The 72,089-nt window shown below is 37.6% G+C and overlaps 1 pseudogene; it reads left to right on the top strand.

Moving 5' to 3' along the window:
• Nucleotides 1-28,734: 28,734 nt before the first annotated feature.
• On the top strand, nucleotides 28,735-62,335 carry LOC109255827 (transcription initiation factor TFIID subunit 11-like; annotated as a pseudogene).
• Nucleotides 62,336-72,089: the final 9,754 nt, after the last annotated feature.

The raw sequence follows: 72,089 nt of genomic DNA, 5'->3' as shown, positions 1-72,089 counted from the left end.
CCCTCTCCCTCTCTCCCTCTTTCCCTCTCTCTCTGCTTGCCCCCACTTGTGCTGTCTCTCAAAAATAAATAAATAAACATTTAAAATGTTCACTCCTAAAGAACATTATTGCCGATTTTTGTGTTATAAGCAAGTGGCTCTCTGGAACTCACTTAAAATCTCCAAGAGGTGCTGTGAGGCCTGATGGGCAGTGGTGACAGTGGCCACAGGGGAGGGAGGCAGAGCAGGGCACATGGTAGACACAGTGAAAGTGTCAGGTCACCTTCTCCTTATCCTGTGAAATTAAACCCCTGGATACAGATGCTAACCTTCTGACTCTAGTGCAAACCAGGTGGAGGCTAAATTCATAAATAATAGGCTCACAGCCCCTCCATGGTAACAAAAGGGGAAAAGGCCATTACGAAAGCTTAAAACTCACCCAGAAATTTTCGTACATGGAGCCAAAATATGTGAAGAAAGACTGCCGAGATCTTTTTTTAAAACTGCCTTTCTTAAACACATTTATAGTAACTCCTCAAAATTTGGGACTGACATCTGCTTTAGAACCTTCAGTGCTGGACGCCTGGGTGGCTTGGTTGGTTAAGCATCTGACTTCTGCTCAGATCATGAGCTCACAGTTCGTGGGTTCGAGCCCCACGTCGGGCTCTGGGCTGACAGCTAGGAGCCTGGAGCCTGCTTTGGATTCTGTGTCTCCCTCTCTCTTTCCCTCCCCCGCTCGAGCTCTGTCTCACTCTGTCTCTCAAAAATAAACATTAAAAAAAATATTTTTTTGAAAAGAAGCTTCAGTGCTACAGACTTCGCTCCCTCAACTTTATATATTCAACTACTAACAGTATCAGTGGATGTAAAAAATGACTCAATTCCATGCATCATAATCTGGAGCTATGTAATATTCACTGTTATTCCCATCAAATACACATATTTTAGTCCCTACTAAATATGAACTCACAGAAAAGTTAAAAAAATTTATTTTCTCAACCAGCCTTGCCAACCAATTTTAGTAAGTTATAAACAACAAAAAACCCACTGTACTCAGAGAAACAAAAAGAGATTTTCATCCTCTGCACGAGGATGAAACAGGCATGTGCCTTTAGATTCTTGTTCTCCTTGTGGTTTCTCTAATGAGTCTTTATAAGCCTGCACCGACCTTGAACTACATTTTTCTTTTCTACAAGGTGTTTGGCTATATATGAAAAGCAACTGCAACCACTACAAAAATAAACACTAACTCATGTAATGAAAACTTTACAGAAATAGAGATGAAAGAAATAAAATAGTATATAAAAATACATTGAGCATATTTTGATCCCTGTCTTTTAATTAATTCCTCCTTGTTTCCTAGGGAATTTATGCAGGATGTCAGAGATTAAGAATAAATGCTTGGACCCTCTCAGCAAAGAAAGGTGAGAAATAAGAGAAGGTGGGATCAATGGGCTTGGACATGAGCTTTGTAACAAATGTGGGTCTAACCAATTCGAACTTTGTCAATTTACTGTTTTGAAACTAATTTGAACTAAAAAGTAATCTCTACAGCTATATTACTAAAGCTGATCAAAAGGAAAAAAAGTTCTCAGTGCTGGAGGCATTTGTCTTGTTTTGGTCACTTAATATTGAAGCATCTACAAAAAGTCATACACACACACACACACTACACACACACACACACACACACACACACACACCACAAAGCCAATTTGCTCTCTTCACTTCAAAAATATAAGAACCTTAGATTGTTCCATGTACAAAGATTTCAAAAACAGTGCCCAATCCATTTTAAGAGTCTATATTATAGCACCCAACTCTAAAAATGTTAAAGGCAGACTTTCGTCCAGAAAAGCAAAATCATTTATTCATTTTTGCTTCTTTACATGTTATCTTTAAGAAAACAACCTGTTAAAATAAAACCTTATCCTTTGATGAAGAGCGTTGACATATGAGAAATTTGATCAACAGAGTTCCCTGCTGGAAATGTAAGGCTTACAAAATGTAAAGATATTTATGAAGCTAAAACATGTATTTATATATTATCATTAGTCATTGTCAAATGAACTGAGAAATAATTTTAAGGATTAAAGATGAAGAAAAGTTATTTTTACTTTGGTGACCTTTTGTTATAGCAATTTAGTCTGTGCATTAACTCAAAGAGGGGAAAAATTCATTTCTGTCTTCAATAACAGTCCAGAGTTGAGCTGTAGAATAGGAGATAGGTAAATTCTGCTCTAAACCAGGTTCAATTCCATTTGTTCCATCATTGTCTGCATAACTGAGGTAGACCACCACCACTTCAGTTCACATGATAGCCCATGGAAGGAGAGAAAACAGAATGTAAATCGTGTTCCCTTTTTAAAAATATAATTTGGAATTTACACACATCACATCGCATTACTAATTTCCCACTGGCTGAGGTTTAGTCCAAAGTCCACATCTAGCTACAAGCTAAGAAGGCCACAAAGAATAGCGCTGAGTCAAGCTTCCCTGTAGCCAGGTAAAATTTAGATGGTCAGTTACAGAAACCAAGAAGGCAACTTTTGGATACTGGCGGATACAACAGTCTCAGACATGAGAGTAACTGCCTCTGGGAAGGGAGACTAGAGACTTTGAGAATGGGATGAGAGAAAGATTTGCTTTTCATTGCATCCATATTGCATCTGTGTATATCACCTATTCTGTTCTATTCTCTTCCATGTACACTTTAGTTCTATTAATTATTTCACTTAAACTGTTCTTCTTTAAAAGAGTTTTAAAAAAAATTTAAGAGTCAAAATTAAATAAAAACTTACAATGATTTTTTCCAATGAACTTGACATTCTTGACACTAGCTGAGGCTAAATATTTAGCCCTAAAGTGTACAAATGTACATGCATGTGCTTTAAGACGTATCTTCACACACTTTTAAACTTTTTTAGTGGAATGGTTAAGATCCAGGCTGCTAGATTCAAAACCTGGTATGACTATAGCACCTATAGCTCTGTGACATGAAGCGAGTTACTTAATCATTCCATCAGTCTACTTCCTCATCTGTAAAAGGGGTCAATAATAATACCTTTTTCACCAATCTGTTGTGCGGATTGAATGGTGTAATAAACAATAAAGCACGTATTGTCATTGTTTGCTATTATTATTTTTTAAAATATCATTTATTATTAAAAGATATTGCAACAAACATAGATAACTGCCAGTCCAATAACCATTTCCCTCTCCTTATTAATCCACAAGTTCAATTTTATTCTATATGGCAAAGTATTTAATTAAAAACATTAACCTCCATGCTACCCTTGAAGCGAGACATAAATATTTGACATCATCCTGGCCAAAGAGGTGTAAGTAGAAGTCACTTGGCAGGCATGCCAGTTAAGTTACTGTCATCCGCCTTGAAGCTAAAAATATAATTGTTTAAAAGCCCTGTAAACATCGGAAAACACCTATCAATTCCAACAGAAATTTACAAACCTAGAACAAATTCTCTGGCCCCTCCACCTTTGTGGTGTTGCTATTTTAAAATTCAGATTGTGGTTTGCAAAAATGAGATGCTTCTCATAAGATGTGGAGATTGTGTCTACAGAACATCTAAAATAACAAAGTGTTCTTTCCATCTGACATGTCAATACTGTATATGGGATTCAGGTGTTCATTTCCCTAAAAGTTTATTGATTACTCTTTGAAAGCAAACCATCCTTGGTTTCCAAAATCAACACTATCTCATCCCCAGTATCTACTAATAAAACTGATATTACAGAACTACTATCATGTTTATTATCATTTTTCTTCAGGTAAATATGAAACTTGTTTTTAATATCCTCTTTCCCTTACACCTCATTCTTATTTATTCCAAACTGAATAAATTTTAGCTTTGCTTAAAAGGCAACTCTACACCAAATTTAAAAAGATATTATAATTTAGAAATTCAAAAGAAAGAAAAAGAAGAGACAAAGTTTTTCTAAAAGGGAAAGTGTTTAGTAACCTTGGCTTTGATGAAAGATACTTCTGTTTTAAACTCTAGTGTTCCTTCTCTGTTCTAAAAATCAGGGATAAAGTAGTAAGCAAAGCATATAGTTCCTGCCCTCCTCAAGTTTTTATTTTAGTGCAAGATAAAGAGTTAAACACTTCATTGCATAATGAATAATTTAATTACCATGGTAATAACAAATAATCAGATGAAGTATGAGTATCAAGAGAGACTATTAAAGGCACCCAGGACCTAGAGTTGAGAGAAAGGTTTGATAAGTAAATGATATTTAAACTGAGACCTCAAGGATCAATGGACAAACCTGGTAGGGAGGGGCAGGGGCGGGGCAAATGTTCAGGACCCATTCAATAGTGTGCAGGAAGCAATGCTATAGGAAGCAACTGAGGGGGGCGCCTGGGTGGCTCAGTCGGTTAAGCCTCCGACTTCGGCTCAGGTCATGATCTCACAGTCGGTGGGTTCGAGCCCCGTGTCGGGCTCTGTGCTGACAGCTCAGAGCCTGGAGCCTGTTTCAGATTCTGTGTCTCCCTCTCTCTCTGACCCTCCCCCATTCATGCTCTGTCTCTCTCTGTCTCAAAAATAAATAAACATTAAAAAAAAATTAAAAAAAAAAAAAAAAAGGAAGCAACTGAGGGAACAAAGAGCTTGCTAGAATGCAGCAGCAAGGAGGCAAGTTGTGTAAAATAATGCTTATGAGGATTTTGGAATTTATACAATTAGCACTTCACACATTGTGATGGCTAATTCTATGTGTCCACTTGATTGGGTTAAGGGATGCCCAAACAACTGGTAAAACATGATTTTTGGGTGTGTCTGTGAGGGTGTCTTCAAAAGACATTAGCAAATTAGCATTTGAATTGGCAAACCAAGCAGGAAAGGTCTCCTTTACCAATGCAAAAGAACATCATTCAATTTACTGAGCGCTTGAATAAAACAAAAAGGTGGAGGAAGGGGGACTATGCTCTCTTTTCTTGAGTGGACACAACCATCCTCTACTATCCTTAAACATCGGTGCCCCTGGATCTAGGGCCTTTGGATCAAGACTTATTCCACCTTGTAAGAAATGAGATGATCAGAAATACCAAATAAAAGCTGTGCTGTCTAGTTAACAATAAGTTTACAACCTATTGGAAATATGTATGAAATCTTCTCTGCACAACAATGGAGTCCCAAACCCTTAGACATTTCACTTCCTGGTTCCCCTCTCCATTTTGCGGGCTATTTTTTTAGGGCTTTGCAATGAGCCTGAAAGTCCCATGCTCTGAAGTCTCTGCATCACCTCAGGGAACATACATTTGTTCCGATCAGACTACTTTTTGGCCTTACATGGGCATAGGCTACTTCGAGGTAAGGCTATAACCTCTGTAGTACTCAGCCAATGAGGAATCAGGGGAGGGACTTCATGCAAGGAGATAAATTGTCTGCTGCAACCTCCCAGGAGTGTGCCTGTCCATCAGGCACCAGCTCTTGCAAGAAGGTTAATTAAAGCCTCCTGTCACTGTGCTCCCGAGTCTCTGACTCCCCGTGTCCCTCCTTTGATAGGGGCAGTGGGCTTATTTCTCACAATCTTAAGGTCTCCCTTCTCTCCATCAGCTCCCCTGATTCTCAAGCCTTTGGATTTGGACTGAATTACACCACAAGTTTTCCTGGTTCTCCAGATTGCAGAAGGTCAAGCCTGTGACTTCTTGGCCTCTACAATCACGTGAGCTAATTCCTATAATAAATCTCCTCTTACCTATATTTGTATCTACATCTATTTCAATCCTGTTAATTTAGGGTTGGGGTGTTTTTTGGTTTTGGTTTTGGGTGTTGTTGGTCTTTTTGAGAACTCTAATACACCTATATTACTGATTATCATTCATCCTAGTGTCATGGCTAGTTCATGCTGAATAACAAACAAACCCCCAAATCTCAATGGCTTAAAGTTACCAATTTTTATTTCTTCTCCTCCCTACATGTCCACCACAGTTAAAATGGAGACCCTCCTCACTTTGTGGTCTAGACTGACAAAGCTATAACTAGCCAGGATACTGTAGGTTTCCAGGGCAGAGAGTAAAGAAAGCTCTAAAAGGACTTAAGTTGACAATATAATGCTTGAGCCCCCAAACAGCACATAACGCTCTTGTTCACAGTTTATTGGTCGACATGTAGTCTCAACCAATCACAGTGTGTAAAGAAATGCAATCCTACCATGAAGGCAATCCCACCATGAAGGCAAAAAAAATCCTACCATGAATGCTGGTAAGCAGCATTAGTGAGGACCGCATCACTGTTAAAATAAATAAATAAAATAAATAAATAAATAAAAAATAAATAAGTAAAGGCTATATCAGGGTTCAGGGGAAAAGACTGAAATTAAGTAGTGGTAATAATAATAATAATAGATACTTTTTTATGGTGAAATTATGCTTGGTTTACATTTTATTTTATATACTTCTTCGTGGTTTTTTTAATGCTCTCCAATAAATATTTGTTATTAGTTAGGATTCTTTACCTGTAAGGAACAGAAAAAAACAATCTCAAGTTGAGAGTGACTAAAACAATACAGAAATTGTTCAAAGAGTTTAGAGGCAGTCATCAAGAAATGTTAGAATATTTCAAAATGTAAGGCCTCTAGCGTTTGTCCTATCTTGTTGCTCAGATGTGCATGGTGTCCCTCCACTAAAGTCATCTCATAGTCTGTGATGGTTGCCAGAGTCCCAGCCATTATCAATTTTCCAGGAAGCAGAAAAGAGGAAGAGGAACAGATCTTCCCTGTAAAGATATTCCCCATAAATTAAACACATTACTTCCACTAACATCTCCTTTAGCCACTCTACTAGTAAGGGAGCCTGGAAAACTAAATATTTACTCGAAGAAAACATACACCACCCAAATATCAGAGACACTATTACTGTGAGATGTTTTTTTTTTTTTTTTTAGTTGATACCTATTATATCTTCTACTGGCCTCCTTATCTCAAACATCAATTCCTTTCTCCAGTCTTTCCCTCATGCTGCAATCTGAGATCTAGATAACTTTTTCAAAATGCTAATTTTTTTAAGTTTATTTATTTATTTTGAAGAGAGAGAGACAGGGAGGGAGAGAGACATAGGGAACAAGGACAAGCAGGCAGAGAGAGAGGGAAAGAGATAATCACAGACAGGCTCTGCACTATCAGCATGCCATCAAATGGCTTATTTTTAATGGTTCAAAAAATAATCCAAAATCATCATTGCTGTATACATACCTCTTATTCTCCTTGTCTTGTCTAGTAAAGTGAATACACACACACACACACACACACACACACACACACACACACGTATGTATATACTACAATTATAATATACCAAATTTACTTTATTTTCAATAAAAGCATCACTTGCTTTTATACCTCCCTTCCCACTTATGGCCTTTTGTAGCAACGTGGATGGAACTGGAGAGTGTTATGCTAAGTGAAATAAGTCATACAGAGAAAGACAGATACCATATGTTTTCACTCTTATGTGGATCCTGAGAAACTTAACAGAAGACCATGGGGGAGGGGAAGGGGAAAAAAAAGTTAGAGAGGGAGGGAGGCAAACCATAAGAGACTCTTAAAAACTGAGAATAAACTGAGGGTTGATGGGGGTGGGAGGGAGGGGAAAGTGGGTGATGGGCATTGGGGGGCACCTGTTGGGATGAGCACTGGGTGTTGTATGGAAACCAATTTGACAATAAATTTCATATTTTTTAAAAAAAACCTTGACATTTAATAAATCAGTGTAATCAAGTTTAAATCAGTCTCTTTCATGGAAATATTAAGATAATTTATAATTCCTAGTCCAAAATGGACTTAGACCAAGGGAGAAGATATACCATCATGGAAAGGGGCTAGGTGTGTTTGATCCTAGAACTGTCCTCCTTTGTTGGTCCATATCATCTAGTATTTGGGCATTGATTTCTGTCTCTCTAATATCCACTGGACTGTCTACAGCTGGTATAAATCATCAGCCTTGATCTTGGCACAAACAATGCCAGAGGATTACTCCAAGGCACTTAGCCACCTTCCCTGTTGACTAGGTCTTCCCCTTACATGTAGCTGGCACTGTAGATCCCCTGAAGCCAGATAGTTATTGCACTTGAATCCATTTAAGTCCTATATCATCTCTGAAAATGGCTTATAGTGTGACTCTATTTTCAGACCTCCTAGAATTTTATTTTTAATTTATAAAGAGAAGCTTTGGGATGCAAAAATCCCTTTTCTCTTTCACCAAAGCTTAGTGAACAAGGCCTTGGTATTGCTAGGAACTCAAGAAAATCAGTTTTAAATCTCAGGTCCCAAAAAAAGATTCATTTGTTTTGGACATCATGCTCTTAATACATGGCATGGAGAAAGTGCAAGGTCCTTATTTAGAGGGAATTACATATAAATCATTTTAATATGAAAGAACATTGCCCCAATATATTCATTTCATGCAATAACACCCACATATAATAATGCAGCTAATATTTCTGAGGATTAATTCCGTGCCAGACACTGCTTTTTAAAAGTGCTTTGTAAGTGACAATTAAGCTTCCCAACAAACTTATAATTGTTATCATTTCTGTTTCACAGAGGAAGAAACTATTGTACAGGTAAGTTCATTGCTCAAGTTTGCACAGATAATGTTCAGAGCCAATCTGGTTGCATAGCATGTGATACCACACTGCTTTTCACATGAATATGCTCCATAGACATACATACCATCTATAGGCTAATGAGTTCTAAATTTAAATATCTAGACTTGAAGTCTCCCTTAAACTTCAGACTCAAATATTAATTAATATTAAGACTCAAATCAGCCTCGTCATTTTTCCAACTGCTCAAACCAAACTAATAGGATCACTCTTGACTTTCCTCCCTCACACTCTGTGTCCAGTCTATCAGGAAATCCTGTTGGTTCTATCTTCAAAATATATCTAGAACACAGCCACTTCTCAGTAACTCCATTGCTACCACCTGGTAGTTGGTAGATGGTCCAAAACACACCCTCATCACTCTTCTGGACTATTGACAAGCCTCTCACCTGGACTCTCTTTACACTTCGCCCCCTACTGTCTATTCCCAACATAGCAGCCAGGACAATCATGTAAAACATAATTCATATCACAATGCTCTTTTGCGTAAAGCCTGACATACATGTCACTCAGAGTAAAAGCATAAATCTTTACAATCAATTGTGTGACACTACATGGCCTGTCTTCACTGCTCTCTCCGGCACCTCATGTTTTACCATCCTTCTCATCATTCACTCAACACCTTATTCATCACCTCTTGTCTCCTTCAACTCTGGACCTCTTGGCTTCCTTGCTGTTACTCAAACACATCATGCAAGCTTTAATCTCTGAGTCACTGTACTTGCACTTCCTTGGTCCTGAGAGGTCCTTACCAAATACTTGCTATCTTCCTTATTTCTTCCAGGTATTTAATCTTGGATAATGTCGCTTAATCCAAGAGGGCTTCCGGACCACTCTTTTTGACATAGCAATTCATGCACCCCCTCCATGCCTTGGTTCTTTCTATCCCCCATTCTCTGTGTAATGCCTGAAGTTCCAAAACCTCCCACAAAAGACCACCAGAGTCGTAAGTCAAAGCCAAGCGGCAAGGGTCGTTTATTGCAGGTTCGAACCTGGTCCTCTGCGCACTCGTCGCCGGTGACACAAGAGGCCACGAATAGGGTTGGTATAGCGTTTTTATAGACAGAGACAAATAGCACAGGGGAGGTTTTTTACTTGTGGCGGGAGGAAGAAAGGGGGAAGGGGGTAGGTGAGGAATGTGCTAAGCAGGCAGGTTTACAGAAGCGAGAAATGCCGGTTAGTTTGTATACAATCACTCATTCCATTACATATCAGACTACATTTAGGAAGTTTTACAGCCCATTCTACAGTGGGTTACAATCAGGAAAGGTCTCACAATGCTCGTAGCAAACAGCAAGCAAAACAAACTTCTCAGCAATTGTATTTCTTATCAAAGATCCATAATAAGCAGAAAAGAGAACCTAGCTTTAAACTAAGGTGGGGCTGTCATTTGGATTCAAAGCTGTTCCTTTCATTCCCCCCTTTTCCTTGTGCCTAAAGAGCCAATCTTGGATCTTCAGTTTTTTATTTGTAATGTCTCGAGCGGTTGGTACTGAGTTCGTAAGACCATTAATTGTACAGCATTGAACCTGTCTTGGATAAAATTAATAATTTTGTTTATGATGCAGAGGCCTAACGTGAGAGCGAGAAGTAGAATGGCCAGAGGCCCGAGTAAAGCGGAGAGCAGGATAGTATTATAGACTTTCTGGGTTTTTAAATTAGAAACCTCCCAAGTTAAAGTATAGGGTATGTGGGGGTTGCCTGCAATACTTATGAGTCCGTAGGAGGTGAACAGGAGCACGCTAATGAGTGTTCCTCCGATTATTGTGGGTCCAGAGCTGCTGCAACAGTCTTGGTATGGGACACCCAGGCCTTTGGTCTCAGCTGGTTTTCGGGGTCAGGTTTTCGACGCAGAGTCAATTTTAAAGGATGGGTCTTACTCTGGTCAACCGTCCAGGCGGTGTTGGCTTCCGGCACGAAGTCTTCTCGAACCGCAAAGGGATCAGCTGGTCGGGCGTGGGTGTAATGGATCCAGGTAGCAATCCTATCGACTTTGAGAGCAGTGGGTGTGGTTAGGATCACAATATAGGGTCCCTTCCACCGTGGTTGGAGGGTCTCTTGCTTGTGTTCCCTGCACGTATACCCAATCTCCGGGTCGGTAGTGATGCGGCTCAGGAGGGGGCCCGTTCTCATAAATGGCTTTCAATCTAGGCCAAACTTCCTGGTGGGTGTGCTGGAGTTCCCTCAGGGAAATAAGTTTATGATCATCAGATTCAGTTAACACATTAGACTGTAGGTTGGGAATTATAGGGGGGGGCACTCCATACATGATTTTAAAGGGGGTTAATCCCAGTTTGTAAGGGGAGTTCCGCACCCTGAACAGAGCGTAGGGGAGTAAGACTACCCAATTAGCGCCAGTCTCTATGGTCAATTTAGTTAAGGTCTCTTTTAGAGTTTTATTCATTTTTTCTACCTGTCCTGAGCTTTGGGGTTTATATGCACAATGTAGTTTCCAATCAGCCCCAATAAACTGCGCTATCCCTTGTATTAACTTTGAAATGAATGCTGGTCCGTTGTCTGATCCTATTAGGGTAGAGAATCCGTACCTGGGTATGATGTCTTCTAACATTTTCTTTGCTACTATCTGCGCAGTCTCATGCTTGGTGGGGAAGGCCTCTGTCCATCCTGAAAAGGTATCTATAAACACTAACAAATATTTATATCCATATTTTTTAGGCTTTACCTCGGTGAAGTCTACTTCCCAATAGGCTCCCGGCCTGGTTCCGCGGGTTCTGGAGCCAGGGTTTTTCCCGTGGTTGGTGGCGTTAGTTAATTGACAAGCTTTACAGCTAGTAACTATCTGCTCAATTTTTGTCCTGGAGTCTTTAATGGTGATCCTAGCATGTCTTATTAAGTCTTGCATTTTTCTTGTGCCCATATGAGTGGCTCGGTGCATCTTGGATAAGACTTTATTTCCCATTTCTTCTGGGAGGATTATGCTACAGTCTGCTGCTCTCCACCATCTGTTAAGGCACTGAGTTAAAGGTAATTTTTGGATCCAGTTTAGGTCTTCTTTAGTGTAGGCGGGATTTTCTGGTAAACTAGCTGAACCGGGGTCTGGTAGGGTGGTCATTAAAGCACAGTCCACCTGTAAGGCTGCCTCTCAGGCCACCTGGTCAGCCAAATTATTTCCTCTGGCCACCGGTGTGACCAGTTTTTGGTGGCCTGGGCAATGTATGATGGCTAGTCGTTTAGGCAGCCAGAGTGCCTTTAAAAGAGCCAACATTTCTTCTTTGTTTTTGATAGTTTTCCCCTCTACAGTTAACAGTCCCCTCTCTCTGTATATAGCTCCATGTGTGTGGGCCATAGCAAAAGCATATCTGCTATCGGTATACACGTTTAGTTTCTTGTCTTTTCCCAAAGTCATTGCCTTGGTTAAGGCCACAAGTTCAGCTCGTTGGGCAGAGGTGCCAGCTGGCAAAGGCTCTGCCCAAACAGTCTCAGTTTCAGTTGTGACTGCTGCCCCCACGTACCTTTGACCTTGATGTACAAAGCTGCTGCCGTCAGTGAACCAGGTAACCTCGGCGTCTGGCAGCGGGTGATCCTGTAAATCTTCCCGAACTCCATGAACCTGTGCCAATATCTCAGCGCAGTCATGGAGGGGGGTATCCAAGTCCGGGTCTGCCTTCGCGTTGTGGGTCGGGGGATGCGGAGGACGGTTTCCTTCCGTGCATCAGTGAGCCATCGTTGGCCTTCTCTTAACAGATACCCCAAGTAGGTTACCTCGGATCTGCAAATTTGGGCTTTCTTTGCTGAAGCCCGGTACCCCAGGGCACCAAGTGTCCGGAGGAGATTTTTGGTGCCTTGCAAGCAAGCTTCGGCAGTCTCAGCGGCAATTAAAAGATCGTCAACGTACTGCAAGAGAGTCACTTTGGGGTTTTGATTCCGGTACTCACCCAGATCCTCGTGAAGTGCCTCATCGAACAAGGTGGGTGAGTTTTTAAATCCTTGGGGGAGCCGGGTCCAGGTGAGTTGCCCATTTATGCCTCTCTCAGGATTGGACCACTCGAAGGCGAAGAGCTCTTGACTTTTGGGGGCCAGAGGCAGGCTGAAAAAAGCATCTTTTAAATCAAGGACAGTATACCATTGTCTTTCTGGGCTGAGGGCACTTAGGAGGGTATAGGGGTTGGGTACTGTTGGGTGTATGTCCATGACTCGGCGGTTAACTTCTCTCAGATCTTGTACCGGATGATAGTCCGCACTGTTAGGTTTTCGTACAGGCAGCAGGGGGGTGTTCCAGGCTGAATGGCAGGGACGCAAGATGCCTAAGTCTAGGAGGCGACGGATATGTGGCGTGATGCCATTTCTGGCCTCCATTGACATCGGGTATTGTCGGACCCGAACTGGATCTGACCCCGGTTTCAGCTCTATGAATAGAGCTGGGCGATGTTTAGCCAACCCCACTCTGCCTTTTTTTTTCATTGTATTACCATTTAACATATCATATCTGTTCATTGTGAGCCTCTGTATACTAGAATGTGAACAGAAAATGTATCTGACTTGAACACAGCCATATCTAAGAGCCTAAAGCCTACCCAGCACACGACAGGTATTCAAAAAATATTTGTTAAATAAATTAATGGTGCACACAGCCATTACAGACTACTTAGAATTTCATGGAAGTGTTCTATATTCCTTTGTCTTTTTGTGCTCTATTCCCTCTGCCAAAAATATCTTTTCCTATTTCTTTCATTTAGCAAATTCTTGCTTACACTTCAAAACTCACTTTCAGAATTGCCTTCTCAAGGAAATCTTGCTCAAATCTAGAGAATACTGCTCCACAATACTTACCTTCTGGCCCCTGTCTTTGTTGATTCACTTGAGAGTCTCTCTGCTAAACTATAATTTCCTTAAAGGAATTCTGTTTTATATAATTTTCCCTCTTCTTACTTGATTTACAGCCACACTAATTGGGTAACTCCAGACTTAAAGTTTCCTGTTGGCCAATAAGAAGATGATATCTCATTTACCAAGAGAATTCTCTTACCATAGGAGGAGTTCATAGAGAAATTCTAAATCACGCCACTATTTTCTCAACCAAATTACTAATAATGTTAACATGTGTGTAATACATAAAAATTTAATATTCTAAGGAATATTGGTCATCCAAAGCACAACTTCAAACCTTGTTTTATCAGGTATTTTCTATGTGATTATTAGCATCTGCCTTTAGTAATTTCTTTACATATAAAATTTTAAAGTTGGAATAAATGACCTCTAGGACTCCCCCCTTTCAAAGGTTCTATAATGCAATTAATAGTAACAGCCATAACCAATAACCATGAATAATAAATTGAGAACATATGGCATCATTGTACTGTATTTTTCAGCTAAAATTATTATTAATTAATTTAATTTGGCATCTTTGTGGCTCCAATTTTTTCTTTCTTTCTTTCTTTTTTTTTTTTTTTTTTTTTTTTGCAGCCAGCTAACTTGTTTGTTTGACTTTGTCTGTTGGGGATAAAGGTATCCTCTCTTTCTGTTAATTGGGAAAAAAAACTAATGACTGTCCAGTAATTATTTTTCATCAGATTCTTTTGATTATGGATTTATTTTTATTAAATCAGTTGAGAGAATCAAGTGTTGAGTGGAGTATTTTATAAGTCTAGTAACACAATGACAAATGTTTGATTAAATATATATAAGATGTTAAGATCACACACACACACACACACACACACATTAAAGCACATAATTTTGAGAATTTAAGCAATATCAAGAGATACCCAGAAACTTCAAATAAACAAATGAAAGAGCATAAAAATCACCTTTATAAAATCCCAGATCCTTTTGGAGAATAATAGCCTAAAAGACTAGGCCAGGATAACAAGTCAAGTACTTCTTTGGAAGAACTAGCATTATTTATTTAAACAGGGACAAAAGAAAATGTAATAAACCCTCTAGCTGCCTTGGGTCACAGCATGTGGCTTATAACCTAAACAAAGGAAAGAATTTGACAGATTCTACAGGTTAGTCATGATGGAAATAATTTTCATGATTTAGCTGACAGGTCCTTTTATATTTTTGTTGTAGATAAAGTGGAATGGAGAGATATATATTATACTGACTAGCATGCTCTCAGTCTGATTTTATTCTATTACCTTTAGTTTCTTCTCTAGTTTTCTCCCTTCTTAGTTGAGTCTGTTCCCATTGGAAGTGAACAATAAATCACCTGGTTTGCTTCCCAAGAGACCAGGATAGGATTAGAGTAACGTGGAGCACAAGATTCTTTTAATTTCCTTAGATCTATGACTGAGAAAGCATTTGAAGCTCGGGAGTACTCTGCCTTTTTGTAAGACTGAACTAGATTCTTTGATTTTGTGGAGAGAGTCATACCAGATAGCTCACGGAGTTATCTCTGTCACTAACAGTGTAACCTTGGGGAATATACTTAAACTCTTTATTTTCCTAATGTGAGAAATAGGTATGAAATTGTTTTTTGTTTTTGTTTTCGTTTTCTTTTCTTTTTGCAAATTTATTGAGGCTTAAATGAGATCATGTCTACAAAGCACTTAATATACAACCTTGCATTTATTCTTTCAGCAAGTATTTATTGAGTTCCTGTGTTCCACACTCTAAGCTATAGTAAACTCTCAGTAAATACTAACCATTATTATGTTTATTATCCCCATCATTAGCCTATCAATGCCAGTAGAGAAACATTTCAAACAACCATTCATAATGCAATTTCAAGAGTCCCTTTGTGGAAGGGAGAGGGAGTGGTAAGTAAAAAGTTACTTTTAACCTGCTTAAAAAGTCATGCCTAGAGGAATAAACTATGTTGGTGCCTTTTCTAGATCTCTATGTTAGGATTAATTCTGGATTTTGTAAAGCAAAAACACAGGTTTGTGGCTCCATAATTAATATTTATTCATTTGATATTTTTAAAGGGCTATTAGAGAAACACACACACACAAGTTGTCTTAAAAGATTTCAGATATCTGAAATCTATTAAGGAGGATAAAACGTGTATAAAAAACAAAGTATATGATAAATGTCACATTGATGGTATAAAGTGCTGAAGAGGAAAGCTATAGAATAGTGTACCCTAAAAATAAGCCTTATAATAGCTTCAATGTCTATGACTCCAATCTAAATTTGAAGCTAGTACTTAACCCCCCTCCCCTCTTACACAGTGTGACTTCATAAATCAAATCATTTCTTCCAAATGGAATTCCCAAAGAGCAAATAGAGGGCTTCAAAACTGCCATCCTTGGAAGCTGCTGGTGTTCAGACATTTTATGACTTTTCTTTTTAAACTGATTGTGAAGCCTCCATTTTAGTGAATTTCTTTGGTTCTGCTCCTCTTTCTTTGTAACAAAAGGATAGTTATTTTGAGTCAATCCCTTGACGCCAAGTGAAAAGAGAACAATCTTGTATAGGAGAATTAGACACATTTAGAAGCTAAATATGGCACTCCTGTTAAGCAGTCTTGGAAAATTTCAAGGCAAAGGGATTCATAAGGAAATTGCAGTTGGGAAGAGAATAACAAGCATCTGAAAGACAGAGAATAGAATGAGAGGAATAGTTACAAGTGCAAGTATAGAATCAGATAATTGAGGCAAATCGTGCACAGTGCTTTGAGTTTTTCAGAAGAAATTTACCACAATATATAAATTTAAAGTATTATTAGCGAACATCGAACCTTCTCAATATAATCAGCCGCTGAGAAAAGCATGTACAAGGAAAAGATCATCATGTAGCAACAATTCATTTAAACTTCAGGGCACGTAATTGTTTAGAAAAAGCATTCAAAATACCCTCAATGGGTGATAAAGGGGTAGTTACAGAAGTTATCTATCCCATCCACAATTAAGCTGAGCCCATTGGCTAGCCCCCTTGGGGGAGTTTGCTGTGACTGTATTCAAAGTTATGATCTCCATTTGATGTACAGATATCACATCTGTGGAAGGATTAACTGTACATTTCAAATCATAGGTGGCTAAGGAATAGAAATTAAATTATATACCAATAGACTTTAAGACATTTCCCCTTCAAAATGCTTCTACATGATAATAAAGAATTGAAAGCTCCATGAAGTACCTCTAAAAAGTAATCCATGCTAGCTGTGTCAGAATTTCTAAAAGATATAATTTCTAAAGATATAATCCCATTTATTGTTAAAGCTCTTGGGTCTAAATCCCAGGCCAACTTATTTTCTCCCTCTATAGTAATTCTCTCTCTCTCTCTCTCTCATCTCTCTCTCTCTCTGTCTCATTTCTTTTATAACATTATGACTTAAATTACAATCTATTCTCTGGTAGTAGATCTCCAATCAACACTCCACTTCTAAACAAAAACCTAACCATATATATTCCACTGCCTCCTCAATGTATCCTCCTAAATGTCTTACAGGTACTTCACACCCAACATACCCCAAACTGAACTCATGAGCTTGATCCTCAAGCCTGTTCCTCCTCCAAGTCTCCATCATTCTACAAACAGGTGTCATCATGCACTTATTTTCTCAGTACAGTCTTAGCAGTTAACTTTAACCCCCTCTGTACAAAACCATCCCACTCCCTGCTCCATCTAATTAATCACCAAATCCACATATTCTCCTCTAAATGTTTTGAATGTGTCTGTGACTGTAATGATAATGAGAGAAATGTTTATGTAGCATTTACTCTGTGACAAGCTGTGTTCTAAGTACTTTACATATATTAACTCTTTGAACCCTGTCAAGAGCCCCATGAGTAGGTATTATTGCTGTTCCTATTCCAATTTTACCGAAGAGGACATTAAGGCAAAAATAAGTTAAATAAATCCCTCAAGGTAGCCCCACAATCAGACAGTCTGGCTCCAGGTCCCATGCTATTACCCACCTATGCCAGTGTTACCCCAGCCAGAGTTGGTACCAGAACATTCCCAAAGAGCATGTAGAGGACTTCAAATCATCTATGGAAGCTGTTGGTGTTCAGATGTGAGGTTTTCATTTTAGTGAATTTCTTACCTAGATTTTTCAATATCCTAACTTTTCCACTCTTTTATCCACTTTGGTGTTTTTTGTTTATTTTGTTTTGTTTTATGCCCATCCCATATCCATTCTCCATTATAACCAGAGTGAGTTTTTTTTAAATTAAACTCTAGCTAGGGTATATACACTAGTCAAAAAAATTTTTTTTTCAACGTCATCCTATTACTCTTAAAATCAAGGAAAAGATTCTTAGCCAGACTTACGTGATTAGGCCCGTCAGCCTCTTCAGGCTTCTCTTCTGACACTGTCTGGCTGACTGCCTACACTGTGGTTTTGTATCAGCTTCTTGAATACAACATTTTCTTCCTAACTTTAGATCCTGAAGATGCTACTCGAGTCTCAGCTTAGCTGAATTCTACTCGTCATTAGGTCATCTTTGCAAAATCATTTCCTAAGGTAAGTTACTCTTGATGTCCCTTAAAATTGATCTGATGGACCCATACAGCATTGAAATCAATTTTAATTAATTACATATTCATTTAACATTAGTATTCCACACTAAACTGTACGTTTCATGAAGCCAAGAACTCCATATATATTTTGATAGAGGAATCACCAGTGCCATGCACATTGCCTGGCACTTAGTAAGCATTTTATGAGTATAATTTTAATTATTAAAGAAATGCAATACTTTTATTTTTGTGCTGATTGAAAATGTAAGCCATGTTCACACAGAAAGTATAGAAATTTTAAAACAATAAAATTACCCCCCCACCAAAAAAAAATCTAACAAAAGTGATAGTCACCATTAACATATGGGTAGAAATTTTTTAGTTTTTATTTTACCCCTTCACATACCCACACACAATTTTGCATCTTACGGGTATAGCTTAATTTGATTTGGTTTAAATGGCGAAATTCTACTCTATTTCCTTCTCTTTTTTTATTTCTTCCTGAAACCAGGAAGTACCTGTCACCATGTTTAAGTTATAATTAACAGATAATTACTGAAGTCTCAATTTGTATAAGGCACTACACTAGAAACTCAAGTTTCAAAATGTGTAAATGAAATGACCCTTGTTCTGAGAAATCAAGAGGAATACATTTTTTGACACATGATTTGATGAAATAGAATATTCAAAATTGTGATTGACCTGAAAATCAATACAAATGATTATTATCACTTCATGACAAGGCTTCTGTTCTAAAAGATCCTCCAGTCCAATTGGCAAGATGAAGTGCCTACACGGAAAGACAACTAAATACACAACCTATGCTAAGTGGCCAAATCAGTCATTTAAACTACAGTAATTCAGATGTTTAAGATATTGGCATAGGCTGACATAATCACGGCAGGTTTCACTGAGAAGTTAGAAGAGTAGATTCTACAATATATTTAGAATGATGAGTTAGATTAAGGTGATCTGTATGCTTCATTAATCCTCTTTTCAATATTCTCTTATTTGGAACAATTATAATTCCTCAAAGAGTTTCTTTTTTCAACTCTATTTTGCATTATTTTTCTTTAAACTGGCATTTCCTAAAGTGAGATACTGCAAGTGATAGTCCATACACACACACACACACACACACACACACACACACACACACACAGGTTCTAAGGTACAAATATGTTTGGGTCAAACACATTACAAACTATTTCTTTTTCTTGGACAGTCATAAAGTTCATTAGCCAATACAGAACTTTACAAAGCTCAGAGTAAACTGAAAAAAACCTGTTTAGTTTTATTTAACCTAGTTAATCCTACAGTTTTTCAACCATGGAGCTCATCTTTAATGAGATATCTAATAATACCCATGCAAAAGTATTTCATGGAAGACAATTAAATACAGATGGCATTTATATACTTCATATGTTGATTCTCAGAAATATAATTGGAGACTACTCAACAACAAATATGTAGTTTCAGTCTATCTATATTTTATCAGTTCAATAATCTTTCTTTTTAAAAACAACCCGAATAGGGGCGCCTGGGTGGCTCAGTTGGTTAAGCGTCCGACTTCAGCTCAGGTCACGATCTCACGGTCCGTGAGTTCGAGCCCCCCGTCAGGCTTTGGGCTGATGGCTCAGAGCCCGGAGCCTGCTTCCGATTCTGTGTCTCCCTCTCTCTCTGCCCCTCCCCCGTTCATGTCTCTCTCTCTCTCTCTCTCTCTCTCTCTCTCTCTCTCAAAAATAAATAAACGTTTAAAAAATAAGTAAATAAATAAATAAATAAAAATAAAAAAGGTCTCTCCTATCAAAACAAAAAATAAAAATAAAATAAAAATAAAATAACCCAAATAAATCAGGCTGTCATAGCCCATCTTTTTTTTCCAACTTCATTGACTTCAATCATGTTTCTTTTTTAGCCACTCCAAAATTCCAATATAATTTTTCGTGATTCAAGACACCTCATCCAGCTTAACAGTTTGTCACAGAGAGATCTGTAACCAAAATAGCTTTTGTTCTTTGAAAATGTTATGTCTAATTTTCCAGGTAGGCCATCTGAATTTTACCTTTGTTATGCGTCTTTTCCAACATACCTAATTAGAAAATATACCATTCTTTGTCAGTGCACCGAACATTCACACAAAACAAAAGGAAAGAAAAATTGGAGTGCAAAAAAATTGTCTTGCTCCATTTCTCTGATAACCTGGTGTCATAAACAAAGAGTGTTTCAGGTTTGAGACACTATGTTAACAAAGTGACATAGAATAAAGAGGAAAAATAAGAGGTCATAAATGGGAAGGGAGAAAACTTTCCATCTAGAAGATTAATAAGGTCTTTAAGGAGGAGAATGACAATAAGATACAGAAAAAACAGAAAGAGACAAATGTGCAAACAACTCTAAATACTGGTTCCATCCTCTGCTCCATGAATTTCATCTCACCGTTCAAAGGCCAGCTCAAATAAAACTTCTCTAAACTTACAACCATGGCAGCACCCTCCCTCACTCTCTGGTTGAGCAAGAATTCTCTCTTCCTCATCTGCCACCTAAAGCATTTTGTGCACTTTGGACCTATTTTTTCATTAGAGTATGTTTCAAGTTGCATTGCATATGGTGAGATGCTCATTTGCCTGACTTGACTAGACTGTGGTCTTAGCTTCTTCTCCCTTGGTCCCAGGACAGTGTTGCAGAGTGTAAAGCATGAGGGCTTTGGAAGAGAATTAAATTTAAATTATAGCTCTGTGACATACTAGATGCAAGAACTTCTCTCAATAACCTCCACTGTCTAGTGGACGATTAGGGGGAAAATTAAATGAGATAGTTTGTATAAAGCTCCTGATATATATTGCAAATATTCTGTAAATTATTAGTAAATTGCAAATATTCTGTAAATTGTTAGTTTTTTTCATAGTAGATATACGATCAGTTCTATCAAGGACAGAAGAGAAAAAGAAGGAAGAAAAATATGGTACCAAGTCTAATCACCTCAGTGCTCAGAGCTGAGCACTGATGGGGTTGTGCTGGGTTGGGGAGGAGGAGAGGTTTGTAGGATACTAGGTGGGAAAAGAGACCGGGATAGAAGCCTCACCCTTCATCGTATGTTTCAGACCTTTAATGGGATAAGTGGGAGAGAGGGAAGTACTGAAAATTAGGAGTCAATATCCAATGTTTGTTGGTGGTAAAAGAAGTTAGAAGAGTAACACAGAAGCCTGGCTGTGCAGACTGGCTTCCAGATTCTGAGTATATGAATCAATTCCAAGGTGGTGGGGTGTGGTAAAGATATAAATATGTCTATCCAGATGGGCTTGGAAACCAAGGTCTTTTTGAGCCTGTATCTGAGAGCAGTCTGGTAGATACAGTTGCAACATGAATCTGGGGGAATCAGCCATGGGAGAAACAAGATAAAAGCTGAAAGCTGAGGAATCTGTGCCAGAATCAGACACTGTAAAATCCAAGAATTCCTGGGATGGAACCAGAGTGTGTAAAAGAATTCCATTTTTTATCCAATTTAGAGAATAAAACCTTCAAATGCTTTTGGTCACCCCCGAATCCTCAGGGAGTGCCAGAGATCTAATCTCACAGCCTATAGGTTGGGAGCCCACTCAAGTGCCAAGGGATTTCCTATGTTCATCATGATACCAATCTAGAAACCAACAGCGTGCCATAAATGCCCTTAAACTTTCCCAAGTCAGTCTAGGATTCCCATGCCGTAGTACCACATACCAAGAAGCACTGAGCCTCTCTGTGGCCCTAACAACTGCTGAGGGATTTGGCAGAGTCCTGGGTCAAGTTTTTGCTGTTTCTCCCAGGAGAAGTTGGTAATGATTTCAAACACCACAGGGGAAAGAAGTGTTTAGAAGGGAGATGATGACAAACGGTGGAAGGGGAAATGGATGAGATGGTTGAAAAGAGAAAAGATGAAGAAAAGCAGTAAGCAAGAAGAAATTGTAATTTTCATAAATTTTCAAGGTCAATTGGCATGACAATATTTTAGTGTCTTTGAAGTACAATACTAAGTTTGAGGTGATGAAAGGAAATTAATCAGCTCCCCCAAATCCAAGCTGAGTATGTGATCAACTGTTCATTTACCCCGTGGCTGAAAGGCAATGAAAACACCAAGGCATGATTAACCCACAGGAATTGGGGAAAAGAAGGTACTTACCCGATTTAATTTGAGCTTGTGGCTTAGCCACTGCATGGGGGCCTTTGCCTTGCTGTTCCTTTTTTACAGGAACTTCTAGAGAACAACTCTCCGCAGCTGTGTTGATGCTTTTTTTCCTAAAAGGAAATGTCAGAAGACTGTCTCTTTGGTGCTATTTTAATTAGGCTCTGCTTGAAAGTATTGTGCGTGTGTGAATCTTGTGATCACGATCTTAATTAGGATCGTATTTAGATTCAGACTCAAACTGGACTGGATAATCATCTCCATTACCTTGTATTAGATATGAGGAACCAAGTGTGTGCCATTTGTACTGGGAGTATTGTACAAACGCAGGACCTTATTAGTGTTTTGTTCTTTCTAGCTCTTCTTGGTTTTTTTCCTCCTTCTGAAACCTGATATGATGTGTGTTCAGGAAGCAGCAACAGCATATGCACCAGCCATTTGGGAGGGCAAAGAGGAGGACAGGAACTGACAGCAGGAAATAGAGACCACATTTTCAAAATATGTTTCTAGCGTGACTATTCTCTAATGAGAGTCGTGTTCTCTTTCAGATGGCAGTGGCCGCCAATGAGACGCATTGTTTCTCCAAGCCCTATTTAGCCTAGCATTATTGAAATAAGGGTCATAGCTCTTCTTGAAATATCGAAGTATTTTACATAAGGAAATTTGAAATAGCTAGAAAAATAATTGCTTCGGTCATGAGAAGATGTAAAGGATTATGCTGCCTATGATAATCTATTCAGGAAAATATTTCTCTAGACTAAAAATCACACATAACTTGTAAGTGGCCACTAACTCTGAGGGGCTTTGTGTGCATATTAATATATTGTTTTCCTTTTAAAGTAATGAAAAATGAGTTTCTAGGGGTTTATTCTCTTGCCTTAGAGGACGGATACAAAAGAGAAGGCCAGTAATGCCCCCGTGTGGCCAAAGCATGGCATAGCAAGCTTCTTTTCACAGCGTTGAAGAAGCAAAGCCACTTGAGACTTTACTCGGTCTCTCCATTTATAAATTTCTGGTTTTGAAAACGAACAGCCAAAAAGAACAATCTTCACTAAGCCCATAAAAATAAATGACTAATTAGACTATAATATGTTTAAATAAATCCTACTACAGAAAGCCTCTACATAATTCAGAGAATGCTAAAGATAGCAGAATTTTAAAAGCATCCACTTTTAATATAAGAATGGCTAACTCATTACTTACAGAAACCAATGTTCTTGACCATGAAAAAATGTTTAAAGGGTCATTGATTATGTATACAGTGAGATACACTAAATATATCCCTTCTTTGTTCAATTCTTAGAACCTTAAATACTAAATATGTTTAAAAAATCGTAGAACAAGATAGTATTTCCTTAGAAACATTTATGATGTAGTATCATAAAGTCAGCTTTATTGGTGAATATACAGGGGCACTTCCAGACATCCCATTGATTAGAATGGGGAATATTAGTGGTTTAATCATTCCATCTGCTCATTTTGTCCTTTTAAATGGTATCCCTTGAAGGGATAGGAAGGAAAGAAAAAGAGGGGGAAAGAAAAAGAAAGATAGGGGGAAGAAAAAGAAAAGAGAAAAATTGGCTAGTGACATGAAAATCCCAATTTCTGGGCTTTTGGTATGTTTCCAGACATAAAAGAGGGTCCTGCATAAAATTGGCACTTGACAAAATGTGTTGTTTATTCAATCCTCACCATACCCAGTTTCGATAAAAACTAAAAAAAATTAGCATCTCAGTGGGCAGCCACATGTCCAGCTCACCCTCTGGGGATTTGAATTGCAAGAGGAATAAGGGAAAATAGATGCTGGAGGATAATTAGCCACCACCGAGGAAGGACACACACTGAGCCCCATGTGGCAGATGAGGTATTCTATGGCCTCTCTGCTCACCTTTGCAGTTTCACTGTTCTCCCGTCAGAGGGTCAGTGGGATACTGGAAGGCACAAGCATCATATGGAGGGTGCTCTCTGAAGTTCGACTATAGCTGGAGAGACCCATTGTGATCTAGCTTCTGCTCATTCCAATCTCACCTTCCCTCTCTCCTAACCCTCGTCACGCAAGTTTTTTATGTACCTCTATTTCCTCTGGATGTAACATACCATTCCACACTTCTAAACTTCTGCCCATCCATTTCCCATCCTCTGATTTCTCTTGACTAATTGATAGTCTTCGTTGAAAACTGCTTAAGCGTACTATCCTTCAACAAAGCACCCCTCATTCTCCAGACCAAAATACAAGACCCTTGTCTACTCTCTTAGTACCACATCATTGTCATTTCACTCTGCACATTATAAAGAATGCTCCTCTGCTTAATAATGGTTCAGGTGACACAGACTCAATACTGGGAGAAATGGAACACAATGTAGAAAAAGAATGTCAGTTTGATTCAGCATCTCCATATCATGAGTGACTGCGCCCTCCCAGTGTAGATGTGGTCTTTGAATAATGTAATGGTCTATGGCATGTGCATTGTATTTGAAGCACTGTTCTGTTATATATTTACTTACAATGAAAAGTAAAATCCAAAATACAAACATCTATATTTACAGTTTTCATAGGATGGAAAAGAAGCAAGAAGTGACCAATGAACATTTACAGCTCTTACAGTAACTTTTGGTATAGTATATACAAACCATTTTGAACATATGAACTTACATAAGCCCATGTTTTCTCTGGCATCTAATCTTTGCCTATAAAAGAAATAAGTGTCTATACTGGAATATTCTATTTACTTGACTATTTCCCTTACTAAACTGCAAACTCTTTAATTCAAGATGCATGCCTTATTCTTCCTTACATCTCAGCACCCAGAACAATTCCTGGTATGTGGAATCATTTCTCACTATGAAAGCTTTCACAGAATCCCATTCGGGTCATATTAGAAGAACTCGCATAGCTTTACTTGCACAGCATCACCATAGAAGTTTCCAGAAGAAATTTGTTTTCCCTGAGTTCAGATGTCCCATAGAAGTAGAAAACTGAAGTCAATAAATTAAGCTTTAAAATGTACTAGTGAGGTTAATGTAGTAGAATTTTCTAATATTAACACGGATGTTTCTGCAAATATGAGTCCTGCTTCTCCACTGTAGGAGAAAGTACTCACAGCCACAAAACCATATGTAATCTATGCTCCAACAGCCAGGTCATCCTGGCCCCATAGCCTTCCTTCCACGGGGAAGATTTCATTACTACAGGAGTATGGGGTAGGTAACATCAGAGAAGTCTGGATTTTGGAGGGATCACTAGATGCAAGCTGAATTCCCACTGCAGAATCAGCATCATCCCTGGTAACATTAGAAGTTGTAGAAAAATCAAATTCCTGAAATACACAGCCTGATAGTGCCAACAGAACAGGCATAATTTTCTTCATCAAGCCCAGTAGAGTATGTATGGGTGGTGTTCTTAAAAGTTTGGCCTCAAGTCTGCTCCTCCAGAATTCCCAAGAATTCTGAAAACTCTGCTATCTTTCAGTGCGTAATCCTCAGAAGTATGGTCTAAAACCAGCACCAGCAACATTCCTGAGAACTTATTAGGAATTTAAACCATTAAGCCCACTCCAGACCCACTGAATCAACAATCTGTGTTTAAAAAGCCTTTCCAGGTAATTCTAAATGCATGCTCAAGTTCCATGCCATTAATGAATCTCTTTTCTGCTATTTGCAATTAAGAGTCCTGACTGGCGTATCTACCAATCACTACTTGCCTTTGTTAGGAGGCTGCATTATGCTGGGTTACCTAATTATAGACCTATGGAATTTGTACGGCTTGGCAGATTCAAAGAAAAACTAGAAAAAAATCAGAGTATTTCTTACCTAGAAATAAAGACATTTCTTTTCAATATCTTTTATTCTAAATTGAGTCTAGAAAGTGAAACACTTCTGGAAGGCACCATTATTGTGGTTTGTTTTTGTTTGCTTATTTGATTTAATTACCCAGAGTTTCTAATGAAGGGATTCTTTCAAATTTTATTATTACTTGTTTTCTAAAGCGCTCAGCTTTAGAAATTTGAGCATGTTTTTAGCTAATATGGGAAAGAGGTAATTAGGAAGTTGCATCCAAGGTGAAAAGTGAAGGAAGAGCCATTTTGACTTGAAACATCATCCCCTGTGGTTTTCAATGTGTCTAAACTCTCTTACAAGTCATAAAATCTCAGGCTGGGAGATATTTCACAATTTATCTCATTTGGCCATCTTTTAAAATGCATTCACTCTACATCTCTGTCATGGGAAGTCCAGTCTAACCGAGTACTGGCACTGAGAGGAACAAATTCTCTCCTGGAGACTGCACCCTTTTGGACAGTTCTTACTGCTAAAACAATCTTCCTTATACTGAGATACTGTCCGTCTATCTGAAATTTCTCATCAATCTGACTTCTCCTCTCTGTTCACACCCTAAATTTCTCAATGATAACAATTTAAATATTTTTAGATGATGACTTTGGTACATCTTATTCTTTTTTTAAAATTTTTTAATGTTTATTTATTATTGAGAGACAGAGAGACACAGAGCGTGAGCAGGAGAGAGGTAGACAGACAGGGAGACGCAGAATCCGAGGCAGGCTCCAGGCTTTGAGCTGTCAGCACAGAGCCGGACGCAGGGCTCGAACTCACAAACTGTGAGATAATGACCTGAGCCAAAGTCAAAGCTGGATGCTTAACCAACTGAGCCACCCAGGTGCCCCACGGTACATCTTATTCTTATCTCTAGGCCTTACAGAATCCATTCCCTAATGTTCAGGCCTGAACACTCTTCGTGCAACAGAGTTTGAAGCCCCTACATTCATTCTCTTTTTAACGTGTTTCAATTTGTCTAAATACCTCTTGATACATTATCCCTGCAAAATCTGAGCAGTCTGAAGAAAAGTGGGTCTGTGCCCATCCTCATTCTACATTCTGTTTATTCAATTGATGCATCCCCCAAACTCACATTAGCCTTTGGGACATGCACATCACATAGTTGACTTCTAGAAATAGGACTGTCCTCTAATACCTCTAAGCATTTTTACACATTCTGCTCAGAAACTACTAACTTCATCATCCCTGGAAAGTGCAGTTATATTTCTATTTTTTGACCCAAGTATAGGACCTCATATTTATCCCTGTTAAATTTCATTATGTTTTTTCACTTCAAAATGTTTCACCCTGTCAAGATCTTTTGGGATCCTAATTCTGCCATCCGACACATTCTTTATCCCTCCCAGCTTTGTCATCTGCAAATTTGTTGAGACTTCCCTCTATAGCTTCACCCAAGTCACAAATTCTGAAAGGAGAAAATATGACAAGAGTATGGAACATAACCCTGAGATTGTCAATAGAAATTTCTCTCCAGATGCGTGTTTATCTATAGATCAGGTCCTTTGGTTAATATTCTGTCAATTATTCACTTAATTATAAGACAATTCATACTTACCCTTCTTATCTATGAGAATACATGATATACTTTGCTAAATGAATTACTGGAGTTCAAATGCTCCACGTCAAATGCTTTATACCAATCTAACAACTCTATCAAAGAAAGAAATGAAATACATCTTAGTGACCACATGGTGATCCTTAGTGACTATCACTTCCTATCATTTGCTAGGATTCTAGGATTAAAGAATGCCCTGTTAGTAAAATTATTCAGTCTCATGACAAAAGTGCATGAGCTGAAAAGAGATAAGTCAGTCAGTTATCATAAATCTTCTTTAAAGATTAATCTTTTTAAAAACAGTAAATCTATTATTTAATTAAGTCAACATATATATACACACACATACACTTACGTAGAAAATACACATATATGTGTATAAATTATTTTATAAAAAGCATAACTTTTCTGATTAAAATTAGGGTTGGGGTGGAGTGCCCAGAGCCACTGGACTGAATCTCCAAATCCCTACAGCTCTTCATTAGACTTCCCTGAAGAATCCCGAGAAGTACCCGAACATAGTTTTTAAAAAGCACTGCTTTAAGCCATTGATTAGACATTTACCAATATGAATCAGTTTTTAAGTCAGCTTTCAAAAAACCAGCTATGAGCTAGTGTCTTAAAACAAAAGGACGTTTTGGTAAGACAGGAAAGGGAATATAGGATAGGATCTAAAAACAGGGATCATGTCTTGAGGCATCTGGGTGGCTCAAGCATCGACTCTTGGTTCTGGCTCAGGTCATGATCTCATGGTTCATGAGTTCAATCCCCACATCAGACTCTGTACTGATGGCATGCAGCCTGCTTGGGATTCTGTCTCCCTCTCCCTCTGCCCCTCCCCTGCTCACTCTCTATCTATCTGTCTCTCTCAAAAATAAATAAACAAACAAACATTAAAAAAAATTTTAAACAGGGATCATGTCCAAACCCTCCAATTCTTTGAAGGATTAGAAAGGCAAGCAAGGTTCCTCTGAATTCTCTTACTAAACAAATAGCCAGCAGGCCAGCATATCCCTTCACATTTTAGCCACAGACTTGCTTCCCAGATGAAGAGTCTTTACACAATTACAAGGCAAACATGTAATGTAAATTTTCACATTCACCCTAAAACAGGAGCTTCGATGTCCTTTAGTCCATAGACATTATTGAGTACCTATTATGTGCCAGGTACCCAATTAGGTATTTTTCAAGATGGTAGCATCATTCAGCATCACAAAGCCAGTGAGACTCACATGGAACGTGAGACTCGAAGCAGCTAAGTTTCTTGCCCAAGTTCACAAACTAGTTAGCGGGAAGTGCAATCAGGACTTAAACCCAAAGAATATCTGGCTCCAGCTCTCAAGAAGCCCTCCGTATAATCAAAGAGACAGTTATGTAAATAAATGATTGCTCAGATACTGCATCTATAGATTCATATTGACAGCTCTCCTAATTTAATCAGAGTTTTCTTCACCAGGCTGGAGAGAAGCACGGAAAACGCAAAGGAGAGCAGGCAACAACCAGAAATCTGGTCCACACTTAAGAGAGGCAAGTGCCGGCTGCCCTCCTATAGAGAAAACTGAATGTACATTTCCTTCACGTCCTATGCATTCGAAGTACTGTCACCTAACAGGCAGCTGTACTGAAGTATGCTCACGACACCTGCTTTTAAGATGACTTGCCAGAGAACAACTTTCGAGACTTCACCCTTAAATATCTCCAAGGCTTCTGCTAATGCCGTGGTCCTAAAAATGCTAAAAAGACATTAAATCATGTTTATGTCAATGGCAGCTCTTAAGGCCTTGGTTAATTTTTTTCACGGCAGCAAAGGGAAAGAAACAGGACCTGCATTTGGCACCAATATACTCCTGGCTCCCTTACTGTGCCAACAAGCCTGACTTGAAGCATTTGTAGTGGCTTTCAGCTGCCGCAGACCACCTCTCTGCGGCTCAGCAGATGGTTTAGAGCAGTAGCAAAAGCAGCAGAGGCCATTTTAGGCTCCAGGAAATGTAGCAGGTGTTCCAGGTTCTGAAGAAAATTATGCCCAACTTTGCCTTTCATCGTTTCTTTTTTTTCTTGACGTACGAGAGATTTTCTCCCTGTCTGTTGCCTCTGTCTACACCTAACATGACAGTAGGGTACGTCAGTGACCTCGAGAAAAGGTTACAAGTGTGCAAGGATAATTAAGGAAAATACTTCTGGGTATCTGATGCAGAATGCTATCTGTTAAAGACATTTTTCTACTTGGGGCTTACGGTATTTCCTCCTGTGAATGCACAATGTCACCTTCTCAGGAATCCAGAATTTGACCTGGGAGGAATCACCTAGGATTTGAGATCAGAAGTATTTTAATGAGCAATACAGGAAAGTTTGGGAAAGTGATTTAAAAAAAAAAAAAACTTTGGGGCGCCTGGGTGGCTCAGTCGGTTGAGCGACGACTTCGGCTCAGGTCATGATCTCGCGGTCCGTGAGTTCGAGCCCCGCGTCGGGCTCTGTGCTGACAGCTCAGAGCCTGGAGCCTGTTTCAGATTCTGTGTCTCCCTCTCTTTGACCCTCCCCCATTCATGCTCTGTCTCTCTCTGTCTCAAAAATAAATAAACGTTAAAAAAAAAAATTTTTTTTTAAAAAAAAAACTTTAATTATTTTTGAGAAAGAGAGAGCGTGAACGGGGGATGGGCAGAGAGAGAGAGAGAGAGAGAGAGAGAGAGAGAGAGAGAGAATCTGAAGCAGGCTCCAGGCTCTGAGCTGTCAACGCTGAGTCCGATGCGGGGCTTGAATTCACGAACCTCGAGATCATGACCTGAGCCGAAGTTGGACGATTAACCGACTGAGCCACCCAGGCACCCCGAAGGTAATTTTAAAGAAATCAGAGACAGAATTAAGTTCCTGTAACTAGTGTTCAGGGTTTTTGAACTGGCACCTCTTCTCTATGGGTTTTTGTGCTCAACCAAGAGGAACTGTTTTCACACTACTGTCTCCTGGGTTTCCTCCTTCTTTTCAGGCCACTCCTTCCCTCATGCTCCTGCCCTTCGATAATTTTAATACTGCACAGGGTTCCACTGTTGGGCCTCAGTGCTTGGCGTTCTATGAATTCTCCCTGGGTGATATCATCTAAACCTCCGGCTCCAACTTCGATCCATATGCGGACGCCGGCTAGGGCAGTCTTTGTTCCAGATCTACATAACCAGCCAACTCAAATCAGTGAATTCCAAGTTTAGCCAGCACCTTCTCGTCCCACTCCCCACACCAAATCTAACTTTGTTTCCAGATTCACTGTCTAAGGGAGGATCTAAGGGTGGAACGCCACCTTCCACCCAGTTCTCCAAGCCAGAAACCTGGGAGACTATAACTTTTCCTCCCTTCACCCCAAACTAAAATGTCACCAACGTTTGTCACTTCTTCCATAGTACTATCTCTCAAAAAAGGTTTTTGTACTTTTCATGTCTATTGCTATTGCTCAGGCCCTCCCCACTTCTTGCCTCCTTTCCACTTGCCTTTCCACTTGCCTCCCTGTTTTGTTCCCTTTTTATCTAAAAGATGATCCAAACATGTTACTTTCCTACCTCTCTTTCACAATTTCCCATAACCGTCATAATCCAGCCCCAGCCAACTTCTCTTCCTTCATTTCTTAACATTAATGAGCTCTGTACTGAAGTCACAATGAACTACTTGGAGTTCCCCTCAAATTCTAATTTATCATATACTCCCATGTTATATTTCTTTTGTCTAGAATTGGGTATCTCTCCTCTTGGTAGCCTCACCATTCTAGGAGTTCAAGCATCACAGCCATTAACTCTACATACTGAGAGAAGATTGAATAGCAAATTGCTCAACCATGTGGGTCCTGGGGGCAGGCAGATTCTAGTTTAATTTGTGTCTTATACTAGTTGTTTGATCTTGAGCAAGTGTCCTCACCCTCTGTCCATGCCTCTGTGTTTCTCATCCACAAAGTGGAATTAATGATAGTTCTTATAGTTTGGGGTTATTGTGAAGCTGAAATGACATGATGTGTAAAATGCTTGGAACAAAGCCTGGCATATTCAGAGTGCACAGTAAGCTGTTGTTATGGCCATTATTGTAATGATTGGTTACGACTCTTTTGTGAGCTCCTTGAAGGCCAGGCACATGACCTTCACCTCCATACCACCGTGCCAGGTGCTTACTCACAGATGTTTCTGTGAACAGGTTAAAATGGTTGTGAAAGTCATCGAGGATATTCAAAACTCTTTACAAGAAATATTGTTAGCTTCATCAGTTTACCACTCACTGTTTTGATAGTGGATCCTTAAAAGCCTAAGGTGTTTTTGTAATTTTTCAAAAAAGATGTTCTCAGTAAAACTGAACTGAAAAAAAATCTAGATATGTCTCAAGCCCTCATTCATTATTTTTTTACTGTTATTGCCCAACAGCTTCCCCCAAATTTCCCAAGTTAATGTATTATGTGTTGTTGCATCATTTTTCTTATAATTTATTTTTTCAACATCTATCATGTGCTCTGTTTACTAAATACCTCATTATGGAAAATAGCCTTCCCTTCTAATCAGTCTTTATAAAGTGCATAGATTGGATATTGCATAAGAGGACATGGGGAAGAGAGGTATTTGAGGATGATGAACTTCCTCTGTAAAGGTGCCCACCCTCAGCTTCCAAAATTATAATGCAAGACCACATAAAATAATAGCACCATTTCCCTACTGATAACATATGGTATACAATAATAAAAATAACAGTAAATGCCTCATACACAGCCATGCATGTAGCAGTAAATGTTAACTGAAATCAAATCTAGAACCCTGGCCCCTCTGAAGGATTCTATGAAAAGTCTTATGTGCAAGTATATGACAGTAATAGCATTTGGTGCACACTGCAGAGACACCGTTTATTGTCTTTAAAGAGTTTATTGCAATGGCTGAAGTCCACTGAACCAAAGATAGGCAACAGAATACAATTTATCTAATATTAGACTTCGGTGTATGCAATTAAGGTGATGCTGCTGCACTGTTGGTGTTTATCACATTAGCTGGAAAAGAAACAGACCTTTCTATTAAGATGTTAGATTGGATTAATCACTGATATAAAGAGCATCATAAGTAAACACCCTGTTAAAAAACAATCTATTGACTAAAACATTTATTTACTGAACAAATGCAGAGGTTCCATTATATTCCATTTTAACCTAATTAAATCTAAACTATGTAAACTAATTAGGACAGCTAGAAAAATATATTTCTGATTTATAAACGGAAACATTTGACAATATTTTAATACACATCTAAATATATGTTTCTTCTCTACCCCTAAGGTAGATAATCAGTATCTTTATTTATCCACTACATATGTGAAGCCTCACCATCAGGAAACTAACCTATAGCACCATAATTATAATGATGATAGTGGAGGGTGCCTGGGTGGCTCACTTGGGCATCTGACTTCAGCTCGGGTCACGATCTCACAGTCAGTGAGTTCAAGCCCCACGTCAGTCTCTGTGCTGACAGCTCAGAACCTGGAGCCTGCTTCAGATTCTGTCTCCCTCTCTCTCTACCCCTCCCTTGCTCACGCTCTGTCTCACTCCCCAAAATAAAATAAAAACATTAAAAAAAATTTTTTTTTTAAAGAATGATGATAGTGGGCTAGTGGACGACATTCAAGAGAGTTAATCAATCATATTTCATGATTGCTACAGTTCTTCATGTTTTAATGCTTCTATTGCCTTTCCCTAAAAGACCTCAACTAGAAAACTCTTAGTCATTGTTCGATACTCAATTCAACTCTTACATCCTCTGAAACATCTCCAACTGACTAAAGCTGTGTTAGTAACTCTTTTTTTCCTTTCGTATTGCCTTTTTCTGTAGCTGAGTTAGTGACCACTGAAACATTTTGTTTCTATTTCAACTGCAGTACTTATCACATCACACTATAATATGCTGATTTGTCTCTCAAACTGGCATACTTTGCCTAGTACAATACAGAATGCCAACCACACGATGGACATGCAATTGATAATTATGAATGAATAAATAAATGCAGGAATCAATCACTTATTGGGATTTTTAAAATAATAGACTTTAATTTTTTTAGAGTAGTTTTTGGTTTGCAGCAAAATTGAGTGGAAAGTACAGAGAATTCCTGTGTATGTACTCCCCATCTTCACCCACCTCCCCCACATTCAACATCCTATACACCACAGTGGTGCATCAGTTGCAATCAATGAACCTACATGAACACAGCATTATCACCCAAAGTTCATAATTTACATTAGGTTTATCATTGGTGTTGTGTATTCCATGGGTTTGGGCAAATGGAATAATTACATGTATCCATCACTGCAGCATCATACAGAATAGTTTTACTGCCCCCAAATCCTGTGTCCCACCTATTCATCTATTCATCCCTCCTTATCTCTCCCACTTCTTCCAGTACCACTGATCTTTTTGCATCTTTTTCCAGAATGTCACATAGTTGGAATCACACAGTGTGTAGCCTTGTCACATTGGCTTCTTTCACTTAGTAATGTGCATTTAAAATTTCTCCATGCCTTCTCATGGCTTGATAACTCCTTTCTTTTTAGCACTGAATAATAATCCATTGTCTGGATGTACCACTGTTTATTCATTCACTTACTGAAGAATATCTTAGTTACTTCCAAGTTTTAGCAATTATAAATAAATTATAAATTATAAATTTAGCAATTATAAATATAGCTTCTATAAATTTGTGTGTGTGTGTGGACATAAGTTTTCAATATACTTGGGTAAATACCAGGGAGTGTCATTGCTTGATCATATAGTAAGAGTGTGTTTAGTTTGGTAAGAAAACACCAAACTGTCCTCCAAAGTGTCTGTACCATTTTGCATTCTTACCAGCAATGAATGAGAGTCTTTGTTATTTCACATCTTGCCAGCATTCGGTGTTGTCGGGATTTTGGATTTTGGCCATTCTAAAAGTTATTTAGTGGTATCTCACCAGTGTTTTACTTTGCAATTCCCTAATGACATATGATGTGGAGCATCTTCTCATATACTTACTTGCCATCTGTATATCTTCTTTGGTGAGGTGCCTATTTAGGTTTTTTGCCCATTTTTAATTAGGTTTTCCATTTTACTGTTGTTGAATTTTATTGTTGTTCCTTGTATACTATGAGTAACAGTTCTTTATCAGATATGTCTTCTACAAATATTTTCTTCCAGTCTGTGGTTTGTCTTCTCATTCCCTTAACTCATTAGGTTTTTATCTAATTCTATAATACTTTGCATACTTCCTGAAATACAGTCTCACAACTGAGGACTTCGAGGCTGTTCCATTCTAATGTTTCATACTAGGCTCTACAATCAAATCAGTATTCCATAATCAAACAGTTCTCAACAAGAAGCACCTGCAAGTTAATTAAAATACATTGTCTAGGCCAAACACATACAGCATCTGATATGGTTGGTCTGGAATGCAATCAGAAGTCTTCATTTTTAAAAATCACTACAGGTGTTTCCAAATCAAGTGGCTTTCAAAGAAAACTTCCAACAGGACACATCTCCTCCTAGCTAGGAGGTGACACGGAGCAATATTCAGTTCCGGCAGGAAGAATATGCAAAGGCTGCAGGTGAGCCAGGAACACCTTACAGCGCTCTTATTCTAGTAACTTATTTAATTATCTTTTTCATCTTTCACAGGTTCATGGTCTTCTATAGTCTGAGACTGCAGTTCATTATGTGCTCCTCAAACCTTATAACAACAGATTACATGCTTGTTATGACATTGATAGCCTGCCATAATGATTAATTAAGTCTATCTTTCTCCTTGGATCTCTGACCTCAGGTCAGACCCATACATACTTACTGAGCCTCTACCATGTATCTGACATTGAGCAAGATGCTGAGGACTCAAAGAGAAAAACAGGGTCTATATCTCATGGTGTATCCAATCCAGACATGTTTTTCTGGTCTTCACTCACCATCCATTTGTCTCACTTCAGGATGACTTGTTCCTTTTTAAATTATAAATTCCTCCAGAGTGGAAAGCACAGCTCATATAATATGCTTCATAGTGCCTTCACTTACTTGACTCTTTTGAGAGAATTAACAATATAGATGAGTTTAAATAAATAATACAACAAACACTTATGATTCCACCATCTAGAATTAATTACTAGTACTTTGTTACTTTTCATTCAAGATTTCATGACTAAAGGACAGAAAATACTACAAATAAAATTCGAGTCTTTTCTGAAAATCTCCCCCAGCCCCATTCCTTTCCTAATATTCTACTTTCTAATCTTACCCAATCAATACCAAAAGTTTGGTATATAACCTTCCAATCTCTTTGTGTATTTTTTTAATTTTTTTTAACGTTTATTTATTTTTGAGACAGAGAGAGACAGAGCATGAATGGGGGAGGGCCAGAGAGAGAGGGAGACACAGAATCTGAAGCAAGCTCCAGGCTCTGAGCTGTCAGCACAGAGCCCGACGTGGGGCTGGAACTCAGAGCGTGAGATCATGACCTGAGCCGAAGTCGGATGCTTAACCGACTGAGCCACCCAGGCACCCCATATTTGTGTTATTTTTTAATATAGTCCATAAACAATTACATATAATATATACAAATACTGCAATTCTGTATTTTAAAATGGACACAAGTGCCATATTATAGATGTACTTATCTATTTATCTCACCTTGTTCCACAAAGGAGCTTAGATGACACCTGAAGTTATATATTGAATTTAAAATTATGTGTTGAATTTTTTTTTAATCTGTAACCTTATTCTTTTCTAATGGGTAACCCTACTTGCATTGGATATACAAAAATCTCAGCTAAAAATATATGGGTGTTATTGTAGTGATTTTTCACTAGAAAAATCTAGATTGTGGTTTTCCAGATTCTTTCAACATGATTCAAAATTATTTCTGTCTCCTCATCAGTGTTGTAATTAAACTTAAAAATTCACATCTGAAAACTGCACCAAGATCTCCTGTAAAATGTTATATATTTTTTTAAAAAGTTATGTCCCAAATACCAGCCAGAAATTATAAGTGAAGCAACGTAATCCTTTAAAGGATAGAATTTGCATAAGAAAACAAATGTTTGTGGAGCAAATGTAATAAAGATAATTATTGGCATAGTTCACCGTAAAAAAAAAGACACAGAACTACAATTTGCATCTCTATCAACTTTATAATTTGCATTGTACTTTCATATCTATTACCTTAATCCATCTACAATACTAATCAAAAGCAGTGGAGAACATATCAAAGCAGCCACAGCTTTTACCTGGTTGCTTGCAGCTCAGCATCCACAAGCCTACTGGGCTCCCTTCCCATCCGATGTAGCTACATTTGAGCTCATTAGCTATGTAGTTGGAGATGCTATTACTCCCCCTGATGATTTCTTTCTACACAAGTTAATCAAGCACAGCATATGGGATGTAATCAAAATACATCTTTACTTGTGACTCCCACTGCCCCTTTAAAATTTATTCAGTAGTGAAAGATTGTTTTCCCTGACCCTAGATTAAAAATGTGTAGGACCCATGGCTTTCAACAGTTGTAAAACCATTTTAAATTCAAAGCACAGTCTAGGTTCAAAAATTAGAACATCCTGTCTCATTAGTGATCAATACACTGAACTTAATTTAAAATGGGACTGTCTCCCCCTCCTGCAGCCCTGATGGTATCGGGTCTTGGAGAAAGGAGAATACTAGGGTTTCTCTCCCTTTCTCTAAACCTCCTCCCCCAGCACGTTAACCTTGATTTCATGTCCCTCACCATTGTGGCACAAAAAGGAAGAAAAGATAAATGAATAACAAAAAGACTTATTAGACATTTGGAGTGGGTAAAAAAGATGTAGTGTGTATATATATATATATATACACACAATGGAATATTACTCAGCCATCAAGAAGAATGCAATCTTGCCATTTGCAATAATGTCAAGGGAGCTAGACAGTATTATGCTAAGTGAAATCAGTCAGCCAGAGAAAGAGAAATACCATATGATTTCACTCATATGTGGAATTTAAGAAGCAAAACAAATGAACATAGAGGGGAAAAAAGAGAGGCAAACCAAGAAACAGACTCTTAACCATAGAGAACAATCTGAGGTTATTGGAGGGGAGGTGGACGGGGAGATGGGTTAAGTGGGTGATGGGCATGAAGGAGGGCACTGGTGATGAGCACCGGATGATGTATGGAAGCATGAATCACTAAATTCTACACCTGAAACTAATGATGCACTGTATGTTAACTAGCTGGCATTTGAATAAAAACCTGGAAAACACAATGGGTATTTAGAGCTCTAAACACAGAAAGAAAAGAAAAGACTGGAACTGGCAATGTCACAACTGAGTTTTGTGGCATCTGGATCTGCAGTGTGTGTAAAACTGCATCATGGGGCACTTTTGTTTACTGGGAAATCCTAGTTAATCTTCACAGGGAGATGTGACAAAATCATTCATTGTCAGGGTTAGTTACACCAGCTATCTGTGCAAAGCAAAGAATGATGCAGCAATGCTATAAAAAATCCTCCTGTGTCTCACACCTGCTCTTACTAAGCCTTTTCTTTGGCACATCTTTCTTTCTATAGGGATGTCTGAAGTACCCTCTGCTCAGAAGTAAATGACCTTTGTTCCATGCTCTTTCCAGGATTTTTGCAAACTGAAAGAATCATTTTTAATCAATCCATCCATTACCACCCACAATACCAAAATCCAGCATAGGCTGGAAAACCAGACTGCCTAAAGTTCAAATCACAGCTTTTCTGCTTACTAATCAAATGACACCAGGCAAGTTCCTTAAATTCTCAGTGCCACGGTTTGCTATCTGTAAAATAGGGAGGATGATAATGGTATCTGCCACAGAAGCCTGTTTTGAGGATTAAATGATTTAACACATGTGCATGGCGTATAGTGCCAGTAGACATCAGCTCATATCAACTGGGCTGAGCCACTGCAACAGAATGGATAGCCACTCGTGGATCATTTCTTAGCGCTACATTTCCTTAGAGGATATTGGTTAGAAATGAAATGTTTTAAAATCCCATTAGAATTATTTCATTTTTTTTCTACTTCCAGCAATTAAATTCCTGTTTGATAGATAGATGATTTTGCCTTTAGAGTTTTAACCCGATTGCTTAAGTAAAGCGGAAAAGTGATTTTTTTAAAATTGTTTTCACATTTTTATTTATTTTTGAAAAACAGAGACAGAGCACAAGCAGGGGAGGGGCAGAGAGAGGGAGACACAGACTCCGACGCAGGCTCCAGGCTCTGAGCGGTCAGTCAGCACAGAGCACTCGAACCCACTAACTGTGAGATCTTAATCTGAGCCAAAGTCAGACACGTAACCAACTGAGCCACGCACCCAGGTGCCCCAAGAGGAAACGAGATTTTTAAAGAATTATGAAAATAATAGGGTTGAACTGTGCTAATACCTTTATTAGTTAACTACAAAAGACACGTGCTTATTTGGATCATGTGATCACAACCACTTATTTTTTGGCAGAATGCCCTAATTTCAAGGTGAAGTATGAAAGGAAATAAGGAGAATTTGGGGTGTTGGGCATTTGGATGAAGTCTATATAATGGGGATATTACAGCAGTAGCACACAATTCAGTAAAGCAATAAAGCTGACTACACAAACTTGAAATTACTGTGACATACGTGAGAATATAAAGTATATCCAAATCAGTTAGTGGCTATTATGTCACATTCTTTATACAAAAATATTAGTGCTGGTTGTTCAAAATCATTTTGCTTCTTCACTGGAGAAGTCTGTATGAATTTCTCATTGAAGGTTGACCAGAAGAACAATTCCTTGGTGCAATGTTTTAACCATCTAGCAACATGCATATGCATGAGAAGTATATGACATAATTTTTACAAGTGTACGTTTACCTAAACTGCCAAAATGTATTCTTAAAATATTCTCATTCAAAAAATGTGTTGCTCTCACTATGGTAATTTTTTTTAAAGCTTTTCTGCCCCCATCTGCTATATACATTTCACAAATCAGTGGAATGGACCACAGGTACTTGATTAACATCATCAGTGTCTATCTAGATCACCAAGCTGCATCCTGAAAGGTTTGTGCAGCCTTTTGCATTAAGTTATAACTTATACAGGAAATTGTTTTTTCAAAAGTCATCACAGTTTCAATTCAATTCCATTACAGGTTTTTTTTTTTTGCTGACCGTTAAAGAGGGGGAAAATCACCCCACTGAAAACAACAAACATAGACTTGATTGTTGGTTACAATGCGAATAAATGATCCCCGCCCTCATGGTCACTTTGCATAAAGCTTCCTCCAAAAGATCTGGTCTAGTGTCTCAACATAAGAAATTCAGTGGCAAAATGTTTAAAGGCATTAATTCCCATAATATTATGCTGGATAAGAAACGAGGTCCAATATCCCTAACCAAATAGTCACTGTGTAACACACACCAGATACTAAATTCAATTTTCTGCTTGAGTAAAACGGAATAATAGTTTGCCTCCTGTTCCTATCTATGGCTAAGACTACCAATGCCACTCAATTAAAAAAAAAAAGTTAAAACTTCAAGATAGAGATATTATTGATAATTTCAGTAATTATCATACAAGAAGTTTTAAATATCTCCAAATAGGCATCAATCAAAAACTAATCATCGCTAAAAAACAAAAAATAATAAAATAAAACAACAAACAAAAACATCTGTGACACTAACTTCCAGGCATTCAAAAGCATTCTATAGTAGACTAAGGCAACAATGTCCCCACACTAGGTTAGCTTTCAAAAAGCTTAGGATATAACCCATGAATTATAAACAAAGCAAACATAATTTTAAGCAACCAAAACCTATTATCCTTATCAGGAAAGAGTAAAATGAATCACATAAATAAAATTCCGAAACTTGCATATGCCAGCTGTAAAGTCGCAAGACTTGTATTAATAATACTCACGTCTAGCCACATGCTAATTATATTCAGACTTAATTTGGATTTCAGAAAGTGATACAGGCTGCTTCTTACCAGCGCAGATACATTTTCTTTTATTAATACAGCACTCTTCATATTGAAAAAAATTATAGGGAATAAAGGAGTCATAGCTATCTTTGCCTTCATACACTCTAAGCTTGTTATAGGTTTTGCCTATAGCCAAAATGCAGACGCGCAGCTAATTTCGGGCCTACCAGCCTTGACAACACTCTCCTTCATAAGCAGCTGGTGATTAACCATATGGGAAAGTGTGATTGAACTCCAGATGGAGTTGACTCCTTCCTAACTCCAGACTAGTCGTTTTGGGGACAGATATCTTTAGTGCTATTGACTACTGAATCACCTATTCCTTTGAAATTAGATGATGCTGGGGGGTTTGACAGTGTTAAAGACAAAAGAGAATTAAGATTAAGACTATGGTTCTTTTCTGTCTGCTGGGAGACTACGACAAAGAGAATATAAAGTTGGTTAGCACTCCCCAGCACTGACCTCACCTACTAAACACATTGATGCACCTGTTCTAGGAAGGAATTCCTAATGAGGCAGTAAATGCTCTGATACTTTCTATCTATCTTGAGAAGAATAATTTATGACCAGAGAAAGTGAAGAAGATATCAGTGATAAGATTAAACTAAGTGTTATTCTGGTCAAAATAATTAAATGTATTTTCCCTCTGGGGAACTCAGCATACATTACTCAAACTGAATGCTTTCCTAAATAATTAGTCTGTTTCTTCCAAACATTATCAGGAATGGCAAAGGCAATGAGACAGTCAAATGAAAGCAAGACAGTAGCATAACTTTTCTTCCTCCTAGAATAATCAATTTATCACATTTAAAAATGCCAATATTATAGCCCTTGAATTTAAGAGATTTTATTTTTACTTAGAATTTATATAATATTTTCTGAATAACACCATACTTTACATCCCAGGTAAATTTATAATTGCCCACAGAGTCACAGAATTTTGAAGGTACAAAAAATTTTTATGTTCATCTATGTTCATCATCTGTGATGTAACATGGCCATCCATAATTTTATAGCAGATACAATACTTCAGCTTCAGGCCAGAGCTTCATCACCATAATAACACAAAAACCATATGAGAATTTTTCTTTCACTACTAACTTTTATTTTGAAATTGGAGTAATTCTTAAAATTCTCTATTTTGGGAAAGTGGATTTTTTTTTACTTTCATCTTTCATTTTTAAAAGCATTATTAAATACTTGTATTAAAATAAATCTACTGTGATTCAAAGCTCAAAAACTAAAGACAAATACACTTTACTTAAAGGACCTGTTCAACATGTATAATAACTCATTCATTCCCTTATTAAATCTATCTCAACCTATAGTTTTCTTTATATTATCTTTTCCTAGATTCTACATCCTTGTACTTACCTAACAGATAATCTTCATTTGTTGTTTCATCAATTTATGTAAGAGTGTAATTAATGGATTTATTATACACAATCTGATAAACAAATACCTTGCTACAACATACCTCCTATCATTGAATATACAACCACAAAGTACACACAGATAAGAAAAAACAAAAAAGATACCTCATGTCAGCTGTGGTTTCAATGATTAGTCACCTGAAATGTATCTCAGATGGAAAGAAATCAATCATATTTTTCATACAACCAATTTACCACATATTGAAATACTTAATGAAATCCATTTGTCATCTATGACTAATTATGCATTTCTATCTTGGAAAGACATATGTAAATCAAACATTTCTAAAGAACGGTGCAAACAGGCTAAGATAAATATTTACAACATATAATAAAACACAATAACAACTCATTAAATCCTGGCCCACAATAAATAAACACTAAATAGTGCAATTAAGTCACTCCAGTCATTAGACTAATTTATCCCTTGAAGAAATAAAAATACACATCAAAGACAACATTATTGTCAGTTTGAGCTCTCTCACAAAAAAATGACCTTGAGGAACCATCCAGAATAGCACTGCTTAGAATCAAACTCTATCAACCCACACCATACAAAATCCTACCTCTTTATTTTTCATACCTTGGTTCTCTCATCCTGAGAGACATCTCCTTCCAATACCAACTATCTAAAACTTTCAAGGATCACCCTTCCTACGAAACTTTCCATCATATGCAAGCCAATATTGACTACTTCTTTCCTTACTGCATTATCTGTGGTGACAACAGACATCCTGGTTTTCTTTTGTTGTTGTTGTTGTTGTTGTTTACCTTTTTCCAGCTTTACTGGGTATAATTCATGTTGCTCTTTTATCTATCTCTTATTTGTTTCTCATTATTTCAAATTAGTTTCATTATTAAATTTCTAACTTCAAATGACAAAACTAAAATACAATTCCTTGTTATGCAGCCCCCCCCAAAATACCGCTTTTTAAAGCAATTATCTGTAGTTTACAAATACAAAAAGAACTTTTTTAAGTGATATTTTACTAGCAATTCCAAAATAAATATTCCCACTTTACTCATCCAGGGCAAAACAAGAGGCTCAATAGATAAAGCTCGAGATGTTGGGGCACCTGGGTGGCTCAGTTGGTTGGGCAGCCAACTCTTGATTTGGGCTCAGGTCACGGGATCAAGGCCCGTGTTGGGCTCTGTGCTGAGCATGGAGCCTGCTTAAGATTCTCTCTCTCTGTCTCTCTCTCTCTCTCTCTGCCTCTGTCCAGTACTCATGTTGTCTCTCTCTCTCTAAAAAGAAAATTAAAAATTAAAAAAAGCTAGAAATATTGCTTATTTATTTTGGTTGTTTCGCTTTGCCTTATTTTTGTCTTTGTTTTGAATCAGACCATTTTTTAAATGTTTATTTATTTTGAATACAAAATAAACAAATCAATGAATATTTACTAAATGTATTTAATTAATAAATAAACAATAAACAGTTTTAATTAATAAATAGATATTTATTTATTTATTATTGAGCATGGAGCCCAACAAGGGGCTCAATTCCATGACCCTGGGATCATGATCTGAGTCGATATCAAGAGTCAGGTGCTTAACCAACTGAACTACCCAGGTGCCCATGCGTAAGAGCACTTAACTTCAACTTCTTTCACCACTTAATTCCATTTCTTCTAACAGAAAATGCTCATACAAACTACTAAATAAATTTCACTTTATAAGCTTTTTTTTTATTTTTTTTTATTTTTTAAATTTTTTTTTTTCAATGTTTTTTATTTATTTTTGGGACAGAGAGAGACAGAGCATGAACGGGGGAGGGGCAGAGAGAGAGGGAGACACAGAATCAGAAACAGGCTCCAGGCTCCGAGCCATCAGCCCAGAGCCTGACGCGGGGCTCGAACTCACTGACGGCGAGAACTCACTGACAGCGAGATCGTGACCTGGCTGAAGTCGGACGCTTAACCGACTGCGCCACCCAGGCGCCCCTCACTTTATAAGCTTTTGTACTTGGAATTCTCTGTACAGAAAAAAATAGCATGCTTTCAGTGTTCAAGACTTTGGTGTCTTTTTTTTTTTCTCCAACGAACATATTAATTTTGTCTCCTATAGTCTATTGGTCACATCATAATCAATGCATAGGATTTGAATCATATTAAAACTAATTTTCTACAGTATCAAATCATAGGACACTGTATATATTATCCACTTAGCTTATCTATATGTCTGGTCTACATATCCCAGAATGTACATATCCTCTTTTCAGCCTGACATATTCTTAGATTCTAATGTTTAACAGATGCTGTATTTGACCAATTTGTTTGTGCCAAGTCATCTGTAGTGGACAATTATGCTTTTTCTGTTGATATCCAGAGACTCCCTAACATTAAATAATTATTCTTTCATTTTTTGCCCCATTTTTACAGTAAAAAAGGAAAATAGCAAAAGATAAAGAGGGCTACAAATTATAATAAGTGTACATTTGTGCATTTACCGACAACAGCTATCATTTGTTGAGTGTTACCTATGAACTATAAAATACAGACACATTTCTAAAATTTAATCTAGATACATGGAAAGATAGAAAATATTTGCAAATTATACACTTGATAAGGAGTTAATATTCAGAATATATAAAGATCTTCTATAACTCAACAAAAACCAAAAATTACAACCCAATTAAAAATATGGCTAAAGACTACATATTAGTATGCCAGGGCTGACATGACAAAAACCACAGACTTGGGTTGCTTAAACAACTAAAATTTATTTCCTCATATTTTTGGAGGCTAGAAGTCAAACATCAAGGTGTCATCAAAGTTTATTTCTTCTGAGGCCTCTCTTTTTGGCCCATATATGGCCATCTTCTCTCTCTATGGTCTTTCCTCTGTGTGTTCATATGCATGTCCCGATTTCCTCCTCTTACAAGAACTCCAGTCATGTTGAAATAGGGCCCACCCTAAAGATCTCATTATAACTTTATTATCTCTTGAAAGACCTAATCTTCAACTATGGTCACGTTCTGAGGCGCTGGGGTTAGAGCTTCAACATGTGAACAATTCAGCCCATAACAGATTTGAATAGATTTTCTCCAGAGATATACAAACTGCCACATAAAACCATGCTCAACATCACTAATTAGTAAGGAAATACAAATGGAACCATAATGAAGTACCACTACATACCTATTAGGATAGTGATTATCAAAAAATAAGAAAACAACAAGTTTTGGTGAGGATGTGGAGAAATCAGAACCCTCAGGAACTGCTGGTGGTAATGTAAAATGGGGCAACCACTGTGGAAAACAGTTGAGCATTTCCTCAAAAAATTAAAAATGCAAATACATGTGATCCAACAATTTCACTTCTGGGTGTAAGCCCAAAAGAATTGAAATTAGGGACTTAAAGAGATATTTCTACTCATGTTCATAGCTGCATTATTCACAATAGCCAAAAGATGGAAGCAACCCAACTGTGTATTGATAGATGAATGAATAAACAAAATATAGTATACACCTACAATGGAATAATATTCAGCCTTAGGAAGGAAAAGGCTACCACATGGATGAACCTTGAGCACATTATGCTAAGTGAAATAAATCTCACAAAAGAACAAACGCTTGGGGCACCTGGATGGCTCAGTCTGTTAAGCATCTGACTTAGGCTCAGGTGATGCTCTCACAGTTTGTGGGTTCGAGCCCCGCATCAGGCTCTGTGTTGACAACTCAGAGCCTAGATCCTGACTCAGATTCTGTGTCTCCCTTTCTCTCTGCCCCTTTCCTGCTCACACTCTGTCTCCCTCAAAAATAAATAAATATAAATTTTTTTAAAAGAACAAATGATTCTTGGTAAGATTCATGTGGTACCTAAAACAGTTAAATTCAGAGAGAGAGAAAATAGAATGGTAGTTGCTATGGGCTGGAGAAAGGAGGAAATGAAAAGTTATTGTCCAACGGGTACAGAGTTTCAGTTTTACATGATAAACGCTTTGGAGATAGATGGCAATGATGGTTGTACAACAATGTAAATGTACTTAATGCCACTTAAGTACCGTTAAAAATGGCTAAAATGGTAAATTTTATGTTTATTTCATAATTGAAAAACATAATTGAAAAACAGGTCATCTATATAGCAATTCAAACAATAACACAGCTAATATATATTCCTATTTGAATTTTTCAGATGAGGTAACAGAGGCTCGGAAAGGTCAAGTTGCTAAGCAGAACCAGATTTCAAATCCATGTTGATCTCACATTAAAGACTTGCAGGTTCAAATAGACTACATTTACCCACACTGACCACACTTCCTCAATATAGTTCAAATATTTGCTGGAGAAAGTTCTGAAGATTACAAGACACTTTGACACATAAAGGAGTCTATTGAGCAAGTTTGATGTATTGATCGTATGTGTTAGTTGAGCTCTTTCTCTAATGACTTCTTCCGGGCAGAAATGATGCAACCTCACCTGTACCAGAATAGTTTTATCATCTCATAGAACTATTAGTATACAGTTTTATATACCAATATTAAGGAGGAAAACGTACTCCATTACTGCTCATTCTCCTTTGGAAACCAGTGTTTGGTTTTCTACCTTCCCAGTTAGAGGAGTCATTATTGAACTGCTTAGGAACCCGAATTGTAAAAGATCCAATGCTTTTACCAGCTTCGTAGAAGAAATCAGGGTTAATGTTTATATATCTGAAATGCCAAGCTTTGTGCTTTATTTTCATGCTAATAGGCCAGAATTCTCTAAGTCTCCAAGGTTAGACTCTCAAGACAAATTGTTTCTTCAGCCAACCTCTTCTTGACTTCACAGTTTATAAAATAAAACACTATCTGTCTGAGATACAAAGAAAATACAAATTAATGAAACACTGGACTAGAGCCTCATATCAGTGTGTTGAAGATTTATGCACATAAACTGCCAAACACAGGTTTTGAAACAGACCTTATAGACTCCCAGTTGCCATAGTAACTGCACAGCTTTATTGAATGTAAAAGTGTAAACAGATGAGCACAGCTCAGGTAAACCATCAGCGTTGCCGTTGTTGGCCTCTGAGTGACAGAAATAAGTAGTACGTGCTGTCACTTTCCGAAATAAAATAATCATGATCATAATTTAACACCCTTGACTTCTTGGTCTGTGAACATGTTCCCCTTAGAACCTTCTTCCAGTGCTGCTTAACTAATTACTCGTGAAGAGAAAGGTTCTAATGAATAATTAATGATTTTGTTATTGAAACAGGTTGGAGAACTATGCTGCAAACAGCAAGGAGTGTTAATATGGCAGTCCTACCAAATGCTTGCATTCTGTCTTCTCATTCTCTTGATCACAAGAGAAAGGGTGTGGTGGGGACTAAAACAACTTTTAGAAGTGCAAACCCTCCTCTGAGATGCTTGCAGGCTAGTTTCTAAATAAATAAATAAATAAATAAATAAATAAATAGAAAAGTTTTCAGTTGGAATAATTAAAGGAAAGAAATGTTGGTGGAGACAATGTTAAAGACGTATAATCATTGAAATATTTGAACATAAAACTAATGTTCCTACAGTTATTCTTTGTTTTTCACGATTACAATTATATATCCTTACTCAGAGTTCTAATTCCATATTTAGGACTGCTGTAAAATATTTGTAAGTGACATTAGAAAATAAATAACTCAAGCCCCTTTCTTAGAATGGGAAGAATAAAACCCAAAGTGGTAAAAATAACATACTCAAGGTCACAATATTAGTTAATTCCACAACTAAGATTTAGATTCCACAATCTAACTATTTCTCCTACAGACACCAAAGGAGGACATGGAATAGTTATTCTTAAGGCTACGAAGTTGTTAGAGAAAAGTACGTTTGATTTCCTGTTGGATCATGGGACTGGGAATAAGAAATTTCCTGTTTCATTTACCAAGGGATACATTAGAGGACAATCTTGCTAAAATAGTGGCATAGAGTCTAGGAGAGTAGGTGATAATAATAGAAAGACAGACTAGAATGCATTCATCCAATAGCATTGGACAGCAAGCCCTCAAATCTTATGCGAAGACATCCTTCATGCTAATAAAACTGCTATCATTTATTGAATATGTAATATGAGCTCATCATTGTGTCAAATGCTTACATACATTACAGTTTACTGATTAAGGGGTTAAATTTTACAACGTTGGGTTCACATCCTTGTCCCACTGCTCATGAGTTATAATCTTGGGCAAGTTGCTTAACCTCTAAACCTTAACTTCTTTGTAAACTGAAGATGATAATAATAGCACCTACCTCAGTGTATTTCAAGAAGTCATTATTACATAGTAAATGAAATAGCCATGTAAAATATCCAGTTAAGGTATTAGCAATATACAAATTTAGTAATTTTGTATTATTATCCCATTTAGTATCTACAATGATAACAGAAGATGGATAGGATTATCCCCATGTCACAAATGAGAACACTGCGGTTTAAAGGATTTAACTAATTTGGCCAAGTAGAAAAGCCAACGTATAAACTTTGAGATACACCTTGTTCCATAATCTGTTTTTAGCTGCCACACATACTGAATCAATCTGGAGTCTGGTTTGGCGATCTGGTTACATTTCTCATTCTTTCTCTGAGGTCTTGAAAAAGTCCTTCGGTCAATTCCTAGTATTTATTAAGTGTCCCGATGCTCTAATTCTTTTCCAATTATCAAAGGGTTCATGACCACAGTTCGTGACCTAAGAGAGGTGATAATTTATCTGAGAAGACAATATGAAATAAAAACTCAATAAAGGATTAAACCACATGGTCTCATTTCTAAGATTTAGGATTTGGTTACAGAAAGCCAAGATTTAGGTGTACAGGCATCATCAGAGAAGAATATATAGAATTAAGCTGAGTGTAGGAAAGGAGGCTATTTTGAGTATAAGACAAAGAGTAAGAAAAGACATCAGAGTGCTCATTGAAAGATAATTTGGACATAGATTCGGAAGTCCTAAATTAAGGAGCTGGAAATGGAAAGAAATGGGTAAATCAATGACGCAACTGACAGGAAAATTATAGAACTTAGAAACAGATATAATAATGTGAGGACAAAAAAAAAATGTCTTGAAATGTTCTAGCCTGGGACATGAGAAAATGTCTCCATGTAACAGAGACAAAAGCAGAGTAACTGAAAAAGAAATGGGAACATGTGGGGATGATTATTTTCAGTTTGGGACTGATTGTATTTGAGAAACTGCTGGAGTAAATGCTGGCTTGTCCTGAACACAGCTATAAAATAAAGAATAGCAGGAAGGTGACAGTCAAGACCTGGGAAAACATGTAAATACTACAAATGTTATGATAACTAAAAACATAGGATAGGGGTGTCTGGGTGGCTAAGTTGGTTAAGCGACTGATTCTTGATTTCGGCTTAGGTCATGATCTCATGGTTTGTGAGTTCAAGCCCCACGTCAGGGTCTGTGCTAACAGCTTTTCAAAACGATTAATATCATCTTGGGAGAGTACACTATGTTGGTAGCGATGTTAAAAGTAAGAGCAGTCAAAATCCAAGATAAGCAAATTTCAGTCAGAAAGGAGGAAGATAAACAGAAAAGTACAATTTTACAGAAGCCATGGAAATGCCACCAGGGTGTTAAGGATGATTAAAATAGAGCTTTATCAAGATGCTTCTAACCTCTTGTAATATCTGCACTCCCCATTCTTGAATCTGAAAACAGACTTAAAATAACTTTATACAGCCTGTGTTTAGGTTTCAAAATTCATTGATAGTGTTTCTGTACTATTGTCTGCAATGTTGATTAATCCTAGGTCTCTGCTACGTGGACAATTTTATTGCTTTATTTGTAGAACAGGGAAAATAATACAGTCCTTTGAAAAAGTCACAGCAAGCAAGGTACCTGAAGATATCAGGTACTCAATAAATGGTAGTAGTGCTTATTTCTGCTTTTATTTGAAGAAAAAAGAGCTGACTGGGCTGATTTTCCTACAAACAGGTACAAATCAGGTCTCCCTTGGCTTGAAAGATCTCCCATTCTTAAATTTAGGGTGGTTGAATGAGCAAATATGTCATCTACCCAAAACAACTCCCACTGCAACTTTAAGGGACACTGAAATGTCATTGAATAAATACAGAGTGCTACAATTACTATCTCATATTTACTTCTTATTGTCCAAATGCAGAATCAGTTGCAATGCCCTTCTCTATGCGTATGCCTTCATATGTCCTCTTCATTATTTAAGATTAATCTTGAAGGCTTCTGAGTATATTTCCTAGCCAAGGTGGAAGTTTCAATTTTGTCCATGGGACCTTCTCATCCACCATAATACTACGTGCCCTCTGCTTTGGTATTGCTTAGTAAATTGAACAATTTTAGCCCTCATTTTTTTTTAAATTTTTTAATGTTTTATTTTATATTTGAGAGAGAGAGAGAGAGAGAGAGAGCGAGCATGAGCAGGGGAGGGGCATGGAGAGGGAGACACAGAATCCAAAGCAGGCTCCAGGCTCGGAGCTGTCAGCAGAGCCCGACGTGGGGCTCGAACTCACGAGCAGTGAGATAGTGACCTGAGCTGAAGTTGGACGCCCAACCGACTGAGCCATCCAGGCGCCCCAGCCCTCATTTTATGCCTAAATTTACAACAGACTTATTATGTGTATATGTATATATAGGTGTATTTGTGTTTCACAGAACAACAGTACATACCCATCAGCTTTATTTTCCATTAAAATAGTAAATTTAAAAAAAGATGTTTAAATATTGAGAATGCCTTCTGTCAAGTATAAATTTCCCCCAAACTCCTTCGTCACGTAGTTACTGGGGTGCCTGCATAGCTCAGTTGGTTAAGTCCCCAACTGTTGATTTCAGCTCAGGTCATGATAGCACGGTCATGGGATCAAGCCCTGCATCAGGCTCTGAGCTGACAGTGCAAACCCTGCTTGGGATTCTCTCTTTCTCCCCCTCTCTCTGCCTCTCCCCCACTCATTAGTGTGCTGCTTCTCTCTCTCTCTCTCTCTCTCTCTCTCTCTCTCTCTCTCAAAATAAATAAATAAACTTTTAAAAAAGTATAAATTTCCCCCAAACTCTTCTCTATCACATAGTTATTTCAACAAGGCAAAAAATGATTTTGCTGTATCACAAAACTTTTGAGAAGTACATTCATCCAGTCCTATAAAGATCACACAGTATATCAGAACTACTTTAGTCTAAATTTTGTTTGTTTATGCAATGTACCTATGTTAATGGTCAAACTGACTACTCAAGCTTTCCTCCTTTGAGTATGTGTTGAATTTCAAAACTGTTCCTTTTTGTGCCAATGATATTCTTCTGACTAGTTTTAATTATGAAACCAAGGATGCTTTTGCATATGACAAACTATTTAACTTAGCTAGTAATTACTAATTAGCCAATTAAAAGAATGAAATTTCAGAAGACCATTTAGCAATAAAGTCAAACCCACTACATAAATATTTTTTTTCATTTATTCAGGGATTCTTTTTATTTCCCAAAGAATAAAATTCAAAATTTTGTGTATATTCTCTTTGAAACCTAAGTTCACGATAAATAGATATAGCTTGAAAGCAATTAAGGCCAAGCAGAAGTATCAACACCTGAACACATATAGTAGGCCTCACACCATTTCTCATTCACATTCACACCACACACCAGTTGCTCAAAAAAATCTTTGAGAAAAGTGGGGTGCCTGGGTGGCTCAGCCAGTTGAACATCCAGCTTCGGCTCAGGTCATGATCTCACAGTTCGTGAATTTGAGCCCCACATCAGGCTCTGTGCTGACAGCTCAGAGCCTGGAGCCTGCTTCAGATTCTGTGTCTCCCTCTCTCTCTGCTCCTCCCCAGCTCATGCTCTCTCTCTCTCTCTCTCTCTCTCTTTCAAAAATAAATAAAAACATTAAAAAAATTTTTTTTTAATCTTTGAGAAAAGTAAAAGAAAGAATATTGCTTTTAATATACAGATTAAAGTGTTAAATAGTAAGTCCTTTTGAAAGATTGGTTTAAATTTGTTTTGTTTCCTTCATAGAATGTGCTAGTACTAGAATGTTAAATAGAATTGGTTTTATAGCCAAACTCACTTGAGAGACTTCAGGAGAAGACGGAGAATTAGGAGGATCCTAAGCTCCCCTTGTTCCATGGATACAACCAGATAACACTCGCATCAATGTAAATAATCCAGAGAATGCTACCCAAAGACTGGCAGGGCAGAATCTCCACAGCTACATGTAGACAGGAGGCCATGTTGAAGAGGACAGGAAAAGCAGAGATGTGGTCAAGAGATAGACCTGCAGGGCTGTTCATGTGAGGGAGGGACCCCAGGGGTGCAGAGAAAGAAGAGAAAAAGACTCTCACACCATGTACCCCAGGCATAGACAACCCCACACAGTAAAGATTAATCTCCAGAGCATTTAGCTTTGAAGATCAGAGGAGCCTGATTTTGTGAGGTCTTATAATCAGTGGGGCTTAACACCTGGGACTTTAAAAATCAGTGGGCTGGGCTCTAGCAGAGCTCAGAAAATGAAGGAAAACTGACTTCCCCCACTTAAAGAGACAGCACAACAAACAGCCCCCTGGAGATAAAGAATAGAAGCAGCAGTTTGAAAAACACAGAAGGGATATTTGTTTACGAATCTCAGAGCCCGTGCTGGAGGGGCAGGGATCTTTGGAAGAGTTCACCAGGAATAAAGGAGCTAGAAGGCACTATTTCACTCCCCTGTCCCCCAGCCTAGCCACACGGATACATATGGGAACTAGCATAGCACCAACATTCTATACCTAACTTGCTAATAGCATATCCTGCCCCTGCATTCTCCTGCAGATCTGCCCCATCCAATATACCTTTGGCCAGAGACCTCCAAAGCAGTGCCACAAGCCTGGCAGTGTGCAAGCAACCCCAACGAAGGCCAGATCCTCTCCAAAGTGACTCCTGCCCTGGAGAGAGGGCGAAGATAACCAAAGATACACCAGTCTGACAGCAACCCCAGCAGTGGGGCTGGGGTCAGACATCTGATGTGACTGCAGACCCTGCCCATCAATAAAAGTTTCCCAGGGAATAACATGGAGAAAATTTCCCTGCAGTTTAGTGCTATTGCGTCTCTGGCAAATACCTACCTGGTCTGACTCCACTCAAGACCAAGCCAGCCCCATACTGGCCCACTAACAACACAGAGAACAAACCGGCCCACAACATGCAAAGAGAGCACTGCAGATGACCGGACTAAAGGCAAAAGTAGCTCAGCCACAACAGTAGAGCACACACAACACACACAGGAGGCACTCCTGAAGCACCAGAATCTGGTGAACAGGAGACACTGCACTGCAAAGCACTACATGACCTCTTCTTCATAAGGCCACTACCTTCAAGAGCAAAAAGATATAGCTGACTTTCCTAACACATAGAAACAGACACAGAGAGTTAGACAAAACAAGGGGACAAAGGAGTAAGTCCCAAATGAAAGAACAGGACAAAAGAGACCTAAATGGAAAGGCAATGAGTAATATGCCTGAGAGAATTTAAAATAATACTCATAAAGATATTCACTGGACTTAAGAAAAGACTGGAGGACCTCAGTGAGACCCTTAACAGAGACAGAAAACATTAAAAAGACCCAATCAACCCAATCAGAGAGGAAGAATTCAATAAATAAAATTAAAAAAATACGCAAGATGGAATAAATAGTAGACTAGTGGAAACAGAAGAACAGATCAGTGACCTGGGGACAAAGTAACGGAAGCAATGAAGCTGAACAAAAGAGAGGAAAAAAATAATATAACACGATAATAAACAGAGGGAAATCAATTATACCATCAAGCCTAATAACATTCGCATTATGGGGATCCCAGAGGAGAAGGGAGAGAAAAGCGGGCAGAAAATTTATTTGAAGAAACAATAGCTGAAAACTTCCTGAATTTAGAAAGGGAAACAGAAACCCAGGCCCAGGAGGCACAGAGAGCCCCCAAGAAAATCAACCCAAGGAGGTCCACACCAAGAATCATACTAATTAAAATAGCAAAAAGTAACAATAAAGAGAGAATTTTAAAAGCAGCCAGAAAATAGGAAATGGTTACATACAAGGGAAACCCCACAAGTCTATCAGCTGATTTCTCTCCAGAAACTCTGCAGGCCAGAAAAGAGTGGCATAATATAATCAAAGTGCTGAAACAAAATAATCTACGGAATACTCATCAAGGCTATTGTTCAGAATAAGAGAGATAAAATTTCCAAGACAAACAAAAGTTAAATAACACTAAAAGAATTCATGACACTAAACCAGCCCACAGAAATAATAAAGGGGATTCTTTGAGTGGGAAGGAAAGACCACAAGAAGGAGTAAGAAAAGTATGAAGTACAGAAATAGTACTATTAAGTGTATCTGTAAAAAATCAGTCAGAGTGATTACTATTTCACAAAATAAAAGGATGTAAAGTATGACCCCATATACCTAAAACCTGGAGTAAATAATGGGTTCAAACTTAAGTGACCATCAACTTAATACCGACTGCTATATGCATAAGATATTATATATAAACCTAATGGTAACCACATATCAAAAACCAGTAATAGATATTTAAAAAATAAAGAGAAAGGAACCCAAGTATATTACTAAAGAAAGCCAGAAAGCCATGAGAGAAGAGAGAAGAAACAGAGAAAAACTAAAAAACAACCATAAAACAAGTAAAAAATGGCAGTAAGTCCATACCTATCAATAATTACTTTGAATATAAATGGACTAAATATCCCAATCAAAAGACACAGGGTGACCACATGGATAAAAAAGCAAGACCCATCTATATGCTGCCTACAAAAGATTCATTTCAGACCTAAAGACACATGCAGATTGAAAGTGAAGGAGTAGACAAGCATTTATCCTGCCTATAGAAATGAAAAGAAAGCTGGGGTGGCAATACTTATGTCAGATGAAATAGATTTTAAAAGAGACTATAACAAGAGACCAAGAATGACACCACACATGCATACAGGGAACAATCCAACAAAAAGATATAATAATTGTAAATATTTATGCGCCCAGCATGAAAGCACCCAAATGTATAAAACAGCTAATAACAAGCATAAAGGAAGTAATCAATAGTAATACAATAATAGTAAGGGACTTTAACACCCCATTTATGTCAATGGGTAGATCATCCAGACAGAAAATCAATAAGGACACAATAGTTTTGAATGACACACTGGAACAGATGGATTTAACAGATACATTCAGAACATTCTTTCCAAAAACAGCAGAATACACATCCTTTTTAAGTGAACATGGAAAATTCTTCAAAATGGATCACATATTAGAGCACAAAACAAGTCTCAACAATTTTGAAAAGATTGAAGTCATACCATACGTGTTTTCCTGACCACAACACTATGAAACTAGAAGCCAACCACAAGAAAAGTATCTGGAAAGACCACAAATATATAGAAGTTAAATGACATGCTACTGAACAATGAATGGGTCAACCAAGAAATAAAAGAGGAAATTTAAAAATACCAGGAGATAAATGAAAATGAAAACACAATGGTCCAAAATCTTTGGGATGCAGCAAAAGCTATTCTAAGAGAGAAGTTCATAGCAATACAGGCCTACCTCACGAAGCAAGAAAAATCTCAAATAAACAACCTAAACTTACACCTAAAGGAGCCATAAAAAGAAGAACAAACAAAATCAATAAAGGGTTAGTATCCAAAATATATAAAGAACTTACACAACTCAACACCAAAAAACCAAATTGGCAGAAGACATGAACAGACATTTCTCCAAAGAAGACATCCAGATGGTGAACAGACACATGAAAAGATGCTCAACATCACTCATCATCAAGGAAATGTAAATCAAAAACCACAACGAGATATCTCCTCACACCTGTCAGAATGGCTAAAATCAAAAGCACAAGAAATAAGTGTTGATGAAGATGTGGAGAAAAAAAGGAACACTTATGCACTGTTGATGAGAATGCAAACTGGTGCAGCCACTGTGGAAAGCAGTATAGAGTTTCTTCATAAAATTAAAAATAGGATTACTCTGTGATCCAGTAATTCCACTACTGAGTAGTTACCCAAAGACTGTGAAAACACGAATTCAGAAAGATAATATGCACCCCATGTTTACTGCAGCTTTATTCACAATAGCCAAATTAAGGAAGCAACCAAATGTCCATTGATAGATGAATGGATAAAGAATATGTGATATATATGTGAAGGTTACTCAACCATTAAAAAGAGAGTATAATGCTAAGTGAAATAAGTCAAAGAAAGACAAATACCATATGATTTCATTCATATGTGGAATTTAAAATACAAAACAAATGACCAAAGGTAAAAAGAGAGAGAGACAAACTAAGAAACAGACTCTTAACTACAGAGAACAAACTAACGGTTACCAGAGAGGAGCAGGGTGGGTGAAATAGGTGAAGGGCATTAATGAGTACACTTATCACAATTAGCAATAAGTAATAAACAGAATTGTTGAATTACTATATTACATCTGAAACTAATATTACACTGTATGTTAACTATAGTGGAATAAAATTTTTAAAAAAGAAAGATAAATCACTTGAGTTATCAATACACAATCCCTGTCAAAAACAGAAGAGATAGAATATAACTATTGTTATTTAAGGGACTATTTTATTTTAAGGCCAGTTAAAGATGAATCATGTAAAGTTCTGATCATCCCTAAGATTGAATCCCAATGGTTTGCAGATTAACCATGTGCTGAAGAGTGGAGTTCAAATACACATCTTTCAAAGCTCTGAAGAGAGTCCACTTAAGAAAGCCTCAAGACAATGGTCTCTTCTAGTTCTTTACAAAGACTAGAACATATAAATATGCAAGCATGTGTGTACTGGTTTTGTTTAAATTTCTTAAAATTTAGAAAAGTTCTGATACATATTTTATTTCAAATGTCTCTTCAACCTCTTTCCTTTCCCATGCACACTCCAAGAAATTACAAAATCCTAGCTTTCTCTAGAAAGGGAAATATTTGTCACAAAAAAAATGAAATAAATTTTTGGAAACAAAGAAATGTTTGTACATGGTTACATGGTTGACTAATCTTTTGCTTCTCTTCTCACCAGTCTTTTAAAGATATTCTATAGTAATATATGGAGCTAGAATTTTTATCTGTGTGTAACAGGTATTTTTTAAAGAAATCAACAACTGTTAAAATCTCCCAAGGATGCTTTAGAAAGTGTATATCATATTTTTTCAGGTCTCAAATAATTTAGTTGAATTGCTTTTTTAACCTCTTAATGGCAAAAGAACATTATCAAAGAATGTGCTGAGAATAAAGAGGAAGGATGAATGGGGGAAGGTATCACTAATGATACAATTGACTGCAAACGTATAGACTGTGATTACCATAATGGATAAATACCCACAACCAATAAAATGAGCTCTTCTACCTATAACTGTTGTATGCAGGCTTTAAAATTTTCTACCATCTTTGAAATCAGGTATTTGTCATGCAGTCTCTCTGCACGGCATTTGATCGGTATTCATCCAACATCCTCAGCCAGAGAACGCTGCCTAACAACACAGCACTCTGAAATACTAGTGTGTGTTTAGAGAATTTTTTTAATGCTTATTTATGTTTGAGAGAGACAGAGAGTGTGAGTGGGGGGAGGGGCAAAGAGAGACAGAGACACAGAATCTGAAGCAGGCTCTAGGCCCCGAGCTGTCAGCACAGAGCCTGACGCGTGGCTCCATGAGACCATGACCTGGTCAGAAGTCAGACGCTTAACCGACTGAGCCACCCAGGAGCCCCTAGAGAATGTTTAACCTACCAGAATGGAAACCTTTGGGGGAACAACTTGCTCCATTATATTTTCCCACAAGTTTGTAGATTTCCACAACTTTCTATCGCATGGCAACAGAAACCACTCTGTGGTTCTTAATCAGCGTCTTTAAAAGCCTAAGCCTGACTTATATATTTATAGATGCAGACATCCTAGAGATACCATAGGCTCAACTGGATAAGCCTTGTCAAGGGACTCTGTAGCTTTTGCTATATATGCAGAACCACCAAGGATCTGCTAATGCTGTTATCAAATGCAGCCCTATCAGCACTAAACACTTGGCTTGGCATTTTGATAGTAACATTTTAAAGAAAGTGGGCAAAATGGGATTCTCCTTTATATTGTAAATGGATAATAAAGAAGCTTCTCTTATTGGTCTAGCAACTAAGAAAACTTGATGAAGTTTGTAACATAAGAAACCTAAGAGATGGTATTGATGATAAATTGTCACACTGGGAAATGAACACTCCAAATAGCTGTTTCTGAATTTGTCATTCCAATTGAAAGGCTGTCCATTCCATGACTATTTCACAAGTGATATTGACAGCCTTTGCAATGTTAATACAGAAAGATTTCCAGCATTACGATCTACTTAAACTCCAGCTCATTGCAATAAGGAAATTACAAGAAAGCCTTATTCAAAACTTACGGGATAAAATAGCAAAAATCCCTTACACTGGAGAAGGAACACTATGTGGATATAGTGGTAGAAATGGGACTAAAGGAGGAAGCAAACTGTGGCTATCGCATTTTGCACAGCAAACCAGTCTTCATTCACCAGCCTACTTTTCTGAATTCCTGCTTGGCCTTTCAACTGTGCCTGTCTACCTCATGGCTTTTCTTGCTTCTTGCTAAAATTAAGAATTGAGGGAAAGGTGTTCGATGATTTTTAAATCTTTCTCTCACTGATATATTAAAAAAAAAACAAAAAAACTCATCACTCATTTGAGAGTTGGCAACTTTTCTGAGAGTTTTTGCAGCTACGGTATTTCTTACCAGTTTGGTTAGTGAGTGCCCCTATAAGCACTGGAACAGACAGGGAAACAAGTCCAGAAGAACTAAGAGGCTCTGTCCAAAACACACTGTGAGCTCAAGGCACCAGCACATTTCCATTCACCTTCTCTGAAATCACAGCTCATATTCCCCCCACACCATTATCTTCTCCTCTCAAAGGGAGCAAGTATACTTGGTGTGGTTTTTCTTGCAACCAAAATTTCTAAAGACACCAAAACCTGCAAAGCTATCCCTGATTACCTTAGGTAAAGTATCTCCTTCCTATACCCACTGTTCTCAGTCTCAGCTCTTTACTGCCTTCTTGCCACCTACCACAATCTATAATCATTTTCCTGATTGCTTGCTTATCTGTCATACACTGGGCCCCAATCTCTCTGGGGGTGGGGCTGCCAGTGTCTTTTTATTGCACTCACTGCATCTAGCTTTCAGCACAATGACTAGCACATAAGTAGAGTTATAATCAGTAGTTAGATGTAAATAGTTCTATTTCTTCATATTTTACACAGAAGAATCAAGCAGAGTTCTGTATGATGTCACTTAAAATCAAATCCTCCTAACGCAAGAGTTAGTTGGTAGGAATAAAAATAGTACATTTGAGAACCATAAAGGGCTTTAGAAAACTACTTCATTGAACCGTTCAGTATAATTGATGAAGTCTTGAATCCCAGAGGTTGCTCAGCTTACCCAAAGCTACACACTTAGCCACAGAGCTGGGGCTAAAACCTAGTGAATGTTTATTAATTTTGTTTATTTGTTCACATGTACCCTGCATTACTGAAGAAGAGGTCTAGGGAATTTGACTCATAATGTTGAAAAAAGGTAGAAGTTAGCACCCTGACACAAAGTTCAATAGCAATTCAATTTTTTGTAGCTAGAAACATTTGATCCAGTTTCCAAATAATACTAGTCTGTTCCATAACTTACAACACTGTATTTCAGGATAAAAAACATATGTTAACATGCTTTAACCCCTCCCCCACAAAAGAATCCATCAGTTCTGAAATAAAATCATTTGGGATTGTAGGATATTATATCAAATAATGCCACAGACAGGGACTTTATGTTCAACCTTCCAATTTCTTTTTTTTTTAATTTTTTTTTAATGTTTGTTTATTTATTTATTTATTTATTTATTTATTTATTGAGACAGAGAGACAGAGCATGAACAGGGGAGGGGCAGAGAGAGAGAGAGACACAGAATCTAAAACAGGCTCCAGGCTCCGGAGCTGTCAGCACAGAGCCCGACGCGGGGCTTGAACTCACGGACCGTGAGATCATGACCTGAGCTGAAGTCGGACGCTTAACCGACCGAGCCACCCAGGCGCCCCTCAACCTTCCAAGTTCTGCATCAACTCAAAGAAAATCTTTAGCCTCTCTGTGGCATACATAAAATGAAAGCAAGTTGTTTTCTCACTTATGTACTAAAGAGACCACTTGGGCACTTATAAATAACATTTTGTATCTTGGAATACAGGCTGTTCATAAATATATACCAAAGATTATTAATACTGTTTTAAGCCAATACTATCATATAACAAAAAGGGAAAAAATACTCAACTGAGATCATCTGTAATTCACACCACAGCAAGTAGTTATTACAGTCCATATGGAGTGAGGATCACCCACTGCTGAAAATTCCATGAGGGTGTGACAAGGTGACATACAGGAGGTTAAGTGCTGTATGCTGGGTGGCAGCTCATTTCATAGGGGTGTAGAACTTGCGATTTGAAAAGGATGTACAGAAGTCGCACGCAGACAGGGGTGAACACTGCAGAATCAAACAAATGTTGCTGATTCAAAGTTGTTCTCCTACAATAACAACCAGCACCAAATGAGTTGCCGTGGTGGAGAGCAAGCTGTGCTCAGCGACTAATTGCTACACTTGTTAGAGTGTGCAAGAAGGTGTTTATTTGTTTTACATGTGTTTGGTGCCAAGACATCCCGGGGATCTGGAGCTGAAGTGGAAACAGAATGACAGTGTTTAGAAAACTAAACACAAAAACAAAAGGGAAAGAGAATTTTTTTTTTTTCCTGAAAGTGACTTGAGCATTAAATGTATGAAAACCTTGAGGCTCTTATCCTGGGTGATTAATTCTTCAGGCTCCTTCAGATCAACCCGCGGGAGCCCAAGACGGAATGGAGTGTATTAAGTCTGGGATGCTTTGATGTTGTTACTTTTATTTAGATGGTGAATTATTCAAAGCAGGGAGGATCAATCTAAGAGCTACCAATAGAAATAAAAGGGAATGAAGTCAGAAAAAGGAAGGAAGGAAAGCACAAAATGTGGGTGTTGAAAAAGTTCCACCTGAATGGCAAAATTTAGAATATGTACTATGGGGAATTTGCCACACTGTATGCTTCCAGTTTCAGAAATAATAACTGGATTTTAACTGACATTTTGAACAGTTTAATGATGGAAATATTTCTACTGAACAACCTTGTTTTTCTTCTCTGATACTTCATAGGCCTCCAGAGTCTTCCTTTGGACAGAAATTTGCTACTCCAAACATAAGCCCAAAATACTTCAAGAGTATGATTAGCAACTTAATTCTTTCCATCAATGAACACGGTAGGTAAGTTTTAAAAATAATTATTTTTACTTATTATTTTTCTTTTAATATGAAGAGATATCTATCTGAGCACTGATAAATTCCTCAAGAACAACTTTGATATGTTTACATCTTCCATGTGATTAGCATACCATGTAGATTGTTATTTTTTTTAATTTTTTTAATGTTTATTTGTGGGAGAGAGAGACACAGGACGAGTGGGGGAGGGACAGAGAGAGAGGGAGACACGGAATCCAAAGGAGGCTCCGGGCTCTGAGCTGTCAGCACAGAGCCTGACACGGGGCTCGAACCCAGGAACTGTGAGATCATGAACTGAGCTGAAGTCAGCTGCTCAACCGACTGCGGCACCCAGGTGCCCTGATTATTTGTTATTTAAAATTAGGAGGCTGCCTGCACCCAGAGCTCCAGAGTCTGACAGGATTGTGATCTCTCCATTTTTTCTTGCCGCTGTGATAATGCCTGTGAGTCACCGTGGATAAAAGTGGAGAGACAGGGGAGTCAGATGAAAACGGCACTGCTCCCAGGGCCCCCAGGATCACCGATATAGAGACGTTCCTGGAGGAAACTGACAGGGATGGAGATGGGGACTAGAGAGAAGACATGGCTAAAGCTGCCAGCTCAAGAGTCAGGACATCTCAGATTGAAGAGCAACTGGAAAGGAGGACTCATCATTACTTACTCCTGCAGCCAAAGAAATGAAAATGGACACCGAAGAAAAGAAGAGAAGAAGCCAAAAGTGGACGAAGAGATTCAAAAGATGCAGATCTGGTTTCTTCTTTTTCTGAGGAGCAGCTGAACAGTTATAAAGCATATCACCAGTCAGGTTTCCCTAAGGCAGCCATTCAAGGGCTGATCCAGTCTGTCATGTGGCACCTCCTGTGTCTCAGAATGTTGGGATTGCTGTGAATGGTGTTTCCAGGGTTTGCTCTGGGGGAGTTGATAGAAGCAGTACTGGATGTGTGGGGCAAGTGGGGAGAAATGCCACCAACTACAACTCAAACATATGAGGGACACTGTTCAGAGGTTAAAGTCAAAGGGGCAGATCCCCAACTCAAAGCACACAGAAATCATCTTCTAGACCACAAAGCCTAGAAGGGCCTGGTACTGAAGGAAGAAGTACGGGTGCCAGACTTCTTCCTATTGCCTGAGACTTTTGCACTGCTGCTCGAATATCTCAGTCCTCCAAGGATTTGATGATGGCTTTAATGTCTTTCTCAGAACTCTGATATTCATCACATCTAAAAAGCATGTGCCCTGTTTCATACTTGCCTTGACTGAATATTGGGACCTCTTTGGGGATTTTATTTTATTTTTTTAATTTTTTTTAATGTGTATTTATTTTTGAGACAGACAGAGACAGAGCATGAACAGGGGAGGGGCAGAGAGAGAGGGAGACACAGAATCTGAAACAGGCTCCAGGCTCTGAGCTGTCAGCACAGAGCCCGACGCGGGGCTTGAACTCACGGACCGCGATATCATGACTTGAGCCGAGGTCGGATGCTTAACTGACGGAGCCACCCAGGTGCCCCCCTTTGGGCATTTTAAAGTATTTAACCGTCTCTTGGCTATTTGGAAGAAGAAAGATACATGGACCTTAGGCATCTTTAGACAGGGAAGCTGCTTTCAGAGAGAAAACCTTTCCAAGAGAGCTTTGATGGGTTCATAATGAAGCATGAAGTTGCTATAACTTAGGTTATTTCTTCCTTCTGGTTTTAAGTAGATGAAACAACCAGAAACTTTTGACTTGCTATACTCTACTATGTAAAACACGGCGATAGCAAGTGTAGTGTAAAAGTTTACCCTGTAAACATTTAAGGTTCTCTTATGAATTTTAGTGAGTGGTCATTAAACTGTTTTCCAACTTGCAAAAAAAATTAAATAAATAAAATGAAATTAAATAATATGAATATTCATTAGGTATCATATCATTTTGAAGCACCTGTTTTACATAAACCATATCATTAAAAAAGTAATTAGATTTTTAAGTTCCCTTTATTACCTCAAAATTTTATGCAAATTTTTTTTTACTTAGTTTGATACTCCTTCTCTCTATCTCTCTCTTTCTCCCTCTCTCAGGTATGTGAAAATTTATCAGATAGGAGGAAGCAGTAACCTTCATATTCCATACAAGGACAATAATGCAAATCTATACCCACCATAGATTAAAAACTTCATTTTAATGTCATTTACTTTCTATTTTCCACTGCTTTCTGCCACATAGAGTGTGAACAGTTCATTAATGTGTAGTGAAAAACATATGTCAAATTGGGATTCATGCAAATCACCAACCCTACACAAAAAGAAAATTCTGTATCCATAAAAATCTAACAACCTCTCCAAGATTCCATTTATATTTAACTTTGAACTATATTAACTTGATCTTTGAAAAAGTTATCAGGGAGAGGATATAGTTTTTACTCTAATAAAAGCTAATTTCATGCTTTTTATCTGGTCTTCTGTACACTTAAGGGAATATGTTTGCAAAAACAACCTTATGGCAAGGAATGAGACTTTGTCTCTGTTTAATGCAAAATACATCAAGTAAATCAGCCACATATTATTGGCCCAACTATTACACCTACACAGGAGCTCTTCTACCTCACCGAGGTTCCTAAAACAGAAGAGTACCAGAAAAACCAACGAATGAACTTGCATGTACAGGGATATGTGTGTGTGTGTGTGTGTGTGTGTGTGTGTGTGTGTGTGTGCGTTTGTATTACATATATGTATATATGATGTTTACCCTGCTATTTGTAATTCTAATCCAATGCTACAGAGTTCCCCCTTGCTTTCCATTTTCTCTATTTGCATCTCTATGCTGCCTGCACTCCCCAACACACAGCAAGCACTCAGCTCCAAGAGCAGGGGTGTCACTCAGAGAAACACTTGCCACAATTCGCGCTACCAGCTCCAGAGCTCTGACTCAGAGATTTTGCCTGGAGGAAGAACAGACTGTAAAACAGATGGCTGCTGATCTCTTCCCAGAGGAACTGGCTTCATTTGCAACTGAACATGAAGAAGTTTAAACCTGAGGGTGCTCTCAAGATTATTGAAGGTTGTGGTTATGAAAATGAATAAAATAAACCTCATTTAAAATGGAGATGGGAAGCCAGAAGGGGGAGCTCTTATGCCATACCACTCTTCATAGCATTTTATAGAAACTATGGAAAGAGGCATACTTTGTATTCCAAACAGGGAGAAGCCTATACTTTACTACCCAGGAGGAGGAAGATTTTTCTCCTTGCCCAGCAACAGCCCAGCCAATGAGAGACTACCACTAACACAACTCAGCCAATGAAAACCCACTACACTTTGAACTCCTAGTTTACTCCAATGGACTTTCCTTTATGATAGCCTCTCTTAACTCCTCTTTGCTCTATAAAAGAGCATTCCTCCCCTTGTTCTCCAAACTTGCCTAAGTTTTTCCATGGCTGGCATGTCTATAATTATAATTCCTCTACTATTCCCGAAGAAAGCCATTTTGCTGGTAAAATGACTGGCTGGGTTTTTTTTTTTTTTTAATGTTTATTTATTTATTTTGAAAGAGAGATAGAGGGCAAGTGGAGAAGGGGCAGAGAGAGAGGGAGACAGAGAATCCCAAGCAGACTCCATGCTGTCAGTGCACAGCGGGATGCAGGATTCAACTCACCAACTGTAAGATCATGATCTGAGCTGAAACCAAGAGCCAGTCACTTAACTTACTGAGCCACCCAGGTGCCCCGGTTTTATTTTTAAGGTCAACATGGTGAAAGAATATTCAAATATGAGGAGATTCATGAAGATACAGCCTAGACTGTAGATGCTATCTCACAGGAGATAACTGGGAAATAAGACAGCTGGGAAAAATCCTTCTGCAGTCACAACAAATATCAAACACCGACCTCAGAAACTATTCCAGCCATTGAAAGAGTCACAATTTGATCTGTTAGTTTGTAGAGGAATGTGTATCCCAGGGTATTGTTGAAAACAAAGCAATCAACTGGAAATCAGTGGAGTTTAATAGGTGGGTGTGGTCCAAAAAAGAATGGAAGAGAGTTCTACCAGTCCCATTGTTATGTAGGGTGATTGTAGGCATATCCAAACCTATGCGTCTTTGAAAAGCAATCTCAGACATTTAAAATAGGGAGGTAGGGCAATAGACTTCACTAATATAATCCTGCCACTTACTAAACATATGAACAAGTAAATAACAATATCTGCCCTGAAATGGAGGAGGAGAGGGAGGATACCTAGAATTGCTACAATGTGTTATTTAAAGTGTTCAGTTTCCAAAAAGGAATTATGACTCACGCAAAGAAACAAACAAACAAACAGAAATATGAGCCATACACTGGAAGGGGAGGAGGGGCAAAACTACTTGTGAGGGTGACCAGATGTCAGATTTAACAGAAAAAAGATTTGTAAGGAGCCATTGTAAATTTGTTCACAAAACAAAAAGAAAGTATGATTAGTGAAATGAAAGGTATGATAACAATGTTGCATCAAAGAAAGAATACCAATAAAGAGACTGAAATTATAAAAAATAAAATAACCAAATGGAAATTATGGAGCTAAAAAGTATAATAACTGATATAAACAAATTCACTGGGGCTCAACAACAGATATGAAATGGCAGAAGAAAGAATTAACAAACTTGAAAATAGGTTGATAGAAATTATGCAAGCCCAACTAGAAAGGGAAAAAAATGAAGATAAATGAATAGAGTCTCAGAGAAATATGGGACAATATTAAGAACATTAAAATATGTATAATAAGAATATAAGGAAAGGAGAGAAAAAAATGAGAAAAAAGTATTCAAAAAATAATGGCTAAAAACTTCTCAGTATTATTGCAAAAGTATAGCCTACATTTCCAGAAAGCTCAACAGACTCCAAGTAGAAACACAAAGAGATCCACGGACACACCCTGCTAAAAATGCTCACAGTCAAAGACAAAGAGAAAATCTTAAAAGCAGCAAGAGAAAAAAATAACACATCACTTAAATGACACTCCAATATGATTAACAGCTAAAATCTCAGCAGGAATCAGAAGGCAGTGGGTAACATATTCAGTGTTCAAAGAAGAAAAGTCAACTAAGAATTCTGTATCTGGCAAAACGATTATTCTCAAATAAAAGTGAAATGAAGATTTTCCATATTAAAAAAAAAAAAACAAAACAGAATATGTGTTTCTAGCAGAAATGCCTTGATGAAAGCAAGCAATCCTGGATGGTAATTCACATTTATACAAACGAAGAGTACCAGTACAGGTAATTATATAATAATAAAAAACACTACTCCTGCATATTTTTTTTAACTTTCTTCTTTTCTTTCTCTTTTCTTCTTTTTCCTTCTCCTTTCCTCTCTTAACTGAGTTAACAACCAGTTCTTTATACACATGTAATTTATACTTGTTTATATATAATATATATTTTTAAAAATTTTTTAAGTTTATTTTTATTTGTTTTGAGAGAGAGAGAGAGAGAGAGAGCAAGCAGAGCAGGGGAGGGGCAGAGAGAGAGAGGGAGACAGAATCCCAAACAGGCTCTGCACTATCAGCGCAGAGCCCAATGCAGGGCTTGAACTCACGAACCATGAGATCATGACCTGAGCCAAAGTCAAGAGTTGGGTGCTTAACTCACTGAGCCACCCAGGTGCCCCTGTATATATTTTCTACTAATAGCACAGAGGATGTAGGAGAAAGCAAATATCTAATAGGGTAAGGGAATAACTACAGATGCTAACTAAAGTAGTATTTTGGGATTTATAATTTTAATAGACATAACATGTATAACAATAATACCACAAAAAGGAGACAAAATGAATAGATTTATATAGAGGTAGTATTTTCTGTATACTTCTGGAATTAAGCTAGCATAATCTGAAGCTGATTCTGATGAGTCAAAAAACATATATGGCAAACCCTAGAGCTATCACTAAAGTGATATGTCACTTATACTCAGAAAGTATAGTGACAAAATCAATAATGAGGCTGAAATGTTACATGAGAAAATATTTACTCACTGCAGAAAAGATCAGTAAAGGAGAAATAAAAGAACAAAAAAGACATGAGACACATAGAAAACAAAATTTTAAACAGCAAACATAAATGCAACATAACAATAATAACACTGAATGTAACTGGATTAAACAAGCCCATCAAAAAGCAGAGACCGTCAGACTGGATTTAAAAATATTATTCAACTCTATGTTGTCCACACAACACTTTAAATTCAAAGACACAAGTAGATTAAAAATAAAATGATGGAAAAAGATACATCATGCAAAGGGCAACCCAGAGGAAAGCTGGAGTAGTTCTACAGTAATACTAAATAAAATAGACTTCTACAAATGTTACTAGAGATAAAGAGAGAGATTTTATAATGATAAAAGGGTCCATCTATGAGGAATATATGCCAATTACTAATGTATATGCACCTAATCACAAAGTGCCAAAATATATAAGGCAAAATACTGACACAAATGAAGAGAGAAATATACAACTCAATAATAATAGTTGAAGACTTCAATATCCTGCTTTCCATAATAATAAAAACAACTAAGGAGAAAATCTGCAAGAAAATAGATTTGAACAACACTATAAAACAACTAGATCTAACAAACATCTATATATCCAACAACAGAATATATAGTTTTCTCAAGTGCACATGAGACATTCTCCAGAATAGACCATATGCTTATGTCACAAAACAAACTTCAATAAATTTAAAAGAATAGAAATAATACTAAACACGTGTTCTGAACACAATGAAAGTTAGAAATCAAGGTGTACCTGGGTGGCTCAGTCAGTTGAGCATCATTTCATCTTCGGTCATGATCTCACGGTTCATGGGTTTGAGCCCCACGTTGGGTTCTGTGCTGACAGCATGGAGCCTGCTTGAGATTCTCTCTCTCCCTCTCTCTCTGCCCCTCCCTGGCCCATGTTCTCTCTCTCAAAATAAATAAATAAACAATAAAAATAATAATGTAATAAAATTAGATACCAAAACAGAAAAATTAAGGAAACATAAGTATATGGAAATCACAAAACACATTCTTAAACAACCAATGGGTCAAAGAAGAAATTAAAAAGTAAACCTGAAAATACTCTGTGATGAATGAAAATAAAGATATTATATATCAAAACTTATGGGATGCAGCTAAAGGAATTCTTAGAGTGATTCTTTATAGCTGTAAATGCCTGTATTTAAAGAAAAAACAGGGGCGCCTGGGTGACTTAGTTAAGTCTCAGACTTCAGCTCAGGTCATGATCTCATGGTTTGTGGGTTTGAGCCCCACGTCAGGCTCTGTTCTGACAGCTCAGAGCCTGGAGCCTGCTTTGTATTCTGTGTCTCCCTCTCTCTCTGCCCCTCACCCACTCTCTCTCTCTCTCTCTCTCTCACTCTTTCTCTCTCAAAAATAAGTAAACATTTTAAAAATGCTTTTAATAAAAAATTTTAAAAAGAAACAAATGTCTCAAATCAAAAATATGAACTTCTACCTTCAGATATTGAGGGGGAGGGAAAAGAGCAAACTAAACCTAAAGGAGGCAGGAGAAAAGTTAAAAGATTGTAGTGGAAATTAATGAAACAGACAACAGAAAATCAGTCTCCTTGAAAAGATCAACAACAACAAAAAAAATAAGTAACCTTTACTAGTTTGACCAAAAGGAAAAGAGGAAAAGATTCAAATTACTAGAATCAGAAATGAATGAGCAGACATCATATAAATACCAACTTTACATAAATAAAACAAGCCTTATATAAATAAAAAGGATTATGAAGGAATACTATGAACAGTTGCACACCAACAAATTAGATTACTTAGAAGAAAGGGAGAAAATCTTAGAAAGACATAAACTACTGAAACTGACTCAAGAAGAAATAGACAATCTGAATAGATCTATATAAAAAGTGAATAAAAGACTGAATCCATAATTTAACAAAGAAGCCCAAGCCAATATGGCTTCACTATTGATTTCTACCACATATTCAAAGGAGAGTGAATACCAATTCTTCACAAATTCTTTCAAAACCTAGAAGAGGAGTTAGTACTTCCCAACTCATTTTATAAGGGATTACCCTGATACTAAAATTAGGCAAAGAAAGCAGAGGAGGAGAGGGGGGAGGAGGAGGAGGAGGAAGAAGAGGAGGAGGAGGAGGAAAGAAAACTACACAAGAAAAGAAACTACAGGCCAATGTTTCTTATGAATATAGATGCAAAATCCTCAATAAGATGCTAGCAAACTGAATTCAACAACATAGGAGAAGAATTATACATTATGGTCAAGTGAAATTTATCCCAGCATATCAGGCTGGTGTAACATCTGAAAATCAATTAATGTAATATATAATAGTAATAGAATTTTTAAAATCACACAATCATCTCAATAGACAGAGAAAAAGGATTTGACAAAATCCAATGTCCTCTGATGATAAAAACACTACACAGACTTGGAATAGAAGGGAGCTTCCTCAACATGATAAAGGGCATCTAGAAAAAACTCATAGTTTACCTCATACTTAATAGTGAAAGACTGAATGCTTATCTCGAAGATCAGGCACAAGACAAGGTAACCAGTCTTGCCACCTTTATTTAACATTATACAGGAAGTTCCCACAGGTCAAAAACAAAAGTCATGCCGATTGCAAAGGAAGAAGTAAAACAACAACTATTCACAGATGGCTTGATCTTACATAGCGAAAATCCTAAAGAATCCACTAAAAAAAACTATTAGAATAAGTGAGTTCAGTAAGTTTGCACAATATAATATCAATATGCAAAAACCAACCGTATTTCTACACATTTGCAATAGACAATCTGAAAATAAAAATTCTGTTTGCAATAACATCAAAAGGAATAGAGTAGAATAAATTTAACCAAAGAAGCTCAAAACTTACTTCTGAATACTATAATACATTGTTGCAATAAAGTAACAAAGATCTAAATAAATGGGAAAGTAATTCATGTTCATGGATCAGAACACTTAACATTGTTAAGAAGGCAACAGACCCCAAACTGATATACAGATTTAGTGCAATTCCTATGAAATCCCAGCTGATTTGTGTTTTAAAATTAACAGATTCTAAAGTTCATATGAAATTGCAAGGATCCCAGAAGAGCCAAAATAGTCCTAAAAAGAAAAAAAGAGAATAAAGAAGGAGGGATATGTACTTCCCAATTTCAAGACTTATACTGCAACAGTAATCAGACAGTGTGGTACTAGCATAAAGACAGGCATACAGATCAATAGAACAGAATCGAAAATCGAGAAATACACGCAAGCACTTATGGTAAACCGATTGTTGACAAAGGTATCAAGACTACTCAATGGGAAAAGAACAGTCTTCAACAAATGGTGCTGGGACAAGACAGCCACATGCAAAAGAATACAGTTGGACCCCTACCTCATACCATGTGCAAAAATTAACTCTTTTCTGGCATGACAAGGATAATAAGATTAAATTGACTCATGATTTTTAATAGTTTATGATAGCTGAGAATAGTTCCTAAGTGTTTATATCTGCAATAAAGTGGATATAATCTTTTCAACTGTAGTAGTTTATAAGTAATAAAAGATTTTATCGATTTACTAGATTAGAGTCTCAGTGAGTAAAAAAGTATGATATTCCCTTAAACTAATCAGGCTCTTAGTTATCAGGAGCTTAGCATTTGGTACATAGTTAAGGTAGCACTGAGATATTATTGCATATTAAACACAGGAAAAAAACAGAGAGCTAGCTTGATATATTCAGACCTACAAAGTGAACATTAAGGTCCTTATTCCCCCACAGTGTTTCTTTTTTATAGCTTTGTAATTTGTATCTTGGAATAAAATGCAGTTTGAATGCAATGATGGAGTCTTTTCCAATAATTGTGGCAAGGTCGTCTGTCACATAATGGGTTCTGGAGTTAGACTTTCTGGGTGCAAATCATACTTCCATGCTTTTGCCAGCTGAATAGTGAAGAAGCTTTTCTCATCAGAAAATGGGTGTAAATATAATAATAATTCTACTTCATTAAGTTATCAATAGGATAAAATTATTGGCACATATTAAATGCTCAATCAGTAATAGCAAATTGATATTTTCTCTCAGTTTCTTTAAGGTTCACCAGAGAGAAATATTTTTCTGTACCCTTATATGAGTCTCATCTGACCCTGGATTTTATTAGGACTAATTTCAATTAATGAAGACAAGGCACAAACACCTGTGATCTCTGAAATTTTAGTTCTTCTTATCTGTTATGTGGAAGGTAATAAAAGACCTAGAGCACAACTGCTCTTCAGTCATCAAATTCCTTTTTACAGGGAGCCTTTGAACAAACACAATTTGAGCACTTACTGTGGTCAAGGTACCATGCAAAGTATTATTATAGGCTACCACAATTTTAAGGCTGTAGATGTACAGGTTTTTTTGGTAGATGTACAGTTTTAATGGCTCTTGTGTTTAAAATAATATCAACAAGTAAACTCCAACAGAAGTACTTACAATAATAACGAGAAAGAAAAATGTGAATCAGGAACATAAATTACATATTGTAAGAAAGTGAGCCCAAGGAAACAGATTGTTCCATAAACCAGGAGTGAAAGGCATTCTGGTCAGTGATGCTCCAAGCTGTCATTCCAAAAAGATCATCTCCTAGTGCCATAAAATAAATGTTATTGGCCTTTAAATAAAGTTCTGCCATTTGACATACTATAATGACATTTCTTGTGCAATAGTTTTCCTACCATTATCTTCCTCTTGGTATTATCATTGCTATCGTTGTTATCATCATCATTATTCCTGGTAGCCAAGTATTTTAGAAATTCAAATTTTCTCCATATCCAAAGTATATTTTGTCTACAGACAC

Source organism: Panthera pardus, unplaced genomic scaffold (genome assembly GCF_024362965.1).
Source record: "Panthera pardus isolate Hobbes unplaced genomic scaffold, ASM2436296v1 HiC_scaffold_20, whole genome shotgun sequence".
Taxonomy (NCBI): domain Eukaryota; kingdom Metazoa; phylum Chordata; class Mammalia; order Carnivora; family Felidae; genus Panthera; species Panthera pardus.
This window is presented reverse-complemented; position numbering and strand designations above follow the sequence as displayed.